Genomic DNA, 72,089 nt, shown 5'->3' on the forward strand with positions numbered 1-72,089 from the left:
TACTTATCTGTAATTCATAGAAAAAATGAATATGCACATACATCAAATATTTTTACCACGATCTTACCCAACAAGAACGAGACACATCTCAGACAACTAATTATTTCAATGTAGTTTTATTAAATTTTCACTTTGAGAAGAATATATGTTAATAGGACTTGAAATAATATTTAGATCCTTTGTAATTATATTCTTGAATCCATGAAAGTTTTCACATTTAAGAGACAAAAACCATTTATAATACATCACTGCAAAAATTAGGGGGGGACATTTGTTAGGAAATGGAAAGACTTGGAAAAAATCATATTAAGTGAAGTAAGCCAGACCCATATGTCTTATGGTTTCTCTCATTTGCAATAATTAGTATACATGTAGGATAATTTTATTAGATGAGCAGAAAAGCTCAAAAGCTATGTGAATATGACCATAAAATATGATGTTAAGTGAAATGAACCCCAAGATATGGACACAAGAGGTATTTCATTTTTTTGTTTCCTTTGTATGTTCTTCACGCTATGGTATATCTCCTATTGTCACTATACTTGATTTTGGTGTCTTGCATCTTGTAGGTACATTTGTCTAATTCGGGGAAGGGAAAGGGAATAACAAAACGCTGAAACAAGGACACAAGATGACCCATCTCAACAATGATACCCATAAGACACTATATTGGAAATGAACTTTACAACTTTGGTAGTGTGTGGGGAGGATTGAGGGAGGTGGGGGAGGGAAGCAATAGTGGGAGAACAACAAAGAATGGGGTAAAAATGCTCAACAAGCAAGGTACTCACTACCTTACTCATGTAACTGGAACCACTCTGTACAACATCTTTACAATAAAAAATAGGGGGGGGGCAAGAGATAGAGAAGATAAAAAATGGTTTCTCTGACTACCACATATATCTTAATTTTGGAATATCTTCACTAATTCAAAAGTAAATAAAACAAACTATGCATTATAAGATTTTTTAATAAAAATAATTGAATATGAATTTATTGAATATCTACAATCTATCTAGGATACACTTCTACAAGGAGTTGGGAAATATCAAAAATAAGTTGCATTCAGAAATTCACTGACCATAAAGAAAACATAAAATTTACCTGATCTGTTAGATTATTCTCTAGAGCATGTTCACAGTCTTAACTAGGACTTAACCAAACTTAGTCTGATCTTACTTGTTTCTCATAACTTAAGAAATGATGGAATTGATGGGAAAAGAACTGGATTTAGGATGCATAAGTTTTACTTAAAACTTTCTATACTTTAAGCTTAAGGGAGTCACCTCAACTCTCCAAGAGTTAATTTCTTCATCTGTTTTGTTTTGTTTTGTTTTTGGTGGTACTGAGGCAGAATGAATGCTGTGTTTTGCTGTATTTTATACTGTTTCTGCATTGCATTATCCTTCCTAACTTTTCATTTGCCTTCCTTTCCAGTTCTAAGTAAAAGAATGCCCCTAATGACATTGTATCCTGGCAATTTGACAACTGAATTCCCCTCAATAACATAGGAAAAGATTTCTGATCTCTGGCTAAGCAGGGCCAATGTCTCTACTCAACTTGAAGCAGTTACAGAAGAGCGATCTTCACCCATCAACTTCCCTTAAGTTTAAGGAACCAAATTTAGGAGAAAATGAATCAGGATAGACTAGGGAAAATGAGGCATGGTAAATGACTTCCAGAAATTACAAAATAAACTCAAGCTTAATGCTAGCCCATCTATTTACCTTATGATTAAGGGACCAAAGCCATTTCAGAGAAAAATGAGGAAGGGTAAGGAAAATGAGGCATGGTGAAGGCAACTTAGCCAAATGGTACTTAGAAACAGAAGTGTCATCTATGCTCCAAAGAAAAACAACAGGGTGCATTCAACCCTGAGAGATGCATTTCTCACCCCAAGAATTAACATTTGTTTGGTAGGATGAATACATTCCTGAGAGAAATGCTCCCCCAAAATGTAAGCAACCTCCTACTCAAAATGTAGACAACAGTAAGCCTTCCTTATCTCAAGAACAAGCACCTGTTTTACAGAAGAATGCATTCTTACCTGAAAGAAATGCCCCAAATATCCAGGAACTCAGAGTGTAACACCAGGAGTAATTAGAGCAAAGATAAAACACCTATCTGCATAACTTTGAAGTCAGACCCCTGGCCTTTACTATATAAATACCCCTGAAGCCAAAGAGCTCTGTCTGTCTGTCTGTCTGTCTGTCTGTCTGTCTGTCTGTCTGTCTGTCTGTCTGTCTGTCTGTCTGTCTGTCTCTCTCTCTCTCTCTCTCTCTCTCTCTCTCTTTGAGAGCACCCACACTCTGTTAGAGTGTGCCTTCTCCTTTCTGCTTGCTTGTTTGTTTTTTACCTGCTTGTCTGCTTCCCTACTCACTTAATAAAGCTCCTCAAATTTTCTTACCATTAGGACTTGTCCAGACATTCTTATTCTGCAATCGAAGCCAAGCGCCTTAAGTGAAGAATCCTTACTTTTAGAGGAAAACTTCACAAACCTTTGCCTGCATCCAATGAAAACACTATGGTGTGAACTCAGGGCCTCATGATGGATATGCAGGCACTCCAGCCCTCTCCATCTTTAAAAGACAGAAAATACACCTTTCCTACAAACCTCACAGGCTGGCTTTGAGAATCATATGAAAGAACATATTTTGTGATGTGGTTGCTTTGAATAGTTTAACTTGGGGTGAAGAAAATGGAAGAATTGGGCCATTATATGCCCCATTGGTTTCTTTTGCAAATGTCACCAAATTCTATATATTCTAGATCTCCTGATGTTTGTGCACTGCTATTAACTAATGCATTTTAAAGAAAATACTTTGAAAATGTCTTTACAATTAAATTATATTTTTCATCATTTTCTAGTGTACAGATTGGTATTTCAGTGTGCCAAACACATATATGTCATTTAAATACACAAAGTGAATATGTCTTATTACTCCGAAAGTAGCCCAAATATAGTATTTGCAAGGTGAGATTTAGTGCTGCTGTCTGCCCACAAAATATATATTGCTATTTAATTGCTAATAAGTTGTCAAATTTTGCCTCTTCACATCTTTATCCTGAAAATTATGTGCATAATTTATTTTCTATGTTTAGTTGAAGTCATAATACCAACCACTAATTATTTTGATGCAAGAATGTGATTTACCCCTTTTCCAGTAAGGAAAATAAGCATCTTTTGACATCTTTGGTCTTCCTTTCATTTCCTCTTTCCTGTTATTTTCCTGGTTTTCTCTTTTTCCTCTCCTTATTGAAGTTTCTTTTGTTCTGTATCTACTGAGTCTCCACCTTTCAACTATCCTATACATTTTTCAGATTCATGTTTTATTGTGTTTGCAACATTCTCTTCTTTCAGTGATTTATACAACAAGCTCCTTTTGAAATAAGATTTTAATTAAAATGAGATTATTTTCTGGGAAGTGGGGTTTGATTTGTTCTACTTGTTTTTGTTTTATGCCCTTAAAAGCACCATAAGCCAAAAATCCTTAAGTTGGGAAAATAAAACTAAATAATTTCCTCTATCACCATGATGTACTACTTAATATTTTCTGACTCAAATATATTTAGTTTAAAACTTTACATTTGTTTCCTTTTTCTTGCTGGAGAGAAGAGGGGAAAAAAAGAAAGAGGAAATGCAGCCAGGAAGTTGTGGGCCCAAGTAATGAAAGGGAATGATACAATGCAATATGGGCCACTCATCACAGTTTTAACATTTTTTCCAATATAATTATCATAGTTTCAAGAAAAGTAATGCAATAAAATTTCATAGAACTCTAAAATGGATTTTCCAGTAATTACTTTGATAAATACTGTGCAATTGTGCCACAGGTGTGTTCTCACTCATGCAGGCTGTGGTGTGGTGTAAATCTAAATGGGTCCATGTGATCACTTTACAGAGCTCTTTCTTTAAATATTTCTATGGATCTTTCTCTAACAAATAGTAATAAAGTTGCTATCTGAAAATAAATAATTGTCTTGTATTACTGACCAAATGTGATATTTCACAGTAGGAAACTTTTTAAATCTATTTTGAAAAGTATTACTCATTTTATGATTTGTATAGCTTGTATCCTCAAGACTGTCAACTTTGAATAGATTTAGAATAGACTTAGAATAGACTTTTTGAAGAATCTGAACATTTGAGAGTTAAATTATCTGATGAGGGCATGCCTCTGCATGAGGAAGGCAAAAATATTTAAAACCATGAGAGCAGTATGTACATTTAACAGCATACACAGCTGAATATAAATTTTTATTTTTCTTTCTGAAAAACAAAGAAGAGACATATCATTAATTTTTTCCCCTAAGTAATGAAATTATTTGGAATCTGAGTTTTTGAAGCACAGACTATTGTGTTTGGGTTTTTTTTTTCTAAAATGGATTCTGATTTAATCTGTTTCTCTTGCATTATTCCTTTTGCTTCTTTGAAACACGTACACATTTCTCTTTAAAGATCTGCTTTATTCCTTTCATGAGCTAGAGTAAAGCTCTAGCTTGAAGCAATATATAAGTAATAGCTTTACATCTCACTTCATAAATCCTGCTGCTCTGTCCAGTGTTAGATAACACAACAATGACATGAATGGAAAGTCCCAAAGCCCATAAAAACTTCTTAGCTCTGACTTACTGCCTCTGAAATTTTGATGCTGATGTATTACAGATGAAATCTATTAATACAATTCTAATTTTTAGGCATTTGGATTTGTCAGTTTAATTCAGGAATCATCTTAGTTAAAGCTCAACTTAATGTGTTTATGCAAAAAAAGGAAGAGGGAGGGTGGTGGCTGAAGGTATTTTTCTTCTGCAATAAATATTACCAGAGCTTTGCTATGTTATAATCAGTGCATTACAGAATAGTGCACCTCCAAATGGTAAGCCAAAGTCATAGTCTAGCAAAATAAGCCCTTCAAAGCACATGAGCTTATGGCTATCCACCTGGTGGAATCTCACCATCACAAAGCTGAGTGAGTCCATTAAGTTTATGTAATACAAGTTTAAAGGCAAAATAGAAATCTCTTTAAAATAAACTAGGTTTCTGAATCAAGAGTCTGCATAATGTCATATACATTTGTACAATAATAATAATAATAATAATAATAATAATAATAATAATAATAACATTCACATTTTTAGAGGGAAACATTTAAAAGTGCATTTCCTTCACAGAACTAAAAACAAAACAAAACAAAAAACCCTCTAAATCAGTATTCTGGCTTTGCTCTGAAAAAACTGAAGGAAGAGTATCAATTCAGGAGCACTGTACACTTCACAAGTATTGTCATCAAGTCTTATAAATCCTCAATCCAGCCCTTGATAGGCAGGTGGAGAAAAATTGATTTTTTCAGATGTTTTGGTCTAGTAAATGCAGAATATAAGAGATGTATGTATATACACATATTTTCATAGATATAGGACTTTATTTTAATATCTAATTTAGGGCGAGAAAGAGTGACAGTACCAGCACTGAAAACAGTAAAAGGACTTTAACGCATATATAGACTGATGAGATCACTATACTCTTTGAAGACTTCTGGAGTTTATTTCCTGGCCCAATCTCTTTGAAAAAAAATTCAGGCTTTCGTCAGGCACTGGTGGTTCACACTTGTAATCCTAGCTACTCAAGAGGCTGAGATCTGAGGAACATGGTTTGAAACCATGGGGCGGTGGGTGTAGGAAAGTCTGTGAAACTCTCATCTCCAATTAACCACCAGAAAACTGGAAGTGCTACTGTGGCCCAAAGTGGTAGAGTGTTAGCCTTGAGCTGAAGAGCTCATGGACAGCACCCAGGCCCAGAGTTCAAGTCCCATGACTGACAAAAATAATAATATCCTTAAGGTAAAGAATTGTTCTTTTAACTTTCAGAAAGGAAAGCTTTTGATTGACACTAAAATTTAGAATTAAGCTGGTTCCACCAAACTGAAGATGACTCCCAGTGCTGTGACTTTAGAAAGAATGTCAGTGTCTGCAGTCAAGAGTGAATGACCCTTTCGTCTGAATGAACTTGGACCTTTGTTCAAGTAAAATCAAAATGCTCCTGAGTGAGAGTAGCTCATGCCTGTAATATTAGGTACTGAGGCTGAGATCATGGTTCACAGCAGGCTCAAGCAGGAAAATCCATGAGCACTCTTCTCTCCAATTAGCTACTAAAACTCCAGAGGTGAAGCTGTGCTGCAAGTGGCAGAGCACAAGCTGTTGAACACTCAGGCCCAGTGTTAAAGACACAGCACAGTACAATGAAAAATAAAAATGCTAGTGAAACGACTAAGAGGAAAGCACCATTTTTCCATGCTAATCTCAACTTTCATAAGACGCACATAAATTAACCTTTTGCCTGGACCATGTGTTGCTAATACTGTTACTTTTTGAAGGTGGAAGGTCTTCTGAAAATTTTTAAAAATTAAAATGTATAAAATGATTATCTCTATAATACTAGATCACCAGTTGGTTGTGTTTAGAAATAACTAATTTGTTTCAGGGAACATTTCTTGCCTTCCGTGATAAAAGAAATTTGAACATTGCTCTCCATGACACCGATTCCCATGACAAACAGTAACAGTGATATTTTCTTAAAGTTCAGGAACAGTTGAAGCCATAGAACAGACTGAACTCACATTACATGTGTTGATATTTTTTCAGGTGTGTTTTGATGTTTCAGCCCGAAATTTCTCTCTTACAAAATAGACAATGACAATCTTGATCAAAGCTGTCAATAGATAGGATTATTTGTATCAGACCATACACAGAGAAAGGCAAATTTCTCAATGGGAATTGAGACAATCAGCCAGAAGGATGACCCCCCTCCCCGCCTGAAAAAAAAAAACAGTATGAGGGGACTTTGGCATCAAATACAGTTCAGGAAATTATTTCAAACCTCACTTTTGGAATGGATTCTAAATTTTCAGCGACTGAAAACCACACTGCACCAGCCAATTGGTAATAAATTTAAAATACCAGAAGATTACTTCAGAGAAAGAAATTGCAGCAATGAAACAACATATTTCTAAGATCAATGGGACATATCTGTCTTACTGGAATAGGATACACTTCTGGAAAATAAAGTAATGATCTTAGAAGGTAGAACACAGACTCTTTTTATTATCTTCCTCCTACTCCGTCTTAGAGGAATGAGATGAGAGTTAAATGTAGATTCTTGGGGATTATGAGAAAATCTAAAAGTAGCAATCATGATTCAAATCTTCTTGATTCAAATCTTTTAAATTTATGAAACATGCATGGCGTTTAAGTCAGCTTAATGTACTTTTTTTATAATTTAGGTACTTGAGAAATTCTCTTTACAATAGTTTATATATATATATATATATATATTACATGACAATAGATAAGGATTAACACATGAAAAGATAGCACTTACTGGTTACCTAGTATCTATAATCTTAAATAGACCCTATAATAGGTCAATATGCCAAATCCTAAGTAACAAAGGAAAAGAAATTTCAAAATCAGGAATCATTTTTAGATTATACTATTCTTTCTTTTTAAAATTTCAAACAGAGGAAGACAAAAGAAATTTGAAAGAAAGGTGACATTTGGAACAACCTTTTAGCTGCCTATATCATTACAAATTGAAATCACCTGTCCATTTTTTCCCAAAATTTGTAAGTGAATTGTGTATATTGCCCAGTATAACCTAATTCTGTATAGTAAAAAAAAACCAAGCGGACTCCGACATGCTAGTCATATTCCATAGTACATCATGCCATTTATTCAATCATTCATTCATTCTGAAAATATTTATAGAATACTTATTTCTTACATTGGGCACTATGGTAGAGAAGAAGAAAATAAGGAAAGAATGAGTCACTCCCCTATTCCAGATATGTTCTTGTAGGTAGACAGAAACTAGAGACAAAATTAGCATTATTTATTCCAAATGGATATAATTAAGACTTTTGAGCTTCAGATTTGCCCGTGGAGAGTTCAAAGTAGATTAATGAATTAAAGACCACCTTGAGAAATTTGTTAATAAGTAAAATGTTCTCAGCACTCGGTTCTGAAATTTGAAGAAATATAGAATGAGCCCCATACCACTTCAACAAATTCTCTAAGCAAAGAGCAACCACTGCCAGCCCTGATCCACCTAATCCCAGGATTACAGGAGATCCCATGAGAAAAGGGAGGTTTGTTTTAAGTAGGATTTTGCTACATGAGAATTGCCTGCAGCCCTGTAGGCTGTCTTGCAGAGCTCTTTTCTCCTTTCAAAAACATTTGCTATGCCTTTGCTCAAATAGGTTTATTACCTATTTGAACCCTCCAGGAGGTGATATCAGTTACAAAGAATATAGAAATTCAACCAGAGGTTTTTTAATGCAGTTTAAGTTTTGTCAACCTGTTGGGCACTGCATGTAGTTACAAATTTGGGGAAATACTGCCACTGAATAAAATGTAGGGCTTTTATAGAATGCTTATCTGATATCATTGAAAAAATGGAGATAGCTCAGCTCTGTAAGATAAGGGCAATCTAACCTTGCTAAATGTTCAATTTCTCTACTGTAGGAAATTATAAAAAATGTAGATTTCTGTTAAAAGGCTCTTGCCATTCAAATTTCAATTTGTCAAAACAATTTGAGTGCATGAAGAGTTGATTTATGGTGGGTAAACCAGGCATATGCCACTTAAGAAGATAGCACAATGGTTAAAAAACATTGGAAAGATTAAACATGGTAAGATGTTGATCCACTGGGGAGAAAAGTTATTACCACTCCTATAGCCAAAAAGCTCTACCAAAAAGTGTATGATTTTTTAATACTTAAGTATAAATCATAATAAAGGAATTAATATTTTGATAATTTCATTCTTTAACTTAAATTGTTGGTTGTTTCTTACTTCTCTTTCTGATCTTTCATTTTATGTATTTTTTCTTTGGTACCATAGCCAGAACAGTTATTCAGCAGACATTTTCCTATGCCATCATACAAGCAGGTTGCTAAAATACTTGAATTTTCATACTATCTTTGTAACCTCAAAGTATCACACTGCTATTAGGTCTGTATAATTTGGTTCCAACCTTTCTTTATTCTCTAGCAATCTGTAAGGGTAGGTACTGATCAAGTTAGGATAGTGTTAATCCAGGATCCTGTTCAAATACTACACTGGCTTTTGTTTTGATGGATTGATGTTTGTGTTTTCTCAGTTCCTAAGTATTTGTGAGCTTTTCTTTTCTTAGTTCTTCATATTTAAGAAAAATGCATCATCATTGATTCCAAACAATATTTATTTTCAATGCTTCCCACCTAATTTTTCAGTAACATCCACTGATTTTTCAGGTCATTTGTTTTAACTTCAGCATCACACCTAAAAAAAACTTAGTTGGCCCTATATTAAAATATTTGACTTATTTACATGGACTAGAGTAATAATTGTTGATAATGCCCAAGCGAGTCTCTTTCAAGACTATTTGAATTATCACAGATAATATTCAGAAGTACTTATTTTAATACAAATAATTAAGAATAACCACTCTTCATTTTGCTCCTGTTGATGACCAAGCAAAGTAAATAGCTTCTTTATATACCCGTTATAATTCACAATTTATAGATGGGCATACTGAATTTCAAAAAGCTTAAGCAGCTTGACCCCAAATCAAAACAGTAGTGAGAAACAATGCCAGGATTCAAAATTCACTGTATTTGTCTCTGAAAATTGTACCTATGTATCATCATGAGACTTAATAACAGAATTTGAGACTAAGAGGCAAGTGAAATAAAAGATATTCTTGGTGGCAGGGGTTGGAGACAGAACTGTCATAATTGAATTGTTCATGAAGATAATGAAAGATGTGCCTCCTCTGCCTCCCTGATTAGCTGATCTTGAATTGAAATATAAAAATTAAGCTTGTGGATATAGCTCTTCCAAGATGTTTTTCTTATTCAAGTAGAAGATAAAGAGAATTTCACCACCCAAAATATTACATACAGCACTGCAGCATAGCTCAAATGGCAGAGCACTTATTTAACAAGCGGATGCTATGGATTCTACTCCCATTACCAATAGGAAAAAGAAAAACCGTTACACACACATTAACTGGGTCCTGAGAATTACCAAACCTTACATGATACTGTAATAGCAAACCTCTTCTAAGCAGCTGAACCTGGGGCATACCACAAAGATTTAGTTATGTATAATTGATTTGCCACAAAGGTTTAGCAATGTATAATTTATTGTATAAATATACCTTGATAGTCTTGAACTTTACCTTTTTATTTATCTGTCCTGGATAAATTTTAACTAACAGAGCTAGAAATTTATACAAATATGTGCAAACAAAATGTATTAATTAAAAATTTAATACACACATAATATCTGTATAATACTAAAGAGCCTAATATTTCTAAAATTTAATGAGAAGACTAGGTGGACTTATTCAGAGTATATTCACAACTTCCCACAGAATAAAACTTAAGAATCATCATAAAAGACTTCCTACTCTCTCTTTTACATCTTTTTATCATTTTTAAATTTTGTTTTCTTTTTATTTAAATAAGTTTTTATTGTGAAAATACTGTACAGAGAGGTTAGAGTTACATGAGCAAGGTAATGAGTACATTTCTTATCAAGCATTGTTGGCTTCTCCTTTATTTTTCCCTTATCATCCCTTCCCTCCCACCTCCACAACTACACTCCCGCCTCCCCCCTTCCAAACCCCTCAAGCCTAAATTGTAAAATTCATTTTTCAACATAGTGTCTTCTACATCTCATTGTTGCAATTCAAGCATTTTGTTTTTTTCCCTTACCCTACCCAAATTATACCAACATCAAACACAATGATCAGAAAGAATGACATCACCCCATTTGTTAGGAAGTGGAAAGACTTAGAAAAAATTATATTAAGTGAAGGAAGCCAGGCCCACGGTTTGGGAGAAGATCTTTACTAGCCATACAACGGACAGGGGTCTCATATCTAAAATATACTTAGAACTCAAAAAATTAAACCCCCCAACAACAAATCCTCAAAGAAACAACTGCCCAATAAATAAGTGGGCGAAAGACTTAAAGAGAAACTTCTCTGAAGAAGAAAGAAGGATGGCCAATAGACACATGAAGAAATGTTCAACATCGCTAGCCATAAAAGAAATGCAAATCAAAACAACATTGAGATATCACCTCACCCCAGTTAAAATGGCAAAAATCAAGAACTCTAACAACAACAGATGCTGGAGGGGATGTGGACAGAAAAGAACCTTACTTCATTGTTGGTGGGAAAGTAAACTTGTTCAACTACTTTGGAAAGCAGTATGGAGGTTCCTCAAAAGACTTCACATAGAACTCCCCTATGACCCAGCAATCCCACTTTTGGGCATTTACCCAAATGTTTACAAACAAGACGACACTAAAGCTTCCAGCACAACTATGTTTATTGCAGCATTATTTACCATAGCTAAGATATGGAACCAACACAGATGCCCCTCAGTAGATGAATGGATCAAGAAAATGTGGTATATATACACAATGGATGTCTATGCCTCCATCAGAAAGAATGACATTGCCCCATTTGTTAGGAAATGGAAAAACTTGGAAAAAATTATATTAAGTGAAGTAAGCCAGGCCCAAAGAAACATAGGTCCCATGGTTTCCATTATTTGTAATATCTAGTATATGTATGAGTCAAGCGGAAAAGGTCAGATAATGTGATGTCAGGAAAATGAACCCTTAGATATGTATTTTAATGTTTTTTTCTTTCATGCATGTGTTTCTAACGCATTTATAAGATTATCTCTTTGTTGCTTTGTATGTCCCTCCCCCACAGTATAACCCCTGCTTTCACTATATTTGATGTCAGTATAACTTGTGGAGGAGATGGGGAAAAACCAGTTGTGTAAGGATACAGGTGGACCTGTTGCAACAATGAGAAGTACAAGTTGTCATGTCCAAAACGAATTTTACAACGTCGGTTCTGGGAGGGGGAAGGGGGGGAAGGAGAAGGATTGGGATTGGGGGGGAGGGGGGAGCCCGGGAAGGGATGTGAAGGGTAAACAAAGGAGGAGGCTGCAATGCTTGGTAAGAAATGTATGCATTATCCTGCCCATGTAATTGTAACTCCTCTGTACAGTATGTTCACAAATAAAATAAAATTAAATTAAAAAAAATTAGGTTTTCAGGGACAAATAAATAAGGAAAATATTACTGTAAAAAAAAGAATTCATTGTATATGCCATATAATTGAGAAATATAAGGAAAGGTGTTGGTTGAAAGGGGGTAAATGTGTTGAAGTGATGACACAGATCAAGATGCATTGTATACATATACTGTTTTGTGAAATGGTGAAAAATTCAATACAATACCTAAAAATTAATAAAAGTGAGGAAAGTGGAGGATTGGGAGTGATGGGTGAGACTGTTGAAAGGGATAAAATTGATCAAGATGCAATGAACGCATAAACAGCGAGGTGGGGTAGAGAAGGGATAGTATGAGAAAAACAAAAGAGGGGGCAACAATGCTCGACTAGAAATGTACTCATTACCTTATTCATGTAACTGCAACCCCTCTGTACATCATCTTTACAAGAAAATAAGATTTCCGTGAGGGACGGACATTCAAAGCAACAAAAAATCACATGGTATCCCATAAATACATTAGAAACAATAACAAGAAAGAAAAAAAACTTGTGTCTCTACCTTGGGGTTATTTTCACTTAACTTCATGTTATCTGGTCATATGTATATAGCTTTTGATCTTTTCTACTTGTCCCAGACATATACTACTTATTGCATATAAGGGAAACCATGGGACCTATGTTTCTTTAGGCCTGGCTTACTTCACTAAATATAATTTTTTCTAAGTCTTTCCACTTCCTAACAAATGGGAATGTTCTCTTCTTTTTCTGATAAGATTTGCTAAGGGTCTGTCAATTTTGTTAAGTTTTTCGAAGAACCAACTCTTTGTTTTGTTGATTCTTTCTGTAGTTTTTCTGGGTTCTAATTCATTTAATTCTGATTTAATTTTGATTATTTCTTTCCGTCTACTGGATTGGGGTTTATCTTGCTTCTCTTTTTCAAGGAGGTTTAGATGTGTCATTAAATTGTTAGTTTCAGATCTCTCCAATTTGTTCATGTAGGAGCTCACAGCTATAAACTTGCCTCTGAGTACTGCCTTTGCTGTGTCCCAGAGGAGCTGGTAATTTGTGTGCTCATTTTTGTTGAATAGCATGAACATTTGAATTTCCTTTTTAATCTCTTCCATGACTCACTCATGATTCAGCAGTGTGTTGTTCAGCCTCCATGTGATACCGTACTTTCTTTGGAGGCTTTTGGTGTTGAGTTCTAATTTTATTCCCTTGTGGTCAGAGAGAATGCAAGGTATGACTTCAATGTTTCTGAATTTAGACAAGTTTGCTTTGTGGCCTAAAATGTGGTCTATTTTAGAAAACTTTCCATGTGCTGCTGAGAAAAACATGTATTCTGATGCTGCTGCGTGAAATGTTCGGTAGATGTCTGTTAAGTCTAGTTGATCTATGCAGCTGTTTAGATCTCCGGTTTCTCTGTTGAGTTTTTGCCGAGTTGATCTATCCAGTGGGGAGAGTGGTGTGTTAAAATCCCCAACAATTAATGTCTTTGGATCTATATGGGATTTGAGGGAAAGTAGTGTTTCTTTGATAAATTTGGGTGCTCCATTGTTTGGCGAATAGATATTTAGAATTGTAATATCCTCCTGAAGGAGAGATCCTTTAATTAGTATGTAGTGACCTTTTTTATCTCTTCTCACGAATTTTAATTTGAAGTCTATTTTATCTGATATTAGGATTGCAACTCCCGCCTGTTTATGGGGGCCCTTTGCATGGTAGATTTTGTTCCAGCTTTTAACATTGAAAATGTGTTTGTTTTTACGGGCAAGATGTGACTCCTGCAGGCAGCACAAAGAAGGGTCTTCTTTTTTAATCCAACTAGACAGTCTATGTCGCTCAATTGGAGAGTTCAGTCTGTAAACGTTAAGAGATAGGACTGAGAGGTATTTGGGAGTTCCTGCCATGTTATCCACCTTCTTGGGGGCTGCGAAAACTGGGTTCTTCATATGGTTCTTGGGTTCTCAGTTTGGGTGCAGTTTCTTGGCCTTTATTGCAGTCTTGTTGGTTTTCTATGTGTAGGATACCTTTAAGAATCTTTTGTAGGGCTGGTTTGGTGGAGATGTATTGTTTCAATTTTTCTTTGCTATGGAAGGTTTTTATTTGGCCTTTAGTTATGAAGGAGAGTTTAGCTGGGTACAGTATTCTTGGTTGATAGTTGTTTGTTTTTAGGGCATGACATACGTCATTCCATGCTCTTCTTGCTTTGCTTGTCTCTGCTGAGAAATCTGAGGTGATTCTAATTGGTTTCCTTTTATAGGTTATTAACCTTTTCTCCTTGACAGTTTTAAGGATCTTTTTCTGTTATAAATTGATCCTGTGTGGATTATAATGTGACCGTGGGATGACCTATTCTGGTCTGGTCTATTGGGGTTCTAACAGCTTCTTGTTTCTGAATATGCCTATCTTTTTGTATGTTTGGGAAGTTCTCTGCTAGGATCCTGTTAAACAAATTTCCTAGACCATTAACTTCTGTTTCTAGGTGCTCCTCTACACATATTATCCTTAGATTAGGCCTTCTGATGGTGTCTTCCAGGTGTTGGATAGATCTATCATATTTCTTGGCCTTGTCTTGGATGGTTGTATGTTCTTTCTCTATAATATCTAAGCTGTCTTCAATCCCTGAGATTTGATCTTCTGCATGGGCTAACCTGCTGTCAAGACTCTCTACTTTGTTTTTTATCTCTTTTCATTCTCATTGGTCAGCTTTGATGGCTTCAAGTTCTTTGTTGAAGCTCTGTTTTAGGTCTTGTATGAATTTCTTTACTTCCTTAATTTGGTGTTCAGTGTTTGTTCTCAAATCACTTAGTTGATTGGTTATGGTTTCTTTGGACTCCCATTCCTTCTGTTGGTTTCCCTTCAGCATTCCCTTTGTGGTCTCCCTGACTTCCTTCAGCTCTTTGTTAATGGATTCCATGAATGCCTTTCGTGATCTTTGTGTATTCTCTACGTGGTCTCTCAATTCCTGAATTACTCTTTGATTAACTTCCTCCCATTTGTGGGATTCCTGCAGTTCTCTTTCCTCCCATTCGTGGGATTTCTGCAGTTCTCTTTGAGTGTTCTCAGCCTGCTCATGACATTCCTCCCTTTCTCTTTGAGTATTCTCAAGTTGTTCACGCAAATCCTGTATCAGTTTTTGAGTAGCTTCCTCACGCTTATGATATTCCTGTATAAGCTTTTGGAATGCCTCCTCTCTCTCCCTTTCACGCTCATACAGAGTCCTTTTTAAGTTGTCAAACTTCTAATTTATCATTTTTGCCAGCAGTGTTTGTAGAGCTATTTGGGAACTCTCCTCTGGATTATTCATTATCTGTTTTGACCCCTGATTATCAAGATTGGGAATTGAGATATCCGGATTTGCCATTTTTCTTGTGTTTTTCTGGCTTACACTGTCCATTTGAGATGAAAATAGCACCAGTTTTGTGCTAGAACACTATCTTAAGGCAACCATCAATCAAAGTTTGCATTGGTACAGTCAATAGTCTACAGATACAATCTAGTTCAACAGATATATCTATTCAACATCAAACAACTATATGTTAATGGGCTTTGAACCGCAGAGAAGAATTTGGAATACCAGAAATTTTTAGGGTTAGGGAGAGATGTGGGTAAAAAATAGGAATAGATTGGTGTGGGGAGGCACAGGGAGAGTTAACTATGTCCTAATCCCAATGTAGGAAATAGGTTGGGTAGGATGCAAGTAGAGACAGAGAGAAAAAGAAGAAAGGGAAAGGGAAATGAAAAGAGACCAGAAAAAAATAGAAACGTAAAAATTAATATTATTATGGAGATTAAAAGACCATGTATTTAGAGAGGAATGTGAGTATATTAATAGAAGGGTAGGGACATAGAGGAGAAGTGAAAAACTTAAAAAAATGCTTAAAATATTATATAGGTATAAAGAGGTAGTACTGCTATTAAGGAATTTAAATCTCAGACGTTTTGAATTGAGTAATAAATTTGTGGATTAAGGGTGTACACAATGGGGGATAGGGTCTACTAGTTAACTACGGGTTTATCTGAGGATGTGCAGGACAAGAGTTAAGTCACATAAAGAAGATCAAAAGAGAGGAAAAGGTGAAAAGGATTAGAAAGGGAGAAAATAAGATCAGAAGTTCTGTAGAGCTAGACAAAAAAACAAAAAGATAGTTAAGGAAGAAAGAAAAAGAGAAAGAAGGCAAGAAAAGAAAGGAAAACGCACATTCACGTATTCCTAAAATAAAAATTATAAGAGGAAAAAAAGTTCCTGGAAAACACTTATTTTTTCAAAAAAGGCAAAAATTAAAGATTAATAAAATTTTTAGAAAAGGAAAAAAATATATATATATATATAAGGTACCAAAAGAAAAAAGAAAAAAAAAAAAAAAGAAAACAAGAGGGAGAAAAAAAAAAGTTCTTTGATTTTTTTTTAAATTTTTTTTGGGAGGGGTGGGAAGAATCCTGTATCTCCCTTTTGTCTGTAACCAGCCTCTCATTGGAGTCTCTGGTCAGCTTGAGGTCCTGTGGCTTGATTGGTTTCTTAAGTCAGTTTGTTCGAACAGGCAGAAAAATGCTCTGCTTTACCCAAGATTTTGAGATCCCCCTCCCAGATTAGTTTACTGGGAGGGTGATCTGCTTTGAGAATCACAAAAGAGGGGGATGCAGTGGTGAGGCTAGGTTCTGGGTAGTGTTGAGGCCTTTCAACAATCAGTAGCTTTTTCCTGGGGCTATTTTGTGAAAAAAAATTCACAGAGCCCAGCCTGGAGCCATTCTCAGGGTTTCTGTTTTTCAATAGATTTTTGAGGCTGCTAGCGGGAGGGGCAGCCTCTGGCTCTGGTTACCCAGTGAGGAAAGCCACTCCAATGGCTGGTGCCTGAGCTGGGTGACTTTTCCCTGGATGGTGCCGAGTATGGCAGGTCACTTCGCCGCCGTTATGTTCTTGTGACCTGCTAAATGACTCGTTTTATTCCAAGGCCTGGGTTGGAGCTGGCAGCTCCTCCGAGCTTTGTCGGTATCCAAGATGGAGATCACCGGTGCTGCGGGGGAGGGGTGGCCTTCCCTCCTCTGCTCCCTGAGAAGGAGTGAGGATGTCGGGCTTCTACTCCCGTCGAGTCTTGGATCCTGAGTCGTCTCTTTTCTGCAAACTGCAGGATGAATATGTCCGCGAATCTCTGTGTGAGCGCTCATGTATGGCCCCGGCTGTGGTCTCCGCCTTGACCCTGCCACCGCCGCCGCGGCAGCAGCTGGCAGGCACTCAGATGTGTCTTTTTGACTTAGCTTTCCCTCTCTTGTCTAACTCTCTGTCCTGTGATGGCACACTTGGTGTTTTTCTCTGGCTTAGGACCGTTCACTGGAACTCTAAAACTGCTTTCTATGCAAGAGCTTGTTCAGATTCCAGTTTCTCCTCCGCCATCTTCTGCCCTTTGTATACAATGCATTATTATCTGCAATTCTCCCCCTATCTCCCTTCATTCTTCTAACCTATCCCCTTGACCCCACTCTCCTTCTTGCAATTACCCATTTCCTGGTACTTATTTTGTTAAGTTCTGACTTAGCCTTTCCAAAGAATTATATTCTTTGAGATATCCATAGGGTTTATTATAATTCATTTGTAATTACATGCTTACCACCTAGTGTGTTTATTTATTAGATTTGTAGGCACATTCTAGCTACCAGAAATGAGAGAAACCATGCAACCTGTGTTTCTCTAGGTCTGGCTTGCTTCACTTAATATAATCTTTTCCAAATCTTTGTATTTCCTAACTAATGGTACATATCATTCTTTCTGATATATGAGTAGAAATCCATTATGTACTCCATTGTGTATATACGCACAATATCAATATACTAGCAATGAAAAATACTGGTGTGTGTGTGTGTGTGTGTGTGTGTGTGTGTGTGTGTGTGTGTGTGTGTGTGTGTGTGTGGCCAAAAGGGAACTGTAACATACTCTTGGCAGGCATGTAAAATTGTTCGAACCACTCTGGAAAGCAGTATGGAGGGACTTCAAAAAACTAAATTTAAAGCTACCCTTTGCCCCAGCAATTTCACCCTTAGGCCTTTATCAAATAGAGTTCAAACAAAGCTACACTAAAACTACCAGCAGAACAATGTTCATCACAACACTACTTACCATACCTACGGTATGGGATCATCCCAGATGCTCCTCAATGGATGAAATGACAAGAAAATGTGGTATATATACAAAATGGAATTTTCTTTTACATCTTAACTAACCTAAGATTACATGTTCTAGTTTCATCTTGCCAAAAGTCTCTGTCATCTTAATATGTTTGTAAATTGTAAATAGTTCATATAAACATTGCATTATATCAAATCACCAGTATTTTAAAATGACTTTATTCATGATCCATGTTTTTAGCAGATAATTGTCGTGTATCTGTAAGAGGCCAGGAAGTATAACAAATGCTTCAGAATAAGTTTATGAAGATATATAGACTCTAATTTTAAGGAATAAAACAGAGGGAGGACAATATATAGAAAGAAAGTTAATATAGGAAAAATGTTGAAAAATAAAGTTTCTATAAAAGGTCATGGTTATGATATGAAAGCTGCGGAGGAAAGAGTTCATTAGATATTTAGTCATTTTGACACCTGATCAAAAACTTGTTATAATCAACATATTACGCAGGACATTTAGGATTTATTGGTAAAAGTTACAATTCTTGTCTTTCAGGGGCTCAATTAAAACGGAGTAAATAAAGTTATACAAAACTGAAAAAAAAAAACACTTTTTAAAGAATAGAGCTGTACAGAAGGAGCTTTGGAAGCATAAGGCATTGTGATAGGGTTAAAAAGAACTCACGAAATTAGTTATGAATGTTAACAAGAAATAAATGTTAGCAAGATGACAATGTGTTTAAAGTGACAGGGATGTCAAGGAACTCCCCTCCCCAGGAACTGAAAATATTATGCATGAACAAAGTCAAGAATATAAGCAGTACAATGAAATTAAAAGGGTTAATATAGTTACAGGCCTTGTACATTTTCATGAATGTGAGTCATGAAAATGAAGAGAAATTTTACAAGGAAGACATTCAATTCTGAATATATTATTGCAGCTGGGAGTGGGGAAGAAAGAGAGGAAAGAGGGGAGAGAGGGGAGAGAAAGAACCAAGAGAAAGTAAAAGAAAAGGCTAAAAACATGATCAGTACCTCTTTCTTGAGGCAAAAATTATCCAAATACATTAAATTCATGGATGAAAATAGCATGATGAAAACCTCAACTTTGTATAATACATTATATTCCAATGTAAAGAGACAGAGAAACTAACACAAGACATTCTATGAGTTATCATTGGCATGAGCTAGTGGGGATACCCACACCAGGAAATTGCAGAAAGCAAAGAGAAACTGCTTCTTCTTCTTCCTTAAATATTAAAAAATTTAATCATCTGCTCAGAAGTCCCAAACACTTTTCAAAGATTTGACAGTATAATTTTGTTTCCCTCTCGGCCAGGCTTGGTGGCTCACACTTGTAACCCTAACTACTCAGAAGTCTGAGATCTGAGGATCATGGTTCAAAGCCAGCCAGAGCAGGAAAGGCCGTGAGACTCTTATATCCTATAATCCACTCAGAAAACCAGAAGTGGCTCTGTGGCTCAAGTGGTAGAGTGCTCACTGTGAGCTGAATAGCACAGGTCAAGGCTAGGAAGGTGATTCAGTGATATTGTGCTTGCCTTGCATGCATGAAGCCCTGGGTTTGATTCCTCAGCACCATATAAAAAGAAAAAGCCAGAAGTGGTGCTGTGGCTCAAGTGGTAGAGCACTAGCCTTGAAGAGCTGAGGGAAAGAGCCCAGGCCCAGAGATCAAGCCCCACAACCAACAACCAGCAAACAACAACATCAACAACAACTTTGTTTCTCTGGAGCTGAGTTCACAGCCCAGTGAAGGTAACTGACATTAACAAAGTAATCAACCATATATATATATACATATATATGTAAACAAAACAATTTTATTTATCATATGGCATGTATCATGAGACAACATTTAACAATTTAACATTTGACAAGCAAGTAAAATTAATTTAGGCTAGAGATCAAGCCCCACAACCAACAACCAGCAAACAACAACAACAACAACAACTTTGTTTCTCTGGAGCTGAGCTCACAGCCCAGTGAAGGTAACTGACATTAACAAAGTAATCAACCATATATATATATATATATATATATATATATATATGTAAACAAAACAATTTTATTTATCATATGGCATGTATCATGAGACAACATTTAACAATTTAACATTTGACAAGCAAGTAAAATTAATTTAGGCTAACATAAGTGAAAATAGAAAGATTTTGGTCTGCTCTTTTATAAAGGCAGAATGACTGAAAAACCAGGAGCTTTCTAATGAATAGACCCAATCTTGATTTTGATTTTTCACTTCTGCAATGCTGCCCAAGGCACTAATTCCTATGAGGGAGAGTTAGAGTGGCCTAGAGTAGGTCATATTCCTAATTTAGTTAAGGAAGAGGACATGGCCTTCACTGATAGCCCTATCAACACTGCATTCATGGGTGAAGAGAAGTTCACACAAAGAAAACTAAGCTACATTTTCAGAAGCCGAATTATTCCACGAAAGAGAAGAACTAGCATAAACCTTAGGGAATATCTCCTGAGGAGAGTCATTATTAAACTAAGATATGAAGGATGATGGGAAGCTCTATATGGGGGAAAAATTATGTGCCCTTGTCATCAGAGGGTGGCTTCTTAGGAATAGATAATGCATTGTAAGTGCTCAGATGAAGAAATTAAACAAAATTTAGCCCCTTAAAGTTTGCCTTCTGGATGGAAGTGGCACTGTGGCTAAAGTGGTAGAGCCCTTGCCTTGAGCTGAAGAGCTGAGGGACAGCTCCCAGGCCCAGAGTTCAAGCCCCATGGCCAACAAAGAAAAAGTTTGCCTTGTGGGTCCAAATTCAATATCATGAATGGATTATTTATTAACAATAATGTCTATTATTAGCATCATCATCACTACTTCTTGTGTGACAATAAAATATTCAGTGCATGAAAATCAAAAGAATTATGCACATTCTCCCTTTGTAAATATTGGTATATGACCCTAAGGAAAATGTTGGTGAGAATCACTACTTTGCATTCTAATTCTTTTTTTTTAATTTAATTTTATTTTTATTTGTGAACATACTGTACAGAGGAGTTACAATTACGTGGACATGATAATGCGTACATTTCTTACCAAGCATTGCAGCCTCCTCCCTTGTTTACCCTTCACATCCCTTCCCAGCCTCCCCCCTCCCCCCAATCCCAATCCTTCTCCTTCCCTCCCTTTTCCCCCCTTCCCCCCCCCCTGCATTCTAATTTTTAAAGTTCATCATCCTCATCATCATTTAGTAGAGGATCTCCTATGATGAAGATTATTGTAAATTGTGAAGCAGCAGGGAATTTCTCTTTACACATTACTACACTGAAGTAGATTTCAGTATGCATCACAGTGTGTTAGAAGCATATTCATTCATTTTATACTCCTGAACTCTATAATTACTCTTTGCTAAGCAAAAGTTGTATCTTTTGGAATGGAATCACTTCCCTCTACCACTTACTGTGTAGCATTGAGCAAAGCAGTTTGCTTTTCTCTACATAGGTTCCTTGGCTTATAAAAATTGTGATGAAAGGTATTCAGCATTCGTCTTGTGGAATCAATCATTTCTTTCATGTTATGAATAAGGCTCAGAGAAGCAGTGTACCTTGCTGAATAACACACAGCTTCTCAGTGAAAAAGCTGTAATTAGAACCTAGGACTGCCTTCCACTCATATTGCTTGGAGAATTGGAATGTTTAGGGCTTCACCACATTTGTGACAGGATACTTCTAAGATTTTAGTAAAAAGCCAAAACAGAGATCATTTCTACTCACTTCAAGTAATGCAAAGAAAATATTGTGAGCAAAAGAGAAACTAGGGTTTTGAGTCTTAGCTGTAAATTTTATTATCTAGGTGACCTTGAACATTTGTTTCTGGACATCAGTTACCTCATTTACTAGATGAGCATAATAATGCCTATCCAGCTCTTTTTAGAGTCACTGTAAGGATCAAAGGAAGAGAATACGTATCAGGCTACTTTGCATACCATAAAATAAAATGCAAATATACAACATTTCTGTTATAAACTACATTTTGAAAAATTAGGAAATTGAACCTCTGAGATGCTAAATAACTCGCCCAAGTTCATTGGGTCACTTTCTATCTAAAGAAATATTTGAACTTCAAGCTCTGTTCCCTTTCCTCTTAACCTTTTACCTTATGTTTTGTCTGGAAACACAAGGCGTTATATGCTAATTCTTAAAATTTTAATCTTTAATTAAGAACTACCTAGAGTGTTACAATATGGTAATAAATGTGTGTTTTTTACAATTATATCTATTCCCAGATTCACACTTTGTTAAACTGAACAAGAATGAAAAGTCATGTTATGTAAACTAGTTTATTGGATTAAATAATTGAGAAAAATAGTTCAATTTTGACCTTTATTTGAAAGAGGCAAAACCTTTCCCAAAGTCACTTTTTTGTACATTTTTATGGTAAAAATACTGTACAGAGAGGTTTCAGTTACATGAGCAAGGTAATGAGTACATTTCCTATCAAGCATTATTGCCTCCTCCTTTGTTTTTTCCCCTACCATCCCTTTCCTCCCAGCTCCACAACTACCCAAAGTCAATTTATAGTTTACAGGCATGAGAATTCCCTTTTTCTCTTGTAACCAGCATTGACAACATTGAGCTTAGATATACTTTTTTACTGGAACTCCTATACATGTCCCACAGGGAAAGAAGCATCAAATGATAATTGAATTAATCTCCTCCTCAAGCCAGAGTCCCTAGATTCCCAATAGGTACTATGACCTCATCCAACCTTTCACAGTTAATTTTTCCTTAGATGATACTAATATCTTTATTGTCTTCACTAACAATCAATCATTATTTCCATCACCCAAAATCTCAATAATACTGAAATTTATTGAGAATTTACTCTAGTTCTTGATCAAATTTTAAAACAGCTCCAAAGGTAAAAAGAAATATTTCATGGCTTTTCAAGGCACACAATAGCATATCATTAATATTTGTGTCCTCTAAGGTGTTCAGAAAGAAAGACTATTCCTATTTCTGTTTAAATAAAACAGAAATAACAAAAGGATAACCCAAATATTTCTAAATGGGTTCTATAAAATTTCATAGAAGATATTGCACTATCCCTGGCATATAGTGCATTTTAATACATGAGATATTTGTTAGTATGCACATCGGTTTAGGAAATTTTACATTAGAGAGAATACACTAAAACCTGGGGATGAGGAAAAATTAAAAATAATTTTAAGAGCTGGGAATGTGTCTCAATGGTATAATGCTTGCCTCGCATGCATGAGGCCCTGGGTTCGATTCCTCAGCACCACATAAGCAGAAAAAGCCAGAAGTGGTGCTGTGGCTCAAGTGGTAGAGCACTAGCCTTGAGCTGAAGTGCTGGGGGCCAGTGCCCAGGCTCAGAGTTCAGGCCCCATGACCGACAAAAAAAATTAAGCAGTTTCATCTCCCATTTATAATCTTGGGATACATTGACCTCTCAGGAAATGTCTTTTCAAGAGATTCTCTAAATTTCTTTAGATTCCCATCGAAGTCAGGAGGAAATCTACACCTCCTTTCTCCATAATGCTAATTCTAATGCAATTCTCTCAAAGTAACATCAATTAAATAATTAAATATTAAGGAATTATATTTAACAATAAAAAGATTCTTCAGTGAAATACTTATTAAAATATGTACAGTTTTACTTTTAGAATATGTGTTACATGTATTCCCATATATATACATGGACATATAAAACTACACAAACTAAACACTCAGGAATATATGTGTGTTTGTATATGAACTAAAAACTGCTTAAAATACATAAAAATACTGAGTGGATTAAACATAAGTTTTATTCATTACCTTTTAAAGAAATTGCTAATGATTGTATAATACACGCATATTATTATGCTTTTTAATACCATTCTCATTTCAAGGAAGGGAGAGAGGGAGGATAACAGCAAGACATGTTATATTAAACTATAGGCATGCAGATGAATGTAGAAAGGATGGGTAGGAAAATAGTTATAATATTCAATGCACATAGGTGAAAATAGAACCAGGTAACTTGAGGGAATGGGAGCAATTGGGAGACATGATGAAGCACAATGATGCAAGGGTGATATTGCTCAAGATCCATTCATTGTACTCATAAACTGACATGTTGCATTAATTAAAATAAATCATTGCTAAAAAATAATAGGCAGCTTACAAAGCCACTACAGCAGACTCTAGATTTCTTTTTTGAATTTAATCAAATTTAATTGTAAAAGTGATGTACAGTGGGGTTCCAGTTACATAAGTAAGTAAATGAGTGCATTTCTTGTTGAGCAGTGTTACCCCTACCTAGTTTTCTTTCACTTTTCATCCCCTTGACCCTCCTTTCCGCCAAGTTGTAAAGCTCATTTCTAACATAATGTCTTATGAGTACTACTGTTGCATTGGTTCACACTTTGTCCTATGTCTCACCATTTTGTGATTCCACTTCTCTTTCCAGAATCAGATAAACACATACAAGACACAGAGTACCCCAATAAAAAACAGTGACAACAGGGAAGAATCCAAGGGAATATGAATGAATGAATAAAGAAAAAAGAAATAACTTCACATGATACATTAAGAAAAAAATTGTGTTTCAATTTCTTGGAGTTCATTTCAATTATCATCATTTTATACGGTCATGAGTACTATTGGGCTATTGTGATCCTCTGCTAGAACTATCCTAGATGTATACTAATTATTACAAATAGGGAAACCATGGAACCTATATCTCTGGGTCTGGTTTACTTCACTAGATATGATTTTTTCCAAGTCTTTCCATTTCCATGTGAATGGGTTGATGTCATTCTTTCTGATGGTAGCATGGAATTCCATTTTGTGTATATACCACATTTTCTCGATCCATTCATCTACTGAGGGGCATCTGCGTTGGTTCCATGTCTTAGTTATGGTAAATAATACTGCAATAAACATAGCTGAGCTGGTAGCTTTAGTGTGGAGTTGTTTGTCATCATTTGGGTAAATGAGGCACTGTTCCATGCCTTTCTGCTCCTGCAGTCAAGACATGATCACAGCTGAGCAAGTTCCAGAGCTCTTAGCATTTCCTTGCCAACCATGATTTTATCTTACTAGCTCCTAAATTGAGCAGGTGGAGAATTTTGCTCGTTTATGTGAAAGTTGGAGAGTATTATGATGATAATACTAGCTTCACATTTATTGAAGATTTACAATGTGCCATGCACTATCACTCTCCATGTTTCCATTTTATTTAATCCTTACTATACCCACAGAAGTTAGTTTTCCTTCACGGAACAAATATCATACACCTACCCTGTAGTAGGTGCTATTTAAAGAATTTAGAGCTTGGTGAAAAGAAATATATTATTTTTAGAGTGTACATTCTAATAGTAGAACATAAATAATGTTTCTAGTTTATAGAAATAGGAAATGAGGCATAGAGTGAATAGACAATTTACTCAGTCATAACTAACAAGTATAAGAAATATGGTTCCAGTACAATAGCCCATTTCTAACATTTGTACTTTTAGAAATTAACCATTATCTGCAAGTGCTTCAAAAAGTCTCCTTGGAAGGATTATCCAAAAGCATTTGTAATAAGCAATTACCAAAATGAACCTTGAACATGAGTACAAATTTATATTCTGACTTTGTGAGTCATGCATAAAAGGATCACTTCAAATTCCTTTTGTTGCAAATGTTGGCTTGGAGATCTATTCTCTTTCAATGTAAACAAGAGCTAGAGTAATCTTCATATTTCCAATTGTCCTAATACATGTAAGTTATTCAAATGCCAGAAATCACACACAGGAAATATGATAGGTCTAAAACTATATTCTGCCTGGTTTCCTTTTCAAGTGGGTTGGACAGCAAGTTTTTAACAAGGGAAAATACAGCAATAACTCAATCTACATATATGACAAAGAAAGTGGGAAACATGAAATTAGTCTGCAGTGAAGGGACAAATGGACTAGGGGGAAATTATGTAAGAGGTGACTCTTATCAATAAGCAATGATCATATAAATGGATATGTTAAATTCTGACCTCCTCATTCAACTATTTGAAGTTTATAAAATAAAATGTAAGCATGATCATGAGCACATCATAGGAGAAGGAAAGAAAAGCAAGGAAACTTGTTTCCTTCCCCCACCCCCAACCTTGGATCTGAAAGAACATGGCTATTTCTCTCTGCAACACCTAATAAAGGTGGCAGTGCCATCCACACTTCAGGAAACAAAGAGATGTTATTTTGCTTCCAGGATGACACATCTTCCAGAGATGCATAGAGAAGTGTGAAGGTATGTCAAAATGTATACACTTATGCTCATAGCTCAGCTACTCAGTGAGAATTGAATTTAGGCTGGGCTCCAGGACAGTGTGTGACTGTCTATAGCAAGTTCTTTAGCTCTTTGCATACTAGACAATTAAGAATCTATAAATAGGTTAGATTGAATTGCATTGTAGCAGGACACATTTCTTTTATGCTTTTGCTAATTCCTCAATGTGCTCTTGGATATGTTTAATTGAAAGGAAAAATATCACTAAATAATGAATAAAAAGTCAGGAGAGTCAACTTAGACAATACATTTCAAGCTGTGATCCATTATTTGGATGTATTATAAGCTTCTGAATCAATGTCTTTTTCCAATAGTATTTTCCTTGTTTGTTTCAAAATCCTAGGCTGATTTGCATAACTGACAAAGAATGGAGTCTACTGTTAGACCCACATTACTGGGGTTTGAACAAGGGCCAAAGAGGTGGAATACCTCACAGTCCACCCTGAATCCTGAGACTCTTCTCTGAAGTATTTAAATAAAAAAGACAATATCACCAACTACTCCCATAAAATTTTAAACAGTGATTTCCTTGTAAAACAAGACTTCTAACTTATATGTGCTTAGATGCACTAAATGTAGCATGGTTTCAGGCATATAGTCTATACTCAATAAATATCTGACAGATGACTCAGCATTTTATTTTTTATTATTTTAATTTATTGTCAAAGTGATATACAGAGGGGTTACACTTATGTGAGTAAGGTAATGAGTTCATCTCTTGTCTAACTTGTTACTTCCTCCTTCTGTTTTTAATTGCTTAAGCATGAATGAAGAGAACTTTTCAAGACATCAAATGATGTTTTTTTAAAAAAAACTTTCATGCTATTTGGGAAAAGTGCTAGGCTTACTGATTCATAAAGCAAATCTGTTCCAAAAATTTAATTTCAATAAGAAACACAAATGAATAATAATAATAATAACAATAATAATAACCTCTGTACTGTTACATGCCCTCTTGCTGAAATATATCATAGGCCACATGTAAGGAAGTTAAACAAAGCTATGCAAGCATTTTATGTGGCATCTTTCCATCATCTTGAAATAATTTTCTCTTCTATACAGGATAAGAAGTAGGGGCTGAGAACACCTTTTTACTCTTTCTTTACATCTTGCATCCAGTCATTGTAAACCTGAACATGCTGTGTATGTTGCTAACCAGAACATGCAATAGAATACTGAGAATAGTTTGTGGGAGGGATTTCTATCCTGACATTTCTCGTTGTTTTCATTAAAATAATGAATGATAATATTTGATCTAATGCAACTGAAGGTTAAATGGTAAGCTGAGTAGGGCTCTCAATGAGTTTTCAGGTTCTGCTTTGTGCTATTGATAGATGCAGCCATGGAATGAGACCGGCTCATCCAATCTGATTAGCACTGTGATCATTTTATACATGATATAATCATGCTAAGGTTCTATACCAATAAAGTGTCTGTCTCTTTCCAAATAAAGAATAAAGATATGCCACAGAAACAAAGGGCTAACAAAGGGTTGGAATGCTACATGTATCCTCAAGCCTAGTGACCCTCAGAACAAACTGGAGTAATCTTAGTTCTACAGAGGGGTATTGCATAGATGTGTATCTGAGTTAGGAAAGGGAAGGGGAACAAAACATGGTGAGACAAAGGACAAAGGGAGAACCAATGCAACAGCAATACTCACAAGACAATATGTTGAAAACAATCTGTATAACATGGAGGAATGAAGGGAGGAAAAGGGAGGAACATGGGAGGGAAGGAAAAGGGAGAAAAATGAGGGAGGGGGTAAAAAGTTCGGCAAGAAATATACTTACTTGTATGACTGTAACCACTCTGTATGTCACCTTGACAATAAAATTAAAATTAAATAAATAAAATTAAACAGAACTGTCATAGATATGTTTTCAGAATGAGGAAAGCACACAGGCAAAGGGTTTAGAGTATTTTGGAAAGCAAACAAAAAAGTATTCATCTTGTAAGAGGACAACATAACAAGCCTTAGCCTTCTTTCCTAAATGTGCTAAAAAGGCAAAACCATGACATATCAATCCTGTCAAAGAGCTTTGTTTTGCAACCTTACTCTGGGCAAAATTTCTCTGAAGGTATGTAGAAAGATTGACCATTACACTTTGTCATAGCCATGAGAATTTATTTGGTAAACTATTTCAACAACTCTCTAAATATGCAATAGTGTGTCACTAAACAAGTTACTGATGCAATGCAAGGATCAGTTAATTCCTTTGCCGCAAGAAGAGGAATTATAGCCACATGACAATTTTGCCAAAGTAATAGATACCCTTTAGTCATTGTACCTCTTTCACCCATTGACCATCTTTTCAAGACCATTGCATAGTGTTAAAATGCTACTGTTGCATATAACTACTCTCCCCTCAGAATAAGCTAGTTTCTCAATGTGACATCTTCAGCTTCTCCTTTTCTATTAGATCAAACCTTGCTTTGCTCAAAATTTCCCTGGTTATATTGAATTCTATTATGCAAACTTCTGTTTTTATCTTAAAGTTTGTGTAGTGTAGATTAATATTTATCTGGAAAACTACACATATGCCACACAAATACATTCATGTACATCTACAAGTTCATGTGTTTTCAGATTTGTTGTGATTAAAGTAGCTACATTCTATGCAAATCAGAAATTACTCTTTGGTTAGTAAAGTTTTTAATAAGTGAAAAACTGGTTTAAGGGTTTGGAAAGATGATAAATTTCTCAAAACAAAAACTTGTTAGACTCCACCAAGAAATTTTATACATTTTCTCTCATATCATTTTTTCTAATTTTCTTCTGTTTCATTAAAATAAAATTCCATGAGTCCACATCACTTTATGCATTCTGCCTAAAATGTCATTTTACATAAAGGGTTATTCACTTCCTTTCCTGCCTCATGGTATATAGTAGTAAAGCCAGAAATTTTCATGTTCTTGGCATAAGTGCACAGAGAAAGCTGTTCTCCCACACTTAGAATTTTAACTCAGTAGGTAAACTATATGTGTGTTCACAAAGAAATACACAAAACTTGTTGTAAATTTGTAGTTGACAGAGAATATATGTAGTTAGAAATTAACCCTTATTAAATCCATTTGAGCCCTAGAAATTATTTGTTTGAATGTTGAACCTCTAAATTTTGTAATATATATGTATATATATATATATATATATATATATATATATATATATATATATATATTTCTGAGTGCAAATAGCCAGTGACAGATCCAGTGCTCATATAGGCTAGCTTTGTAGGCATATATTTTTATTTTGTATCCATGTCTTTGTATTAACAAGGATTTGGGGGCTATTCTAAGATTCTAAAGGACAATGGCTTTACAGACAATAATAATTTTGTCAAAATGACAGGAGACCCCTGTGGAAGAGTTTGAATTAAACAACAATAAAGACATCATTTCCAAAACAAAAAGCTACACAAAGGCAGAAATCTTGTTTAGTGAAACTCAGTATTCACATTTAGTACACATTTGTCCATAGTCATTTTTAAAAAGATTTGTTGGGATATATTGGTTGTTCAAGGGATATACAGTGTCATTTTCAGTGTACCCAGATCAAATTCATTTACTTCATCACTGTCGTTCATGCTCTATTCTACTCTTTTAAAAACAGTTTCAAAAGTTTCATTGTTGTATTTTCATACATACTTACATTCAACAATACTTTTTCCATGATTACTTTCCTTCAACGTCTTCATGCATATTTATTTATATGTTGTATATGTTATTTCCTATAGAATACAACTTATTCCTTGAAAATGTGAGTCATATTTTTATTTCGAAATATCATCTATGTTAGGAAACATGATTTCTATAGAAATCTATTAGCTATATATTAAACGAAAGTAGATTAAAAATGCCTAACTCCCTCAGGTGACATTATTTGCCACACAGTATTTCTCTGGTTATTATCAGTTACAAAAATATTTAATAATTAGAATTTTTGATAGGATGTATTGGATTCAATTTTTTCTATTCAATACCATCAAAGAATTTTGAACATAAAGGTAGGAATATCACATTACAAATCAAGCTTTTTGAATTATTAAATGTTTATTCACACACTAATATATTGCATTTTTTCTCATCCTCAAACCATCAGTTTTACGTCCTTTCATTTCAAATATCTTATTCCCTTCCCTTCCACGACATGCCCAATAATCATTTTAGACAATTTTCCATTAAACATCCAAGAGTAGATCTACAGATTTTATGGTTTGGTCATTTATGACTAAAGAAATGAAAGAAGAGATGTATGGTTACCCTTAGCAACCCCTGCATCATTTATGATTTGTGTTGTTTGTGAGCTACAGAGTATTGCCTTATTTTAAAATACAAACATGCACATATAGTATACTTCATGATAGCTGTCAACTAATCACAGATTCTCTATAATCTAAGAAATATTACACATATTCCTTGGTTTTACATTCCTGTTCATCATGCAAATATTTTAAAATTTTACTACTTTATGTTGTCTTATTTCTTTAAAAAAAACAATTCTACCAAATGGTGTATTAGGAAGAAAACAAGCAGTGGAAAATTAAACACAATTGCAATAGTAGCCCATTTAATATAACAAAAGGTGAATCTATCAATAATTTGAGAGACTCCCTGGTTTAAAAATATGACCATTGGAAGGTGCTTTTTCTCCAGTTTCTTATTGTGTATGTATTAGTGCTTTCTTTCTTAAAAAGTCACAACACAGTGTTTGTTATGGGGAACAATGAAACAGAAACATCAATTCTGAACTCAGTGAAATTGTGCTTGAAAACCTTGATAGGTCGGGAGAAGTTTTTTTTATAAATTACAGTTTAAATTTTTGAAAGTACCACCTCTGAAAATTCTTTAACAATTTCCAGTGTGGTTGGCTGACTTGTCTGTCCTTGCAAAATGGCAATTACAATATTTATAGTACATTTTGCAATTTCTCTACATATTAAGTAGTATCACTATAAAAATTAATAGATGTCTTTAAACTTGCCTATAAAATGATGTGATTTTTGAGTGACAATGCATCGATGGAGACTTTTATGTAAAAAATTACTGTATATGTTTTGCTCCTTGGGAATTTACTGCTTGAAAGGCTTAGGAAACTGCAGCTATCTCATCAGAAATTACTCCAAGAAGGAATAGAACACCATTTTCTGAATCCTGGGGGAAAAAACTGTCAATCGAGAATACTATGTGTAGCAAAGCTGTCCTCCACAAGTGATTGACATAAAAATTTTTCAAGACAAGAAGAAACAGAGAATTTGTTATTAGAAAAGATGCTTTCAGAGTCCTTCATCTAGAAGAAAGGAGATAATTATCATGAACAAAAACACATGAATGTGTACAACCCACTCATAAAATAAATGTACAAAAGAGAAACCAGGAAGAACTAAGTCTTTCTAATAAAACAAATAACTAAATCACAGATAAACACTAAATTACAAAGATGAATAAAGGAAGTATAGAAGAAATGACATCACCAAATAAAGAGAATAATTTGATTTAAAAAGTCAGGAGTCTTTACATATTTACATTAAACTTCTCTTAAGTTGATTAAGTTTCCTAATGAAAATACAGACAGTTTGAATGGAAATAGAAAAAAATATCTATTGATATGCAGCCTACCAGAAACTCATTTCAACAATAAAGATACACAGAAACTGAAAAAAAAGGATGGGGAAAATATTTTATAGGAAGAAATATCAAAAATAAGCAAGCTTTGCTTATATCTGATAGAATGTACTGAAATACAGAATATATAAATACAGGATATATAAAACAACGCAAATAAGATCACAATGAATTCAATAAGAAGGCACATCAATTGTATTTATATGTGTACCTAATGTCAGCATATACTATTTTATGGAAACAAACACTATTACGTCTAAAACTATGAGCAAGATACAATTAAATAGTAGTGGAATACTTTAAAGACTCATTTTCAGCAATAACTATATTATTTAGACCAAAAAGATCAACAAAGAAGCATCTGTACTATAGCTCAAATATACCTAAAAAATACATGTATTGAACAATTCATTCAATAGCTACAGACCATCATTTTTCAACACATGAAATTTTTTCTAGAATATACTATATATTAGTCCATTAAAAAATCTCAAAAATTCAAAAAATTGAAATCAAAATACGCATGTTTTTTTCATAGTAAATAAGAAATTAACTAGTGATTCCAAATAGTATAAACATTCATGGAAACTTAAAAAAGGCAAATCAATGAACAAGACATCATGAAGAACTTCAAAAGGGATATTGAATCTGGGCACTAGTAGCTGAGGCCGATAATCCTAGCTACTCAGATGGCTGAAATCTTAGGATCACAGTTCCAAGCCAGCAGGAACAACAAAGTCTATGAGATTTTTATGGCCAATAAACTACTAAAAGCATTGGAAGTAGAGTTGTTACTCAAGTGGTAAAGAGCCAGCCTTGAGCAAAATAAGCCCAGAGATAGTGCCCAGTCCCTGTTTGAAGCCCCAGGACTGGCCTCCTAAAAAGGGGTGGAAGAGTAGATATTTTCTTAAGACAATGTCATGGCTTTTGCCCAAGGCACTTGAACCATGCCTCCCCTTCCAACTTTGGTGGATAATTGCAGTTAAGCTGTCCTGAACTATACTGCCTGGGAAAGTATTGTGATCCATGACCCTCTGTCTCAGCTGCATCAGTAGCTAGGTATGAGCAATCGGCACCCAGCTAATCAAGGTTTTATAGTTTTCTTCATAGCAGTCTTTTGCCTCCTGAGTTAACGTTTACCTTGATATTTTGAAGCTATTACAGGTAAGATTTACTTTTTATTTCTTGAATTATATTTTATTCTTTTTCTATATTTTCTGAAATAATTGTAATGTTCTAACATGATATTTTTATAACTTCATCCCACATAATTCACCCTCTCTTTTCATCAAATGTTTATCACCTTTAACATAAAATTTTGAAAAGAAATTCTGAAAATTAGAAGCTCAAAAAGTCAAATAATCTTTATTTGAAAGCCTCTGGTGACATGAAATTGAAGAGAGAATATCAAAGGTTGAAGAAAAAAATAAGATGAGTTAAAATATTACAAAGAAAGCTAAAATAAAACAAGAAGCATGAATCTGGAGGATCCAATTATCCCACTTCTGAATTTATTTTTTTTTTAATTTTATTTTATTTTATTTGTGAAAATAGTGTACAGAGGGGTTACAATTACCTGGGAAGGATAATGCGTACATTTCTTACCAAGCATTGCAGCCTCCACCTTTGGTTTACCCTTCATTTCCCTTCCCAGCCTTCCCCGTACCCCCCAATCCCAATCCTTCTCCTTCCCCCCCACTTCCACCTCCCCCCCCCCCCCCGCACCGACTTTGAAAAGCGCGTTTTGGACATGACAACTAGTACTTCTCATTGTTGCAACAGGCCCCCCTGCATCCTTAAACAACTGGTTATTCCCCATTTCCTCCACAAGTTATACTGACATCAAATATAGTGAAAGCAGGGGTTATACTGTGGGGGAGGGACATACGAAGCAACAAAGAGATAATCTTATAAATGCTTTAGAAACACATGCATAAAAGAAAGAAAACATTAAAATACATATCTATGGATTCATTTTACTAACATCACCTTATCTGACCTTTTCTGCTTGACTCATACATATACTAGATATTGCAAATAAGGGAAACCATGGGACCTATGTTTCTTTGGGCCTGGGTTACTTCACTTAATATAATTTTTCCAAGTTTTTCCATTTCCTAACAAATGGGGCAATGTCATTCTTTCTGATGGAGGCATAGAATTCCATTGTGTATATATACCACATTTTCTTGATCCACTCATCTACTGAGGGACATCTGGGTTGGTTCCATATCTTAGCTATGGTAAATAATGCTGCAATAAACATTGTTGTGCTGGTGGCTTTAGTGTGGTCTTGTTTGTAAACATTTGGGTAAATGCCCAAAAGTGGGATTGCTGGGTCATAGGGGAGTTCTATGTGAAGTCTTTTGAGGAACCTCCATACTGCTTTCCAAAGTGGTTGAACAAGTTTACATTCCCACCAACAATGAAGTAAGGTTCCTTTCTGTCCACATCCCCTCCAGCATCTGTTGTTGTTAGAGTTCTTGATTTTTGCCGTTCTAACTGGGGTGAGGTGGTGATATGTCAATGATGTTGTGATTTGCATTTCTTTTATGGCTAGGGATGTTGAACATTTCTTCATGTGTCTATTGGCCATCCTTCTTTCTTCTTCAGAGAAGTTTCTCTTTAAGTCTTTCGCCCACTTATTTATTGGGCAGTTGTTTCTTTGAGGATTTGTTGTTGGGGGTTTAATTTTTTGAGTTCCAAGTATATTTTAGATATGAGACCCTTGTCTGTTGTATGGCTAGTAAAGATCTTCTCCCAATCCGTGGGCTTTCTATTGATCTTGCTAGCTATGTCATTTGCCCTGCAGAAGCTCTGCAACTTTATACAATCCCATTTGTCCAACCTTTCTTTGATTTGTTGTGTTTCCGGGTCTCTATTCAGAAAATTCTGGCCTGAGCCAAGGAGTCCTAGGGTTTCTCCTATTCCATCCTGTAATGTTTTCAGAGTGTCTGCTTTGACTTCAAGGTCTTTGATCGATTTGGAGTTGATTCTGGTGCAGGGTGATATATAAGGATCTAGCTTTAGTTTTCTAGATGTAGTTAACCAATTTTGCCAGCACCATTTACTGAAGAGGCTGTCTTTCTTCCATTCTATTGTTTTAGCTCCCTTATCGAAGATTAGATGGCTATAGGTCTGTAGGTTCATTTCTGGGTTTTCAATTCTATTCCATTGGTCCTGAGGTCTGTTCTTATGCCAATACCAAGCTGTTTTGATTACTATGGCTTTATAGTAGAGTTTGAAATTTGGTATTGATATTCCTCCAGCAGTGTTCTTTCCATTGAGAAGAGTTTTTGCTATTCGGGGTCTTTTATTGTTCCATATGAATTTTTGGATTGCCTCTTCTATTTCTTCAAGAATGAGGTTGGAAATTTGATAGGTATCGCGTTGAATTTGTAGATAACCTTGGGAAGTATTGCCATTTTCACGATGTTAAACTTTCCAATCCAGGAGCATGGGAGGTTTTGCCATTTTTTAACTTCTGTGTTGATTTCCTTTTTTAAGATTTTAAAGTTTTCATCATAGAGGTCCTTCACATCTTTAGTTAAGTTAAATCTAGGGATTTTATTTTTTGTGGGGCTATTACAAATGGAGTTGCTTTCCTAATTTCAGCCATACTTTTCTCATCATTGGCATACAGAAAAGCCATTGATTTTGGGGTGTTAATTTTATAACCTGCTACTTTGCCAAAGTTTTGAATCAGCTTGAGTAATTTGGGAGTGGAGTCTATGGGATTCTTTAAATACAAGATCATGTCATCTGCAAAGAGGGAGAGTTTTATTTCTTCTTTCCCTATTTGGATCCCCTTTATGTCTGCATCTTTTCTTATTGCTGTAGCTAGGAATTCTAATACTAGATTGAAGAGAAGTGGAGAGAGTGGGCATCCTTGTCTTGTTCCTGAGTTAAGAGGAAATGGCTTTAGTTTTTCACCACTGAGCATAATGCTGGCTGTAGGTTTGTCATATACAGCCTTTATTGTATTGAGGAATGTTCCAAAACCTTCATCATAAAGGGGTGTTGGATCTTGTCGAATGCTTTTTCTGCATCTATTGAGATAACCATGTGGTTCTTATTCTTGCTGCTGTTGATGTGATGAATAATATTAATTGATTTTTGTATATTGAACCAGCTTTGCATCCCTGAAATGAATCATGTTTGATCGTGGTGTATGATTTTTTGGATGAGTTGTTGAAGTCGATTGGCCAAAATTTTGTTCAGAAGTTTTGCATTAATGTTCATCAAAGAAATGGGTCTATAGTTCTCTTTCTTTGATAAGTCCCTGCCTGGTTTTGGGATGAGGGTTATGATGGCTTCATAGAATGTGTTCGGTAGTGAGCTTTCTCTTTCAATTTCATTGAAGAGTTGGAGGAGTATTGGTGTGAGCTCTGCTTTGAAGGCCTTGTAAAATTCTGCTCTAAAACCATCTGGTCCTGGACTTTTCTTAGCTGGGAGGTCTCTTATTGTTTTTTCTATTTCAATGCTTGATATGGGCCTGTTAAGATAGTTAGACTAATCTTGGTTTAGTTTAACATGTCAATATTTGCTAGGAAAAGGTCCATTTCTGTCAAGTTTTCAAACTTATTAGCATAAAGTTTTGAGAAGTATTCTCTTATAATGTTCTGAATCTTGGTTGTTTCTGTAGTGATGTTTTCATTCTCATTTCTGAGTTTATTAATTTTGGTGTGCTCTCTTCTTTTTCTGATAAGATTTGCTAAGGGTCTGTCAATTTTGTTAATTTTTTTGAAGAACCAAATCTTTGTTTAGTTGATTCTTTCTATAGTTTTTTTTTGGATTTTAATTCATTTAATTCTGATTTAATTTTGATTACTTCTTTCCATCTACTGGATTGGGGTTTATCTTGCTGCTCTTTTTCAAGGAGGTTTAGATTTATCATTAAATTGTTAGTTTCAGATCTCTCCAATTTGATGATGTAGGAGCTCAGAACTATAAACTTGCCTCTGAGTACTGCCTTTGCTGTGTCCCAGAGGAGCTGATAATTTCTGTGTACATTTTTGTTGAATAGCATGAACATTTGAATTTCCTTTCTAATCTCTTCCATGACCCACTCGTGATTCAGCAGTGTGTTGTTCAGCCTCCATGTGATGCCGGACTTTCTTTGGAGGCTTTTGTTGTTGAGTTCTAATTTTATTCCCTTGTGGTCAGAGAGAATGCAAGGTATAACTTCAATGTTTCTGAATTTAGACAAGTTTGCTTTGTGGCCTAAAATGTGGTCTAATTTAGAAAACGGTCCATGTGCTGCTGAGAAAAACGTGTATTCTGATGTTGCTGGGTGAAATGTTCGGTAGATGTCTGTTAAGTCTAGTTGATCTATGCAACTTTTAGATCTGCGGTTTCTCTGTTGAGTTTTTGCCGTGTTGATCTATCCAGTGGGGAGAGTAGTGTGTTAAAATCACATACAATTATCGTCTTTGGATCTATATGGGATTTGAGGGAAAGTAGTGTTTCTTTGATAAATTTGGGTGCTCCATTGTTTGGCGAATAGATATTTCGAATTGTAACATCCTCCTGAAGGAGAGATCCTTTAATTAGGATGTAGCGACCTTCTTTATCTCTTCTCACGAATTTTAATTTGAAGTCTATTCTATCTGATATTAGGATTGCAACTCCCGCCTGTTTATGGGGGCCGTTTGCTTGGTAGATTTTGTTCCAGACTTTAACATTGAATGAGTTTGTTTTTATGGGCAAGATGTGACTCCTGCAGGCAGCAGATAGAAGGGCCTTGTTTTTTTAATCCAAATAGACAGTCTATGTCGCTTAATTGGAGAGTTCAGTCCGTTATTGTTAATAGATAAGACTGACAGGTATTTGGGAGTTCCTCCCATGTTATCCACCTCCTTGGGTGCTGCAAAAACTGGGTTCTTCCTATGGTTCTTGGATTCTCAGTTTGGGTGCGGTTTCTTGGCCTTTATTGCGGTCTTGTTGGTTTTCTATGTGTAGGACACCTTTAAGAATCTTTTGTAGGAGCCGGGCGCTGGTAGCTCACGCCTGTAATCCTAGCTACTCAGGAGGCTGAGATCTGAGGATCGCGGTTCAAAGCCAGCCCGGGCAGAAGAGACCGTGAGACTCCTATCTCCAATAAACCACCAGAAAACCGGAAGTGGCGCTGTAGCTCAAGTGGTAGAGTGCTCGCCTTGAGCTGAAGAGCTGAGGGACAGCGCTCAGGCCCAGAGTTCAAGCCCCATGACCGACAAAAAAAAAAAAATCTTTTGTAGGGCTGGTTTGGTGGAGATGTATTGTTTCAATTTTTCTTTGCTATGGAAGGTTTTTATTTGGCCTTCAGTTATGAAGGAGAGTTTAGCTGGGTACAGTATTCTTGGTTGATAGTTGTTTGTTTTTAGGGCATGGCATACAGCATTCCAGGCTCTTCTGGCTTTGCTTGTCTCTGCTGAGAAATCTGAGGTGATTCTAATTGGTTTCCCTTTAAAGGTGATTACCCTTTTCTCCTTGACAGCTTTAAGGATCTTTTCCTTGGTCTGAGTTGATCCTGTGTGGATTATAATGTGACTGTGGGATGACCTATTCTTGTCTGGTCTATTTGGAGTTCTAACAGCTTCTTGTTTCTGAATATGCCTATCTTTTTGTATGTTTGGGAAGTTCTCTGCTAGGATCCTGTTAAACAAATTTCCTAGACCATTAACTTCTGTTTCTAGGTGCTCCTCTACACCCATTATCCTTAGATTAGGCCTTCTGATGGTGTCTTCCAGGTGTTGGATAGATCTATCATATTTCTTGGCCTTGTCTTGGATGGTTGTATGTTCTTTCTCTACAATATCTAGGCTGTCTTCAATCCCTGAGATTCGATCTTCTGCATGGTCTAACCTGCTGTCAAGACTCTCTACTTTGTTTTTTATCTCTTTTCCTTCTAATTGGTCTGTTTGATGGCTTCAAGTTCTTTGTTGAAGCTCTGTTTTAGGTCTTGTATGAATTTCTTTACTTCCTTAATTTGGTGTTCAGAGTTTGTTCTCAAATCACTTAGTTGATTGGTTATGGTTTCTTTGGACTCCCATTCCTTCTGTTGGGTTCCATTCAACATTCCCTTTGTGGTCTCCCTGACTTCCTTCAGCTCTTTGTTAATGGATTCCATGAATGCCTTTCGTGATCTTTGTGTATTCTCTACCTGGTCTCTCAATTCCTGTATTACTCTTGATTAGCTTCCTCCCGTTCGTGGGTTTCCTTTAGTTCTCTTTCCTCCCATTCGAGGGATTTCTGCAGTTCTCTTTGAGTGTTCTCAGCCTGCTCATGACATTCCTCCCTTTCTCTTTGAGTATTCTCAAGTTGTTCACGCAAATCCTGTATCAGTTTTTGAGTAGCTTCCTCACGCTTATGATATTCCTGTATAAGCTTTTGGAATGCCTCCTCTCTCTCCCATTCACGTTCATACAGAGTGCTTTTTAAGTTGTCAAACTTCTAATTTATCATGTTTGCCAGCAGTGTTTGTAGAGCTATTTGGGAACTCTCCTCTGGATTATTCATTATCTCTTTTGACCCCTGATTATCAAGATTGGGAATTGAGATATCCGGATTTGCCATTTTTCTTGTGTTTTTCTGGCTTACACTGTCCATTTGAGTTGAAAATAGCACCAGTTTTGTGCTAGAACACTATCTTAAGGCAACCATCAATCAAAGTTTGCATTTGTACAGTCAATAGTCTACAGATACAATCTAGTTCAAAAGATACATCTATTCAACATCAAACAACTATATGTTAATGGGCTTCGAACCGCAGAGAAGAATTTGGAATAACAGAAATTTTTATGGTTAGGGAGAGATGTGGGTAAAAAATAGGAATAGATTGGTGTGGGAAGGCACAGGGAGAGTTAACTATGTCCTAATCCCAATGCAGGAAATAGGTTGGGTAGGATGCAAGTAGAGACAGAGAGAAAAAGAAGAAAGGGAAAGGGAAATGAAAAGAGACCAGAAAAAAATAGAAACGTAAAAATTAATATTATTATGGAGATAAAAGACTATCTATTTAGAGAGGAATGTGAGTATATTAAGAGAAGGGAAGGGACATAGAGGAGAAGTGAAAAACTTAAAAAAATGCTTAAAATATTATATAGGTATAAAGAGGTAGTACTGCTATTAAGGAATTTATGTCTCAGAGGTTTTGAATTGAGCAATAAATTTGTGAATTAAGTGTGTACACAATTGGGGATAGGGTCTACTAGTTAACTACGGGTTTATCTGAGGACGTGCAGGACAAGAGTTAAGTCACTTAAAGAAGATCAAAAGAGAGGAAAAGGTGAGAAGGATAAGAAAGGGGGAAAAAAAGATCAGAAGTTCTGTAGAGCTAGACAAAAAACAAAAAGATAGTTAAGAAAGAAAAAAAGAGAAAGAAGACAAGAAAAGAAAGGAAAACACACATTCACGTATTCCTAAAATAAAAATTATAAGAGGAAAAAAAAGTTACTGGAAAACAATTTTTTTCAAAAAAGGCAAAAATTAAAGATTAATAAAATTTTTAGAAAAGGAAAAAATAAATTTATATATATAAGGTACCAAAAAAAAAGAAAAAAGAAAAAAAAAAGAAAAGAAGAAGAAGAAAAAAAAGTTCTTTGATTTTTTTTTTTTGGTAGGTGTGGGAAGAATCCTGTATCTCCCTTTTGTCTGTAACCAGCCCCTTTTTGGAGTCTCTGGTCAGCTTGAGGTCCTGTGGCTTGATTGGTTTCTTAAGTCAGTTTGTTCGAACAGGCAGAAAAATGCTCTGCTTTACCCAAGATTTGAGATCCCCCTCCCAGATTAGTTTAAGAGGAGGGTGATCTGCTTTGAGAATCACAAAAGAGGGGGATGCAGTGGTGAGGCTAGGTTCTGGGTAGAGTTGAGGCCTTTCAACAATCAGTAGCTTTTCACTGGGGCTATTTTGTGAAAAAAAAACTCACAGAGCCCAGCCTGGAGCCATTCTCAGGGTTTCTGTTTTTCAATTGATTGTTGAGGCTGCTAGAGGGAGGGGCAGCCTCTGGCTCTGGCTACCCAGTGAGGAAAGCCACTCCAATGGCTGGCGCTTGAGCTGCGTGACTTTTCCCTGGATGGAGCTGAGTCTGGCAGGTCACTTCGCCGCCGTTAAGTTCTTTTGACCTGCTAAATGACTCATTTTATTCCAAGGCCTGAGTTGGACCTGGCAGCTCCTTGGAGCATTTTCGGTATCCACGATGGAGATCACCGGTGCTGGGGGGGGGAGGGGTGGCCTTCCCTCCTCTGCTCCCTGAGAAGGAGTGAGGATGTCGGGCTTCTACTCACGTCGAGTCTTGGATCCTGGGTCGTCTCTGGTCTGCAAACTGCAGGATGAAGATGTCCGCTCTTTGTTGGTTCTTGCTGGTGTTGAGTAGAATCCGCTTGCCTGCTGTGTCTGTCTCCTTCGTCCCGGACTCTCTGTGTGAGCACTCAGGTATGGCCCTGGCTGCGGTCTCAGCCTCAACCCTGCAGTTGCAGCTGCGGCGGCTGCTGGCAAGCGCTCAGATGTGTCTGCTTTCCTTGGCTTTCCCTCTCTTGTCCAACTCTCTGTCCTGTGATGGCACACTTGGTGTGATTCTCTGGCTTAGGACTGTTCACTGGAACTCTAAAACTGCTTTCTATGCGAGAGCTTGTCCAGATTCCAGCTTCTCCTCCACCATCTTCCCGGAACCCCTGAATTTATTTTTTAAGATAATGCAATTATCATACTAAAGATATACTTGCACACCCATGTTTTCTGCAGCAATATTTACAACCCTAAGAAATGGAATCAACTTGGCTTCTCATCAGTGAAAGAATGAATAAGGAAAATATATATAAACAGATATTATTTATTTATAAATAAGTAAATCCTATCATTTACAGAAAAGGGATCAAATTGGATGATATATTGCTAAGTAAAATAAGATACAGAAAAAATAGGTAATACAAGTTCCCTGCTATATATGGAATATGGACAGCCTGTGAATTCACAGATATGTGTGAGGTCCCAACCAAATGAACCAACCAAGTCATGTGAACAACAAACACTTGCTACAAGGCAACATAATGTGTAGTAATTCATTTTAGGACATCATTGTGACATTCAAAAGCTAATATACCTTCTTATTTCCACCCTCCATACCCATAATCCATAGACTTTTTCTGAAAACTTACATCCTGGAAAACCTCCATACTTCTTCACAATTTTCCATCTTGTAAGTTTTATAGAAAAATTACTTCTCTGCGAACTTCATGGTACAAGTTACTATTTGAGAATCTACGGACATTTAGTCATCTTCATCTTTCCAATATAATTAATCTATTCTCCATTCTAGCTACTTTATTTGCCTGAGCACTAGAAGACGAAGGACTTCTATCCCAAATTGTGTGTGTGTGTGTGTGTGTGTGTGTGTGTGTGTGTGTGTGTGTGTGTCTGTGTACATTTTACCTACTTGTGGGAGATTCCTTACATTCGTCCAAGCCTCAGTATGTTTTGTTAATCAAATCTCGTTTCTAGCCTTGAAAACTGTCTCAGTAGAAGAACTAATCTGATTCAGTTTTTAAATTTTAGTTAACACTGAAGTGGCTCTTTTTCCCTTAACTTAGAATCAAGGTTATCTATGAAAGAACAACCACTGCCAGAAGGCCAGAAAGAGCTGAAATTTTAATAAACTATTTTTGATTTGTTCATAGTTTGTTTTCTCCTCAGAGAATTTCATAATTTTCTTGGTTGAATTAATCTTAAATGAGGCAAATTATATTTTTGAGATGATTAAAAACAAAATAGAAAATTTAGAATATCCTTTAATAAATTATTTTGTTTTCATAGATTGTTGAAGACTGAATCCATTTTAAGGCAGTTTTGCTTATGAAAACAATCTCATCAGCCAGGGGTTTTGATACATGCCAATCTCCTCAGAGTTTGGAAGCTGAAGAAGATCAGTTCAAGGCCTGCTTGGGCTACATATCAAGACGTTGTCTATTAATAAAAATAACAGAATCATCTCCCACAACCTCACTGTTGTCCAAAAAGTGTCAATAACTATTTTAGGAGGTGTATTAGGGAAGTAACTATTATGGTGAATCAACATCATTAACACCATCGGATTATTGTAATATAGTTTTGCTGGTTTTCTACCCCCAGAAAGTGCATTCAAACAATAAAAATACTTTCAGAGAATTCCAAAATCTACATAATAAACAGGAAAGTCTGAGCTTTTGTTTAGTTACCTTTCAGTTTAGTTACTCTTTCCATTACCTTTCAGAAAGAAATGGAGCTTCATTCTGCATGCACTTCTGCTTCCATATGTATTTAATGGGGCTAGTGGTAGTTTAAACTAATTTATAGTTTAATTGTTTACTTGAAAATAAACTGTCATTTACTCACTGTATATCCAGTAAGTCTATCAAAAGTATATCACAAATTTGAAGTACAATTAAACACTGCATATTTTCATAGTAAATCACCACTTGGTTATTTAACACAGGTGTTTCTGTAATTTCACTACTTTAGAAAAATTCAATGCTCAATGGCCCTCAATCATTTCCACCTGTTGAGTTTATTGGCCCATTAGTAGCACACAAACTGAAATAATACAATGTGCAAATGTCGAATTGATTAAAGATTTGGTTTTCCTTATTCTGATTCTGGTTATATATATTTTTATCACTTCATTCATGTTTTGTGTATTTACACTCCCGCACAATACCAAAAGCCTCATGTTGTTAATTATGTATTTAGCAAGAAATACAGATGATATATTCAAATGAAGACCTCGAATTTAAGGCACAAATAGTTTTCTACATTGCTAACCTGGTTTTGAAGAGAAATGAAGCAAGACAGAAAGCAATGAAGTATTGCAGCAGTACTTAATATTCCATGGTATACTATTTTAAATTCTGCCTGAATGATAGCTCATTGAAAAGCATTAAATGACTTTATAACTCATTCATATAGCTTTCTTTGAGCACCAATAGACATTGACATGAGGGTGGTATGGTGTTTAGAATTGTGCTGTGGGAAAATGTAAAGTATATACATAAAATAAAGCCAGGGTTTTGCCCCCTCAAAAACCTTAACTATTAGTTTGGAATGGAAAACTTAGAATACAAACACTTAACAGACAAGCAGATGCTTAATTTTTTCATAAACAAGGTGAAATTGGAAATGAACTTCAGAAAATTTGAAGAAAATGCCCTTAATCTTTTCAGGGGGAAGTAATTAGCACTAGAAAAGTGTGGAAGTGGGAACAGAACATTAAAAAGGCCTTGAAAATTTTAACTTGAGACACTGGAAAAATGATATGCCATTTTTGCTGAACTTAAAACTTTGAATTACTATATTTTTTATAATTTTTATTCTTTACTTCTCAGTATTTTAAATATCTAATATAATTTCTTACTTATGCTATGTGTAATTAATAATGTTTTTAATTTCTGGAAATATCAATTATTTATTTCTACTTTTTGTAATTGATATATTACTTAATTGAATTATCATAAACTAATCGATATAATATCCACTGAAATTTTGCTGGCTTCTTTATATTTTAATTGATTCAAATTTTAAGAATGTCCCACATGCTCTTAAGAAGAAAATTAGGGGGCAGATATGGTGACACATATCTCTAATCCATACTCCATGTGAGATAGAACAAGACAGCACAGACAAAAAGTTAGGGAGAATCTTATCTCAAAAAACAACCTAGATGTGAAGGTTCATGAGATCCTATCTCAAAAAAAATCAGGTGTGAAAATTCATGACAGTAATGACAGATACTTTAGAAATTCAAGTAAAGGGATTGTAAGCTGTAGGCAATGGACATCATCTTGGCCTAGAAAACTGAAACCTGATGAAAAGAGACATTTTTTCAGAACACCTTGTTTATAATTTCTTCTTATAGGTTTGATAACCTTCCTATGATACTGTGGAAAGAATTTACAGAAAGGATCTGATTAGGATTTGATAACCAATCATAATGTTGTGGGACCTGACCAATAAATTGTCACTTCTCAAAACAACTAATTATAATAAGGGCAACTGAACAGAGCAAACCCTAGGATTTAAGAGCCCCTCATCTTAATGCCTAAAGAGAGCCACCTGGGGAAGAGAAACATGGACAATGGAGCAAGACAATACAAAATAGATCTGTGACAGTGGCAGCAGCCTTTGAGCAAGACCTTCCCTTCTGAAGAAAGCTTTTCATACTAATCTTCCACTGTCCTGAGCTTCATTTTTCAAATTACTGAGAGAAGACCCGAAGGAAGTGGCAGCAGCTGTAATTGGAGCTGCAACACTGGCTAGTATTACCTGCTGCTGGGCTGTAACACTAAGCATACATTGCCTGCCTACCGGAGTGCAACCTTAGCAGTCTCATCTGGCCGCAGAGCCAGAAGGGCTGTAATATCAGAAGGGCTGTGTAAGCTTTGCACATTGAGAGCAGCAGAATAAAATTCCACATAGAAATCTATATCTCCACTAATTGTTACATGAAGGGCCATGTCTATGCCTGATATGATGAATTATGTTGTTCAAATCTTTTTAAACTGTTTAACTGACTCCTTAACATATGAGTCATCAATTAATTAAATTTTCTCCTTAAACATCAAATGTCTTAATATAAGTGGTGAAAAGTCTATTGAAATCTTTCACTATAAGAAAGGATGCAGGGTGAACTAATGCAACAGTGATCCTCCCAAAACAATATGTTGGAAATGAACTTTACAAATTAATGAACTTGTATATTTCTCCTTTAAATTCTGTTCGTTTTGTTTGATAGCTTTAAACTGTTGTCAGTTACATGTAAATTATCCTATTATCATTTGGTGACCATCTTTTGTCCATTAATACATTCTATGCCCCAGTCTGGCATTTTGCTCATTAATTGGAGATGGAGTCCTATAGAAATTCCTGCACAGGCTAGCTTTGTACTATGATTCTCTAGATCTCAGCCTCCTCAGTAACTACGATTACAGCTGTTGGCATCTAGTTTGTCTATTTTTAACATATACCCATATAAGCCTTATTTAATGTTTGTCAGTAGACTTAACTTCCTGATATGTATTTCTCAGGCCATTTAATCTTTCTATGATTTATGTATTAAGTTCTGTCTTACAAGTAGTATTTACATTTTTAAATATTTTTATAATCTTTAAGTAGTTGTACATAGAAGTTGCCATTTGACAATCCATCTTGATCACTCTCTCCCCTTTCAACATTCACTCATCCCTTCCCTACCAAACTCTTCCCTCAATTTTCTTAATTCTGTTGAATACACTTTGAATTTTGTCAGTATTTTCCCCCTTCTCTTCATTCATCTACCCCTCTCCCTTTGACCCCATCTTATCCCATTTCAAGTACTTGTTTCTTGGAGGTGATTTTGTTAAACTATAATTTTGTCTTCCTGAGGAATTGTGCTGTGTCAGTTCTCGTCTGCATCTACTATAGTTCATACCACCCAAAGTTTTTACTTATATAGATATAAACTATTCAACTTCCACATACGGAAAAAATGTAAGCTCTGTCTTTCTGTCCCTGAGTAAATTATCTCAACATAATTTTTCCAAGTTCATCCATGGTTTTTGCAAATGATATAATATCATTCTTTCTAATGAATGGTTATATTCATTCATATACATATCAAATTTTCTTAATTCATTTGTCCATTGAGTTGCATTTGGGCTAATTTCATATCTTGGTATGGTGAATAGTGTTGTTATAAACATGGTTGTGCTAGTGGCTTTACTGTATACTAGTTTGTAAGCCTTTGGATAAATGCCCAAGAGTGGAATTGCTGGATCATAAGGAAGCTCTATGTTTAGTTTTTTGAGTAACTGCCATACTGCTTTCCAGACTAGTCAAAAAAGTTTACATATTTAAAGCATACTCATGCATTCCAAATTTATTTATGCAGAGACATTTTTACTCCTATTTTATCCTCAGTGGGTTTAAATCATTGTGCTATCTGATGAGCATTCCCCTTGGCCTTAATTTTGTGAAAATATGACTCCACAAAAGCAAGTGGTGCCCAAAAAGAAAGGTAAAAATTAACAAAACTCATTTAAGTGATAAAATAAAAAAATAGATTTATGAGTGAGCAGAATGAAATTATGTATTAGCAGAAGTTGAGCAGCATTGTGGGAAAAATGAATCAATCATCCACAGTACAATACAAAAATAAATGCATCCTGAAAATTTGCAGTTTTTTTCTGAATGGTAATCACTTGGAACCATATATCTATAGATAACAATGAGCTCCTGTAATACAGGAGCAGTATAGTGTTTAAATAAGCATAGGCATCAGACATATGAACTAATGGATAAGAATGCAAAGTCTAGAAATTGATACACATTTATAGGGCTACCTGATCTTTAACAATTGTACGAAGGACACAGAGTAGAAGGAACATCTCTACAAAATTGGTATTGAAAAAACTGAAGAGTTATATGTAACAGAATGATATTGAATATTTATCTTACAAGATAAATATAAATAATTAAAAAACTAAATACTTAAATGTAAGACTATAAACTGTAAGACTACTGGAAAAAATATAAGGCAAAGTTTATGCCCTGCAGTGATTTTTTTTATATGTCTCCAAAAGAATATGGAACAACATAGAAATACATAAATGAGACTACATCAAAGCACAAGGACACAACAGCAATTAAAAGAACCTTGTATACAGTAAAGGACATAATGAGGAAAGTAAAAAGTTAATCTATAATATGGAAGAAAATATTTTCTAGCCATGTATCAGAATGAGAATTTCACTTCCAAAAACTGCATGGAACATATGAAACTCAATAGTGAAAACCTAATACTCTATTAACCAAGTGAGCTAAGGACTTGAGTAGACATATCTCCGAGGTGAAGCACAAATAATCAGCTGATGGATGAAATGATGTTTTATAATGAATATTCACAGAAGAAATACAAACAAAACCATAATAATATATTACCGAACTCCTGTTAGGATGGATACCAAAAAACAAACAAAACAGAACACATGTTGATAAGGATAAGGAGATGTTGGAACCATTGGCAACTGCTGGTAGAGATGGTGGAGCCTCTATAGAAAATTAAAATGTATTCCAGCAATAATACGTCTAGGAAATTTTATAAAAGTTGAATCCAAGATCTCAATGAGAAATTCATATTCCAATGTTCATTGCATCACTATTTAACATATACAAGATGGAAGAACAACATAAATGGCCATCAGTGGATAGATAGGAAGATTTTGGTGTGTCATAGAGTGAATATAAGATTGACAAATAGCCTACAGAATGACAAAAGATTTTTGTCAGTGATAAATCTGAGAAAAGTCTAATAGACTATACAAGAATTTTTAAAAATTGAACCCCCCCCAAAGAATTTATAACCCACTCAATAAATGGGACAAGCAACTAAAACAATTTCCAGAAGTTCAAATGTCCAATAAATACATGAAGGAAGGAATACTCAATATCCCTGGATGCAAAGAAAATGTAAATCACGACAACACAGAGATTCCAACTCCTTCCAGTCAGAATAACTATCATCAAGAAACAAAGCCAGGTATTGGTGGTTCAAGCTTGTAATCCTAGCTACTCAGGAGGCTGAGATCTGAGGATCATAATGCGAAGCCTGTTGGGGCAGAAAATTCCATGAGACTCTTATTTACAATTAACTACCCCAAAATTCAGAAGTTGAGCTTTGATTCAAGTGGTAGAGCGCTAGCCTTGAGCAAAGAAACTCAGGGACAGTGCCCAGGTTCCAGGGCTAGTACACACACACACACACACACACACACACACACACACACACACACACACACACACACACACACACACACACACACACACACACACACATACACACACACGAACAAAAGCATATGCTAGGAAGAAATGTGAATTAGAGCAACCACTGTGGAAAACCTCAAAAAAAAATACTAAAACAAAAACAGAACTATTCTATTATCCGGTGAAACCAGTCTTGGGTCTTTATCCAAAGGATTACAAGTCAGAATACAATAAAGGCACCTTTATACCATGTTCATTGGAGCACTATTCACAATAGTCAAATTATAGAAACATCCCAAAGCCCTTAAACTGATGGACATATTTTAAAATATGATACAATATATGTATAATAATATATACACACAATATTTTAACATTTTTATTGTAAAAGTACTATACAGAGGGGTTACAGTTACATGAGAAAGCTAATGAGTACATTTCCTATCGAGCATTATTACCTCCTCCTTTGTTTTTCCCCTACCATCCCTTCCCTCCCCATCTCCCCAACTCTTCCCCCCCACAGTTGTAAAGTTCGCTTTCAACATAATGTCCTGTACATCTCATTGTTACAATGGGTCAACATGTATCATTATTTCAGCATTTTTTATTTCTCCTCCCCAAATTGTAAAAATGTATATACAAGATGCATGTCACCGGAATCAAATTCAGTGAAAAGAGGGGTTATACCATGGGGGAAGAACATATCAAAGAAACAAAAAAAAATCACATAGTATATTATAATATGTTAAAACAATAGCAAGAAAGATATAACCACTCATGTCCCTATCTTGGGGATCATTTCACTTAGCATCATCTTATATGGTCATATGTACATCGCTTTTGACCTTTTCTGCTTGTCCTAGACGTATACTAGTTATTGCAAATAAGGGAAACCGTAGGACCTATATTTCTTTGGGCTTGTCTTACTTCAAGACTTTTTCCAAGTCTTTCCATTTCCCAACAAATCTCCCCAGTTAGAATGGCTATAATCACAAATCTAGTAACAACAGATGCTGGAGGGGATGTGGCCAAAAGGAAACCCTACTGCATTGTTGGTGGGAGTGTAAACTTGTTCAAATGCTTTGGCAAGCAATATGGAGGTTCTTCAAAAGACTACACATAGATGTCCTCTGTGACCCAGCAATCACACTTTTGGGCATTTATGCAAACGATCACAAACAAAGCTATACTAAAGTTACCTGCACAACTATGTTTATTGCAGCATTATTTACCATAGTTAAGATATGGAACCAACCTAGGTGCCCCTCAGTAGATGAGTGGATCAAGAAAATGTGATATATGTGTGTGTGTGTGTGTGTGTGTGTATATGTGTGTGTGTGTGTGTGTGTGTGTGTGTAGGTAGATAGATAGATAGATAGATAGATAGATAGATAGATAGATAGATAGATAGATAGATAGATAGATAGATAAGAATTCTATGCTTCCATCAGAAAGAATGACACAATGAAATTTTATACAGTCATCTGGAAGAATGGAATTGTTATTTATAGGAATATTAATGGATCTGGAAAAAATATGAGACAAGTAAGTTAGGCACAGAAAGACAACAAGCACATGATATCTCTCATATATGTACCTTAGGAATATATGGATGTATAGGTGATCAAGTTGATTAAATATAGTATATACAGGAGTGCTACTCAGAGTTTCTAATTCTATCCATCTGCAGTAAGACTTGAGTATTTGTGTTTCTAACTATTGCTCTGCTCACCCAGGCCCTGAGTCTTGAAATTCACTACTCTAGATCACATCATGTATGTAAGTATTGAAGAAATAGCCTGAGAACTACTGGTCATATCAGTAGTCCTGCTGAGCAAATGACCTTGTACCATACACTCCAGTATTTAGAACCAACAAACTCTTACTTTCTCATCAATTACACTGGCCTTTAGTGTTTGTTCATCTGGCACAGATTAATTTCAACAATAAATAAGAAAAGTATATTTTGAATACATCTTTGTTTGTTTAAAATGTCTGAGAATGATAATACCAGAATGTTTGACAAGGCCAAAAATGTCTCTATTAAGCTAAATGCATTCATAATACAAAATGGTTATTTTTTATTTTTATTTTTGTCGGTCATGGGGCTTGAACTCTGGGCTTGGGCGCTGTCCCTCAGCTCTTCAGCTCAAGGCTAGCGCTCTACCACTTGAGCCACAGCTCCACTACCCGTTTTCTAGTGGCTTATTGGAGGTAAGAGTCTCATGGAATTTTCTGCCCGGGCTGGCTTTGAACTGCAATCCTCAGATTTCAGCCGCCTGAGTAACTAGTATTACAGATGTGAGCCACTGGCGCCTGGCTAATACAAAATGTTTTAATCAACTAGTTCTTATTATTATTAAGACTTAGATTTTCATTGCTACTCAAACTTTTTAAAATGGATTACAAAACCACTGTGTCCCTATCTTGGGGCTCATTTCGCTTAGTATCATTTTATATGGTCATATGTACATAGCTTTTGACCTTTTCTGCTTGCACTAGACATGTACTAGTTATTGCAAATAAAGGAAACCATGGGACCTGTTTCTTAGTGCCTGGATTACTATAGGTGGTATTTATCGTTCTTGCAGTACTTTTTAATGTATTTGTAATGTACTATGTGATTTTTTTTTTGTTTCTTTTGTCTGTTCTTCCCCCATGGTATAACCCCTGTTATCACTGAATTTGATTCTGGTGCCCTGCATCATGTATATACAATTTTATAATTTGGGAGGGAAGGGGAAATAACAAAATGCTGAATTAAGGACCCATTGTAACAATGAGATGTAAAAGACACTATGGTGAAAATGAACTTTACAACATCAGGGAGAGGCGGGGATGGAGGATTTGGGGAGATGGGGAGGGAAGAGATGGTAGGGGGAAAACAAAGGAGGAGGTAACAGTGCATGATAGGAAATGTACTCATCACCTTATTCATGTAACTGTAAGCCTTCTGTACAGTATGTTTACAATAAAATATATTTAAAAAGAAATGGATTACAAGATTCTATTCTACCATGATTACAATATATTCTGAAAAGAAATAAGGGTTTATAAAAATGTAATCCTGGACAGTGAATTTTTTGGTTTGTTTTGGCAATTTATCCTCTTTTTAGAATGGAAAGTTTAAAACATCAAGGTTTTTCTGTGATTTTAGAAGCAGTGTGTATAGAAATAATTGACTATATTGAAATGCTAACTATACTGAATGGAACTGGTATGCTAAAGATCCCACAGACTAAGAAGTTGTTCATAAATATTTTGTTGTTGTTAGCAGGGAAGAATCATTTGGTATTGCTGAATTTTTATTGTCAAAAAACATTTCTTCACCTTTGTCGATACACAAATTTTTATCCATTAAAGTTGCACATGTTAATTTGATACTTAAAACCCATGAACAATTGAGAGGCAAGTGAAAATCAGCAAAACAAATTTGGAAAAGTGGAGGAAATTTTTTAAAAGATAGTCTTAATTTTTTTTTGAGATCATCAGTTTTTTTCCTGCAAAAATGTTACCAATTGGCTGTTACCCCCTAAAAATGAAAAGTAAGTATATTATATCCATTTTCCATGCCCCAGTGAAAATATGACACAAAATAGGTTATTTAGACTCAGAATTTGTGATCCTTTAAGTCTGTCATTTTTCTGAAAGATGACTTCAGAATGTAGGTACCTTATGACTCTGGGATCTGAGTGAAAAAAGAGACAGATCACTTGAGCTTACTTAATTCAAAATTGCTTTATTTTGAAATTGAATTTTAAGGAAGTTTTTTTTTATTCTCATATTTAAAGTCCAAAGAGTAGTCACAAAAAATTGCAGATTTGATTAAATGTTATATTTTATTTATGATCTTTTATATACATTTTATCTTTGCACTTCTAAAAGTCTATTAACTTAAGTATGGAGACAATTTTAAATGGTATGAGATTGTTTTAGATTGTATATATTTACTCTATTCCATAGCTCAAATAACTATATCATTGAGAAATTTTAAGTGTTGCACATTGCTAATGCACAACTATTTTGTTTTATAAAGTAATTTTATAATTACTTGAAAAAGAATATTATATTCATTGAGAAAATAATTTGTGATTTTATTTTATGTAGTTGGATAAAGGAGTTTCTGTTCAACAAAATAGTTTATGAATACTGTGTATCTTAGCCAATGTTACCCATTTGAACAGTTTCATGACTATGAGCCTTTACTAATAGTCTGAAAATTTTTGATGTATTTAGGCAGAAAATGTTAAAATGAAAATTGCCTCTTTTTGTTTTTTGTATTTTCTCCTATTTCTTGCACATAACAAGCACCAATAAAAATTTATTGATTGAACACGACATTTTAAATAGTTAATGGGCAAAAACCAGGCCTTAGTAATGGAAAACAGTTGTTTGTTTCTCTGATTTAATTTTGTCTAAATAGGAAAGGTTACCACTCTCATATGAAGTATTTTTTAATAGAAAATTAGGCCATCTTTTAAGAATTCTAATTTCTGAAACATTATTTATGGTAATGCTTTGTGAATAAGTCACCCAGAAAGACAAAGATTATTATTGGTGGCATGAATGTGACCCACACGGAATAGAAATACTACACCAAGAACAATAGACTTTTCAATAATCACATCTTTTTAAATAAAATATCTAATTTTCTCAAATTTTTAATAGTGTACTGGATGTTCCAGATGTTCCTTGTTTCCCCAAGTTTAGGAGTGTTTATTTTATAAGCCAGTGTTAACAAATAGTGTAAAATCAGACCTTCTCCCAACATATTTTGGAGTCAGTGCAGACGAAGCCCAGGTTTGGGAAATCATAGCTTTGTACATTTGCTCCTCTTTGCCCATCCCAATTCAACCATGACATAGGTAGTGGGCTCTATAGTGGGCCATTATCTTTATCATTTATCCAGGCATGGACCTTTATGTTAGTCTTTGCTGGGGACATTATATCAATTGTTGGTCAAAAAAATGGGCTATTAGGATTTTTTATGATTTTTACCTCCTCATAGGAAAGTACACTGCCGTGAACTATCTAAGCTAACAAAATCAAAAGTAATTCTCTCATTTTTTCTAATAAATTATGATGGGAAATTTTGTGTTGAGAGAATGTGAAAATTTACTTTGCTGAGTTTTAGTCTATTGCTATATTCATATCCATTGTTATAGTCCAAAAGACCTTATCAGATTTCAATCTGGCTTTTTTCATTAAGTGGCAAAGTCAAAATCAGCAAAATTCAAATACAAACTGAGGCTTTTAATAATGTCAGAAAATTATTTATAAAACATTCTTTGTAAATGTGAAATGCCTAGAATTTGTTGCATTGTATATGGTATAAGGATAGATAAAATAAACACATATATATATATATATATATATATATATATATATATATATATCCCTCCTTATGGGGCAATACACAATTGTAAGCTATTGATCAAAAGAAGTGGAAAATTTCTGTTCTTTGAGCTGCAAAAATCCCTTTGTAAGCCTGGGATGGGAAGAATCAAATGTCTATTAATAGTGAAATACTAAAAAAAAAAATAGTAGCCTTTTAGACTTGGCTTGAGATGAAAGAACCGTGCATCTTGGCTTTTGATTAATTTTTCTTTATGTGCATATGTGTATATGTTTGAGTATGTGTTCAAACAAAAATGCCAGAATGGAAAAATCTCTGGGTCAGGAAACAATTGAAACAGTGATAAACACAATGGTGTTTATTTTTCTTTCTCTTTCATTTCTTCAATAAGATGATGGCTTGATTTGGACAGAAAGAAATGATTTAATAATCATTGATATAATATTTAACATGTAGATTTCAAAGTTTAATGTTCATAACTACTTTATAAGATGACTAGTTATTATGATAAGTTATTTTCCTCATTTTGTACATGAGAAAACTGAGAGATTAATTTCCTAATGAAAAAGCTAGGATAAAGACCCGAGAGAACATGGTAGTTACTGATAACCTATATTGTTTATTTCAAAATCTGAATTTCTCTCCTGTGTGATACTTGCCAAATGCAGGACAAGAAAATGCAAAGAGGTAGTTAGGTGACCTCTGTGGTGGATAGCAGGAATGTAAGAAGTAGCTAGTGAAGTCATTCAGTCTATAACCTAGAAATAATGTTGAGACCTTATTACTGTTTGCTTTAGAAAAAGTCTGCTGGAATTCCAGCAGAACTAATATCCTTTTAAAAATCTTTCATAGAAAGCTCATCTGGAACATCTGCTCCATCACATTGTTCAGAAAATGGTTCATACGACCATTTATTTTCTTTTTTTGTGTGACAATTATGGGGCTTGAACTCAGAGCTTGGACGCTGTCCCTGATCATATTTACTCAAGGCCAGTGTTCTACTGTTTTGAGCCACAGCCCCACTTCTGCTTTTCTGATGATCAGTTGGAGATAAGAGTCTCACTGACATTCCTTCCTGGGACAGCTTTGAACCATGATCCTCAGATCTCAGCTTCCTGAATAGCTAGGATTACAAAAGTGAACCACCAGCACCCAGCAACACATGATCATTGCTTGATGAAACTTGACAAGTTCTAGAATGGGTTTGATTCAATCAACATTCCATAAAAATAATTCTCAAGGAAAATAAAGTTTGCATGAAGAGATTTTATTGCAGAACTCTTTAAATTCCCTCAAACTGGAAAAACATTATATAACACATTATATATAATATTTATATAATGTATGTGGAAATGCACTAAAATACCCTCGATGTGAAAATACACATGATTTTCTTTTTTCATTATGTTAATCTTTATTTCTCAAAATTTTTATAATAAATGTTATAGTTTTGCAGACATTTTAAGAAGTAAAATTTGAAAACACTAAAAAATAACTGTAACCCATAAGGATGGAAAAATAATATATAGTCAGGAGATACAGTATACCTTGCTTAATGAATAGGCAAATATAGAAACTAGGCCTCTTAAGGAGAAAAAAAAGACCCAGAGCATTCCAAATATCACAGTTTTATTTATTTCAACAGCATCACTCTAGGGGTCTTCCATCTGAACTCCCCAAAAGACTCAGACCATACCTCAAAAAGCAGCAACAATATGAAGCATGTAATCCTAGGTACTCGGGAGGCTGGAATCTGAAGATCACTGTTCAAAGATAGCAAGGGCAGAAGAGTCCATGAGACTTTTATCTCCAATTAACCATCCCCTCTAAAAAATGGAAGTTGAGCTGTGGCTCAAGTAGTAGAGTGCTAGCATTGAGCACTAAGCTCAAGGACAGTGCCCAGGCCCTGGGTTCAAGCCCCAGGACTGAAACACAAGGTAAAAAAAAAACCTATTGGAAACTACAATCTCAAATATATAGAGTTCATTTCCAACATGTTTTCTTGTGTGTATCGCTGTTGCATTGGGTTACACTTTGTCCTTTGTCTCACCATTTTGCTGTTCCCCTTCCCTTTCCTAATTCCAATAAACATATATACAATACACAGAGTACCCAAATCAAATAGAGTAACAACAAGGCATAAATTATAGGGGAAATAAAAGAAAAACAAAGAAAAAGAAAAAGATATAATAATGATAATTACTAATTTTTAACAGTACCAATATTTGAGCTCAGGGCTTTACAATTACAAATCTTTTCATTCTATTCTAGTTTTCAGATACAGTTACAGACTTCTTTTTCTCCAGGGCTGATCTCTTATGGTGATACTCCTCCACTTCCTAACTAGCTGAAATCAGAGTTTTATACAACCCTGAAAAGCCATAAAGGTAATCAAATTGAAGACTATATTGGCTTTTTTTCTTTTCATTTTTTGTACTTACATAGCAAATAACAATTATGTTTGTTGACAGTAGTAATGATTTCACAGAAAAACAGTGACTGTTTTGGGACATTTTATTACTTTATTACATACAAGAACTTGTTTATTTTATGGGACAACCATTTAAAAGAAATCTAGTATAGTCCATTTTTTAGTCACCTTAATAACTAAATTGAACTATTAGCATCATTCTGTGATTAACAAGTTTCAGATTATCAGTTTGTAATAAAAAATATTCAGGTTATGATATAAGCTGGTATAGTCATCATCTTCCTTTCAAGGTCAGTAAAAATCTGTGCTGAGGAAAGCTCCAAATTATGTAATGGCTGTCTCCCTCCCAACTTTAATTCAGTAATCTCTTTCTGTGCTAAATTTATAAATTTCAGTTGAAAGTAAGAAGCTGAAGCAGAATAAGTAATGAGGGGGAGCAAAAATAAAACAGAGTGGAAAGATTTCTAGTCTGGAAAAGGTTAGAAAATGACTTTAATATCCCTAATTATATTTGTATCCTATATTCACAGAGGCAATTTAGACAATGTACCCTATAACTAACTGATTCTTACATTTTCAATATTAATTTGTTACTATTTACTCCTTTAACACAAGTTATGTACAAAGTAACAAGCAAAATACCTTGGGAGGTACATTAACATTTTGCTAATCGATTAATTATGGAAAATATTTCTAACAGCTTAATTACATTTACACAGAAAACTACACATGGTAAGCCAATTCATGTCTACCTTCTTCCATATTACCTATCAACTTATACACATACAAATCCCTTTGCTCATTTGAAAGGGAATCCATCCCTTTTCATAGTTAATAATTCTAAATGTGCTGCATTTAGATCTATTAGTATAAAGAATTGTCTACATTCTTCAAACAGGGTAGTTGTGAAGAAAGTCTAAAGTCATTGAAAAGCAGAAAAGATCCCAAATTCAGGTACACGTCTTTTTAAGTAGTCCAGATTTCTATAGCAGCTTTGAGAAAATGATAAATGGTAATAGTGTCTTTCTCGATGTAGAAGACTAAGTGATTCATAGGGAATTCTGCTTCATGTGGAGAGTAGAGCTCCCTCATACTTACCTTTGCTGCCTCTTGATTCTTGATGTTTATTAATATGTTCATGGAACTTGAGCTAAAACTTGAAGAGGTTAGCCTGTGGCAGTAAGCTACACTCTCTAAGGGTTTGGCTTTGATCTGGGCAAGCAAAGCTTCCCTGTCATAGAATGTTCAGATACATTTAAACAAGTGTACAAGCATGCTCCCTTAGTGAAAAGGGAACTCAGAAATTTTATTCCCGGCTTTTGTGGAAACATAAAGAAGTTGTCTTTAGTTCAGAATAGGAATAGGTTAATGGAATGGAATGTAGATATCAAACGGGAACAGCAGGACTCTAATTCATCCCAAACAAAAATGTCTGCCAGTATAAATCACATTTATAAACATCACAATACCCTTTAGTGTTGGTGCTCTTGAGTTTTTTTTTTTTTTTTTTTTTTTCTGTATGAGCTGTAGAATCACCTTCTTGAATTCTAGATTAAAGATATGACTGTTGAATTCTTCGTGGGACCATGTTATATTTATAAATTTTCATGGGGCTTGAACTCTGGGCCTGGGCACTGTCCCTCAGCTCTTCAGCTCAAGGCGAGTGCTCTACCACTTGAGCCACAGCACCACTTCCAGATTTTCTTGTGAACAAAAGCTTACACAAATACACACAAAGATAACATCTGCATGGGAATCTGACTAATATCTCCATGTGTTCTGGTACTCTTTCAAGTGTTTAAAAATTTTCTTCCTTTTGTTAATTTGTTATTTAACAATATAGTTCTAGTAAACAGGTGACACAGCAAATAAAGCCAGTAAGATGGTGCCATTAAATGGATTTCGGGATTGCCACTGCCTTTGCATTACAAGTTTTCTTGAACCTTACTGAGTTGTCAATTCAAAAATAATCAAAATAGTACAGTTTACCTTATGTGTATTCTGCAAATTGAAAGTAAAAAAATAAAGAAAATTTATTGAGATGTATTAAATATTTAAAAATTCCTGTTCTGTGTAGGAAGTAAACTATATGATGACCCCAGTATTGTACACTTTTATTTTCAGTCTTAGGTCTTTTACAATATTGTTACTCTTACTACTCTTTCTTTTTTCTTTTTTGCCAGTCTTGGGTATTGAACTCAGGGCTTGGGCTCTGTCCCTGATCCGCTCTGTGCTCAAGGCTACTGCTCTAAAATGCTATACTCAGCACCACTTCTGGCTATTTCTGAGTAGTTTATTCTCATGAATTTTCTTGCCTGTGATGACTTTGAACTCTGATTCTCAGATATCAGCCTCCTGAGCAGCTAGGATTACAGGTGTGAGCCACCAGGCCTGGATGATATTGCTATAATTGTAAATGGACTTACATACTACTGCTACCTACATATTATATATTTCACGACTGAATTTTTGTTTGCTGCCACATGTTTTCTCAGTTAATTCTGTTATCTTTGACACTTAAACAGGTATGTATCTGCAATGAATAATAGTGGCTTTTTATTTTACATTTTGTATTTGGGTGCTCATTATATTGTCTAGTTGCTTCAGTTAATTTTTGTGTAGCAAAATTTCAAATAATACTGGAATTTTTTTGTGTTCCAAATGTCAGCTGATTTTAAAGGTAACAATTGCTGTTTCCTTGTGACATTGGATTTGAGTCTGAAATACTGACTTATTCTCTTTGAGTTTTGAAAATTGGGACTTGTCATTGAATTTTTCCAAGTGTTTTTTCATCAACTGTGGAGATGGCATATAATTTTCTCCTTAGGTCAATTAATATGATTAATTACTTAAGTAAATTTCCAAACAGTACACAATTCTTCATTTTTACATTAAATCTTACAGATTTGGTTATGTTTCTTAAAATATCCTATGAGATTCTCCTCAGAAACATTTTGTTGGGGAAGTTGTTCATAATTTTACATGTTGTTTTAGTACAATCTCCCTATGCAGTTCAGGCTGTTCTTGAACTCATAATTCTCCTGCCTCATTTTCCCAAGAACTAGGAATATAGGCATATGCATCGATGTCCAGTGCTCAGTAAATTTTTATTTTTAGTATCTAAGTTTTTAAAGTAGATAATTAAGTGATTGTTTATTATGATTAAATTGATGTACAGGTTGACCCATTGTAACAATGAGATGTACAAAACACTATGTTGAAAATGAATTATACAACTAAGGGGGGTGAGGGCGTAGTTGGGGACGTGGGAAGCAAGGGATGGTAGGGGAAAAACAAAGGAAGAGGCAACAATGCTTGATAGGATATGTACTTATTACCTTACTGATGTAACTGTAACCACTGTGCAGTATTTTTACAATAAAAAATATTGAAAAAATATCCCAAGGGTCTGCAACCATGACTGCTAATTCTAGAATATTTTCATCATACCAACCTTCTATCCATAGGCCTAGAGAAAGACCAAGATCTCCTTAGTCCTCACATATGTATGCTTATTCTGGACATTTTGCCTACATATTCCCATACAGAATTGTGTGGCCTCAGTGTTTGGTTTCCTTCATTTTGTATGTTTTCACATATCCATATTTTAGCATGTGTCAATACTTTAATCATTGCTTAATAACATTCCTCTGTTTGGATGTACCACATTCACACATGCAGTTATTCACTGATGAGTATCAATATTGTTCAGCTTTTGTCTTTTACAAACAACTCTGTTATTTTTGTGTGGGCAGTTTTCCTGTTCTGTTCAGCATAAATCTACTCTTACAATCCCTCATTGATATGGTAACTTTTTGTTTAACATTTCTTTATAATTTCCAAACTTTTTCAGAATGACTACAATTTTTTAATCCTACTAGTTTCTCCCTGTTCTAGACAATATTTGAACTTGTTGGTCATCAAATATAATTATTCAATTGAGTTTGATGTCATTTTCCTAGTAACACGAGTCTGAGCATGTTTTCATGCGTTCATTCATTATTTCTGTTATTTTTTTTGAAGAATTCACTAAAATTATTCACCCATTTTTAATTAAAAGATTATTTGCCTTTGAAAATTTTTATTTATTTATTTATTCATTTAATATTATTGTTATTTTTGGGGGTTGGGCATGGGGCTTGAACTCTGGGTGTAGGTGATGTCCCTGAGCTCTTTAGCTTAAGACAAAAATTGTACCATGAGACACAGTGCCACTTCCAGTTTTCTGGGAGTTAATTGGAGATAAGAGTCTCAAGGATTTTCATGCCTGGGTTGGCTGTGAACCGTGATCCTCAGTTCTCAGCCTCCTGACTAGCTAGTATTACAGGTGTGAGCCACCAGTGCACAGCTTATTTGCCTTTATTTAAAATTTAATTTTATTGTCAAGGTGATGTATAGAAGGGTTACAGTAGTGTACATAAAGTAATGAGAACACTTCTTGTTAAACAACGTTACCTCCTCCCTCATTTTTCTCCCAGTTTCCCTTCACCCCAATTCTCCCCCCACCCTATTTGTAAAGTTCATTTCCAACATATTGTCTTGTGAGTATTGCTGTTTCATTAGTTCACCCTTTGTCCTTTGTCTTACCATTTTTTTTGTACTTCTTCCCTTTCTGAAGTCAAATAAATGTATGTACAAGACACAGACAGGATACCAAAATCAAATACAGTGGCAACAAGGGATAAACCAAAGAGGGGATAAAAAAGAAAAAGATGAAAGAAAACATAAAAAACTTCACATGGTGCACTAAAAACAAAAACAACCAATAAAAACCTCTTGTTTTCATGTCTGGGAGTTCATTTGATTTGACATTATCTTGTATGGTCATATGTACATAGCTCTTGAATTATTGTGAGTTTCTGCTAGGACTATCTTAGGGGAAACATTAGGGCTCCTTGGCAAGTCAAAACAATCTTAAAAAAGACCCAGAACACAACAAATAAAAGAAAGGTTGGACAGGGGATGGGAAGGTGGCTCAGTGGTAGACCACTTGCCTTGCATGAATGAGTCCCTGGGTTCGATTCCTCATAACCACATAAGCAAAAAAGAAAAAAACCGGAAGTGGCGCTGTGGCTCAAATGGTAGAGTGCTAGCCTTGAGCTGAAGAGCTGAGGGACAGGACCCAGGCCCAGAGTTCAGGCCCCATGACTGGACCCCCCCCCAAAAAAAGAAAGGTTGGACAAATGGGACTGCATTAACTGTAGAAATTCTGCATGGCAAAATGTACAATTAGCAATTTAAATATAAAGCTCACAGATTGGGAGAAGATCGGCAGAAGACATACAACAAACAAGGACCTCATATCTAAAATATATTTAGAACTCAAAAAATTAAATCCCTTCAAAACACATCTTCAAAGTAACAACCTCCCAGTTAACAAATGGGCTAATGATTTAAAGAGACTTCTCTGAAGAGGAAATAAGAATGGTCAATAGACACATGAAGAAATGCTCCACATCTCTGGTCATAAAAGAAATGAAAATCAAAACCACATTGAAATTCTACCTTACCTCAGTGAGAATGGCTATTATTAAGAAATCATAGCTGGAGCTGGGAAGGTGACTCAGTGGTAGACTGCTTGCCTTGCATGTATGAGACCCTGGGTTCAATTCCTCAGCACCATATAAGCAGAAAAAAAATCAGAAGTGTCACTATGGCTAAAGTAAGGCACTAGTCTTGAGCTGAAGAGCTGAGGGACAGCACCCAGGCCCAGAGTTCAAGCCCCACGATGGGAAAAAAAAAACCAAATCATAGCTAAGATATGGAACCAACCCAGATAGCCCTCGGTAGATAAATGGATCAAGAAAATGTGTATACACAAAGGAATTCTATGCCTCCATTAGAAAGAATGACATTGCCCCATTTGTTCAGACATGGAAAGACATAGAAAAATTATATTGTGAAGTAAGCCAGGCCCAAAGAAACATAGGTCCTTGATTATAGCCATTCTACCTGGGGTGAGGTGGTATCTCAATGTTGTTTTGATTTGCATTTCTTTTATGGCTAGGGAGGTTGAGCATTTTTTCATGTGTCTGTTGGCCATCATTCTTTCTTCTTCAGAGAAGTTTCTCTTCAAGTCTTTGGCCCACTTATTTATTGGGCAGTTGTTGCTTTGAGGATTTGTTGTTGGGGGATTTAATTTTTTGATCTCCAAGTATATTTTAGATATGAGACCCTTGTCCGTTGTATGGCTAGTGAAGATCTTTTCCCAATCTGTGGGCTTTCTATTGATCTTGCTAGCTCTAATAACAACAGATGTTGGAGGGGATTTGTACAGAAGGGAACCTAACTTCATTGTTGGTGGGAGTGTAAACTTGTTCAACCACTTTGGAAAGCAGTATGGAGGTTCCTGAAAAGACTTCACATAGACCTCCCCTATGACACAGCAATCCCACTTTTGGGCATTTACCCAAATGTTTACAAACAAGACCACACTAAAGCTACCAGCACAACTATGTTTATTGCAGCATTATTTACCATAGCTAAGATATGGAACCAACACAGATGCCCCTCAGTAGATGAATGGATCAAGAAAATGTGGTATATATACACAATGGAATTCTATGCCTCCATCAGAAAGAATGACATTTCCCCATTTGTTAGGAAATGGAAAGGCTTGGAAAAAATTATATTAAGTGAAGTAAGCCAAGCCCAAAGAAACAAAGGTACCATGGTTTCCCTTATTTTCAATATCTAGTATATGTATGAGTGAAGCAGGAAAGGTCAGATAATGTGATGTTAGGAAAATGAACCCTTAGATAAGCATTTAAATGTTTTTTTTTCTTTCATGCATTTGTTTCTAACTCATTTGTAAGATTATTTCTTTGTAGTTTTGTATGTCCTTCCCCCACAGTATAACCCCTGCTTTCACTATATGTCATGTCAGTATAATTTGTGGAGGAGATGGGGAAAAACAAGTCGATTAAGGATACAGGTGGACCTGATGCAACTATGAGAAGTACAAGTTGTCATGTCAAAAATGAACTTTACAACTTTGGTGCGGGGGGAGGGGGGATTGGGGGGGGAGGCTGGGAAGGGATGTGAAGGGTAAACAAAGGAGGAGGCTGCAATGCTTGATAAGAAATGTACTCATTATCTTGCCCATGTAATTGTAACCCCTCTGTACAGTATGCTCACAAAAAATAAAAATTAAAAATTTAAAAAAAGAAACATAGGTCCCATGGTTTCCCTTATTTGCAATAACTAGTACATGTGTAGGACAAGCAGAAAAGGCCAAAAGCTATATACATATGACTATATAAGATGGTGTTAAGTGAAATGAACCCCAAGATAAGGACACAAGTGTTTTTTTTTTTACTTGCTATTGTTTTGAACGTATTTAAAATGTACTATGTGATTTTTTTTGTTTCTCTTTTATGTTCTTCTCCCATAGTATAACTCCTGTTTTCACTGTATTTGAATCCAGTGCCCTGCATCTTATATATACATTTTTCTAATTTGGGGAGGGGAAGGGAAATAATGAAATGCTGAAATAAGGATACAGGAGACGCATTGTAACAATGAGATGTACAAGACAATATATTGAAAACAAACTTTACAAATTTGGGGGTGAAGGAGGAGTTGGAGAGGTGGGGAGGAAAGGGATGTTAGGGCAAAAGCAAAGAGGGAGGTAACAATGCTTGATAGGAAATGCACTCATTACCTTGTTCATGTAACTGTCCCCTCTGTATATATACACACACATATTCACATAGAGCTTCCCTATGACCAAACCCAGCAATCCCACTCCTGGGCATACTTGCCTTTTTTTTTTTTGTCGGTCATGGGCTTGAACTCTGGGCCTCGGCGATGTCCCTCAGCAATTCAGCTCAAGGCTAGCACTCTACCACTTGACCACAGTGCCACTTCCAGTTTTGTGAGTGGTTTATTGGAGATAATAGTCTCATGGACTTTTCTGCCCAGGCTGGATTTGAACTGTGATCCTCAGATCTCAGCCTCCTGAGTAGCTAGGATTACAGACGTGAGCCATCAGTACCTGGCTCATTTTTGCCTTTTGTTGATGCTTAGTTCTTTATATGTTTGTGATATATCCTCATCATATACTATTTATAAATATTTTCTCTCATTCTATGCATTTTTCTGTCACTTTTATGGCATTCCTTTCAAGCACAAATATTTGTATGTTGATACAGTCCAATTTATCTATTATTCATTTTGCCTAGTCCAAAGCCAGAAATTTTGTTACGTTTTCTTGTAAAAGTTTTACAATTTTACCTCTTCCATTTAGATGTTTGGTCTATTTTGGGTGAAGATTCCCTTGTCTCAATTCTATTTGTTGAATAGTTTGTACATGATTGAATTGTTTCTTCACTCTTGTTAAAAACAGCCTAAATATAAACATATGGGTTTATTTATGAACTCTTGCCCAGACTAGATTTAACTTTATAAAGTTCATACATGCATATGCCCAGACCACTAGGTGTTGATTACAGAAGCACTATAGTAACTTTGAGAACCACAAAATTAGGGTCTATCTAATTTCTTATGCTGCAAGATTATTTAAACTATCTTGATTCTCTTGTATTTCCATGTAAATATTAATTTGGCTTATCAGTTCTGCAGAAAGAAACCAGCTGGGATTCTCTTTTTCTTTAAATTTATGATGTGAGTCTATTTACCTTTGCAGAAAGCAAAGATAAGGTTGTTCTTATTTTATAATGAAACAATCCAACAATATATTCTTAGCAATTTCTTTTGGATGATCAAGCATGTAGCTCTTACTGAGCTCAGCTATTACAATATTTCAGTAGCAAATAACTTCTTTTATTCCCATTTATTACAAATGGGGTAGTCAGTATGTACTACCTCCACATTCTTTCCCATACTTCTCTCAGTTGGCATTAATTATAGGATCTCTACAATTTTTAAGACTTATGATATTTAAATTCTGTTCTGTAACTCTAGTTCAATTTCTATTTCATCTTAATTACATAGTAAGATGTAACTCAAAGTTCATTGTTAATCTTTTGTTTTAATTTTCTTTATCATTAATGTTTTAACTGGAATTGTTCCTCTTGTAGCTTCATCAAAAAGGCTTACAAAAACAAGTCTTTCAAATGTTGTCATTTGAAAACCATTTGATTGTAATCTTTACGTATGAAGGACAGTTTGACTGGATATAAATCATTGGCTCACATTTTCTTTCTATAAATACCTTGTAAATGTCTGTTTCACTGTATTTTGCTGTAGAATTTTTAGTGAAGAATCTGAAGCATGCTTAATTTTCTTGCTATACTTAAGTTGTTCATTTTGTCTTACTGTTCAAAGAAATAATTTTTCCATTGTCAAAAACATATAATTTTATTAGGACATTCCTTAGCATTGACCTTTCTGGGTTGAATTTTCTCTTGTATACACAAGGTCTCCAACATATATCTTTCTCCATTTTTCCTAGTGGAATCTTACTAAATAATGTATGTGGTTACTTGTTATATCAAATTGTTTAGTTTTCTGGTACTCCAGTTACAAATAAATTCACTCTCCTTTGTCTGGCTACCAAAATTGACCATATAGCAATTGTTTAGTCAATTTAAAATTATTTATTTAGTTATCATTATTATTTATTTTAAATTTTTGGCAGTGGTGGGGTTTGATCTCAGGGCTTTATGCTTGCTAGGCAGGCACTCTACCACTTAGACTAAGACTGTTTGACTTTAGCTACTTTTAGATAAAGTCTCCATGTTTTTCCTCAGGGCTGGCCTTAGACCAATCCTCCTATGTAAGGACTGGTCACAGCTTGGATTACAGGCATGTATCATCAAACTAGTTTTTATTCACTTTCAATTTTCAATATTTGTACTGTAACACTGAAAGAAATAAATTAGCTAATTTAAGAAAAATACATTGTTCTCTGTTGTTTATATACTCAATAGAGAACAGCTCTTTATCTGTTTTTATAATCCCCACAATCAACTGTAATTATACCACACCAAGTAAGCATCTTATTATTTACCACTATCTACAAGAAGTTAGAATCAAATATCAAAAGATGTGGTCTCAATCCAACAAGATTGTGCCCATTTTAATTAGGAAGTTTTCACCTATTCTTCTGACTGACTAGTTATAAATCATGGATCCTAGAGACTACCTCATTTTTTATTAATTTGGTAGTGTGGCTCATAGAAGTCTTACACTTATCTGCTTATTATTAAAAGTATTACAACAAATATAAATGAACAGCCAAATGGAAGAAAAGATTAGGGAAATGTATGAGGCCTCTAAAGTAGAGTTAGTTGTTTATCAGTAACAAGTGGCATAATCAAGAATACCTTGTATTATAAGTATGAAACCTGAAAGCAAAGGGTTTAGAGAGTTTTAGGATAAGTGAGTATGTGGTGGTTACTGGAGGTTAGGGGAAAACAATAGAAAGGCTGTAAGCCCAGACTCTGATTGTCTTGTTCATTTTCCTATCAACTAGAGCTCCATCTTAACAAGATCCAAGAGTCCATCAAGAGTAGCCTCATTCAAATGAAAAATGTGCCCATCACCTAGCACACACCAAAGGATTTATAAGCTCTTTATCAGATATTTCCATTATTCGGGAAACTACAATGACCTTAAGAGATCTGTATCAGGAACCAGGATTTGGAAAACAGATATTATAACAAGAGAGTCTTGCAGTACCCATATCTGGAAGAGTTTATGGGGCTTTATGTGAGGAATAGAAAGGTAGAAACAGAATTCCAGAGAAAGATGGTGGAGGAGAAGCTGTGGGCTAATCAAGCTCTCACACAGAAAGAAGTTTTAGTGTTCCAGTGAAAAGTCCTAGGCTAAAGATTCACACAAGTGGGCTGGAAAGGTTGCTCATTGGTAGAGTGCTTGCCTTGAATACATGAGGCCCTGGGTTCAATTCCTCAGCACCACATAAGAAAAAAGAAAAAAGCCAGAAGTGGCACTGTGGCTCAAGTGGTAGAGTGCTAGCCTTGAGCTAAAGAGCTGAGGGACACAGCACCCAGGCCCAGAGTTCAAGCCCCACGACCGGACCAAAAAAAAAAAAAAAAAAAAAAGAGTCACACAAGTATGTCATCATAGTACAGAGAGTTTGGCCAGAGAAGAAAATCCAGGCAACTTGGTTAAGGAGACAGATCTGAGCACTTGCCGGTGTGTCCATGGCGCTGGTGGCTGCTGCTGCTGCAGCTGCCACGTCAACAGAGAAGAGCCCTAGACGAAGGCATCAGAGGCAGTGTGCGAGTGGATTCTACTCACCACCAGCATGAACTGACAAGGAGTGGGAATCTTCATCGTGCTGACCACATACAGCCCCAGACCATAGATGGCCTAGAAACCAAGGAATAAGAGTGAGAACCCCAGGACATCCTCATTCCTTCTCACAGAGCAGCGGTGGGAAGGTAGCACCTCCCCCACCACCACAGAAGAATTCCAACTTTGATACTGACAAAGACCTGGCCAGAGCAGCTACCATGCAACTCAGGCCTTGGAAGAAGACAATAGGAGCCACTCAACAGGCCAAAGGAATCTGACCTGCCTGGCACAGCTCCACCCAAGGGAAAGTTGACCTTCCCAAGCAGAGGAAGCTCCACCCATGGAGGATGACTTTCTTCATTGGATAAACAGAGCCAGAGGCTGCCCCACTCCCACTGCAGCCTAGGCAGCAGACACAGCTTTCAGAGGGGTAAAAGAAAAACAATTGAAACTCAGTAAACATAAAACCTGAGAATGGCTCCAGGCTGACTCTGTGAGTGTCTCAGGAGCTAGCCCCTCAGGGTAAAGCTACTGATTGCTGATAGGCCTCAACCTTACCCACAACCTAGCCCCACCACAGCAACTCCAAGCTAGAAGAAACAGCAATCTCCCTCTTTTGTGATACACTAAGTAGATCTCCATTCCAAACTAGCCTGGGAGGATGGTAATAAAGTTCTGGGTAAGGCAGAGCTTCTTTCTTCCTGCTCAAACAAACTGACTTAAGAAACCAATCAAGCCACAGGAAAACAAAACACCAAAATAATAGGAAAGAAAATAAAAAGATGGATCAGATACTATTAGGTTGCTTTATGATTTGATGATTATATGTCAAGTTGTGCATTATAGTTTCTTCTTTCTCTATAAAATATGAAACATGTGGCAAGAATGCCAAGTTCTGATATTCAGGAAGAGCAAACAAGGTAGAAGAGAATTAAAAAAAAAGACATTTGTTCAAACAGCTGGAATCAGTTGAATGCTCATTTGTCTTCTATGACCATGCATTTAGAATGACAAAACCAAACTACATGGTTGTTTAATTCATAGGTGCTGGGCAAAACATTGATTATCCAGTCAAAAAGTCTGCATTAATGTTATTTTAAAAGAAGTGAACTAAGACAGATGCTGGTGGCCCATAACTGTAATCCTAGGTTCTCCAGAAGCTGAGACCTGGAAGATCAAGGTTTAAACTACTGCAGGCAGAAAAATCCATGAGATTCTCTCTTTAGTTAGCTATAAAACAACAGGATACGGGATGTGGTTCAAGTTGTAGAACATCAACTATTTTCAAGTAAGTGGAGCAAATTGTCTGGCCCTGAGATCAAACCTCATTATTGTCACAAAAAGGAGGTAAACTACAATGATTATAGACTCATAATACTAATAAGGTTTTAAGGAAATAAGTCTATAATTTATACTACAGAGAAAATATACATGGAATATCAAACTATGAAACAATGCTTGCTATACATAACTACTGGAAAAGGAGAATTTTTCAGACAACACTCACATTTCAGGTAAAATGAGTAAGTGAAAGAAATGAGAGAAGCAGAAACAGCGGTTTCCAAAAGCTATATACAAACACCATGAGTGGTTAAAGGAAGTCTTCTAGCTATGTCTTTTTATTTATTTACTTATTTTATTGTGAAAATACTATACAAAGGGGTTACAATTACATGGGCAAGATAATGAGTACATTTCTTATCAAGCATTGTTGCCTCCTCTTTTGTTTCCCCTTACCATTCCTTCCCAACTCCCACCCACCCTAATCCCTCTCCCCCAGCCAAAGCTGTAAAGTTCATTTTTCCACATAACGACTTGTACATCTCATTGTTGCAATGGGTCCACCTGTATCCCTATTTAAACGATTTGTTTTTGCCCTTCCCATCCACAAATTATACCAACATCAAATACAGTAAAAACACGGGTTATGCCGTGGGGGAGGGACATACAAAGCAACAAAGAAATCATCTTATAAATTTGTTAGCAACAATTGCATGAAAGGTAAAACATTTGAATACTTATCTTGGGATTCATTTCACCTAACATCAACTTTTCTGAACTTTTCTACTTGTCTAAGACATATACTAGTTATTGCAAATAAGGGAAAGCATGGGACCTATGTAACTTTGGGCCTGGCTTACTTCACTTAATATAATATTTTTCCAAGTCTTTCCATGTCCTAACAAATGGGCCAATGTCATTCTTTCTGATGGAGGCATAGAATTCCATTGTGTATATACACCAAATTTTCTTGATCCATTCATCTACTGAGGGGCATCTGGGTTGGTTCCAGATCTTAGCAATGGAAAATAGTATTGAAATAAACATAGTTGTGCTGGTAGCTTTAGTACGGTTGTGTTTGTGATCAATTGGGTAAATGCCCAAAAGTGGAATTGCTGGGTCATGTGGAGCTGTATGTGGAGTCTTTTGAGGAACCACCATACTACTTTCCAAAGTGGTTGAACAAGTTTACACTCCCACCAACAATGCAGTAAGGTTCCATTCTGTCCACACCCCTCCAGCATCTGTTATTATTAGGGTTCTTGATTTTAGCCATTCTAACTGGTGTGAGGTGGTATCTCAATGTTGTTTTGATTTGCATTTCTTTTAGGGCTAGAGAAGTTTAGGATTTCTCCATGTGTCTATTGGCCATCCTTCTTTCCTCTTCAGAGAAGATTCTCTTTAAGTCTTTAGCCCACTTATCTATTTGGCAGTTGTTTCTGTGAGGATTTGTTGTTGGGGGATTTAATTTTTTGAGTTCCAGGTATATTTTAGATATGAGACCCTCGTCTATTGTATGGCTAGTGAAGATCTCCCAATCTGTGGGCTTTCTGTTGATCTTGCTATCTATGTCCATTGTCATGAAGAAGCTCTGCAATTTCATGCAATCCCATTTATCCAACCTTTCTTTGATTTGTTGTGCTTCTGGGTCTCTATTAAGAAAATTTTGGCCCGTGCCAAGAGGACCTAGGGTTTCTCCTATTCCATCCTGTAATGTTTTCAGCGTGTCTGCTTTGACTCTCAGGTCTTTGATCGATTTGGAGTTGATTTTTATGAACTGTGATATACCAGGATGTAGCTTTACTTTTCTACAAGGAATTAACCAATTTTGCCAGCACCATTTACTGATAAGGGAGCTCCCTTATCAATGATTAGATGGCTACAAGTCTGTGGGCTCATTTCTGGGTTTTCAATTATATTCCATTGGTGTTGAGGTCTGTTTTTGTGCAAGTACCAAGCTGTTCTGATTACAATGACTTTGTAGTACAGTTTGAAATTTGGTATTGATACTCCTCCAGCACTGTACTTTCTATTGAGGATAATTTCTCCTATTCGGGGTCTTTTATTATTCCATATCAATTTTTGGATTGCCTCTTCTATTTCCTTGGGAAGTATTGCCATTTTTACGATGTTGATCCTTCCAATCCAGGACCATGGGGGGTTTGCCACTTTCTAAGTTCTGTTTTGATTTCCTTTTTCAGGTTTTTAAAGTTTTCATCATAGAAGTCCTTCACTTCTTTGGTTAAGTTAATTTCTAGGTATTTTATTTTTTGTGGGGCTATTATGAATGGAGTTGCTTTCCTGATTTCAGCCAGGGTTTTCTCATTGTTGTCAGATAGAAAAGCCATTGATTTTTGAGGGTTAATTTTATACCATGGTACTTGGCCAAAGTTTTTAATCAGCTTGGGTAATTTGGGAGTCAAGACTGCGGAGTTTTTAAAATACAAGATCATGTCATCTGCAAAGAGGGAGAGTTTTACTTTGTCTTTCCTTATTTGGATCCATTTTATGTTTACATCCCATTTTATTTTTGAAGTTAGGCTACTAATACTAGATAGAAGAGAAGTGGAGAGAGTCGACATACTTGTCTCGTTCCTGAGTAAAGAGGAAATGGCTTTATTTTTTCACCATTAATTATAATGATGGTTGGAGGTTTGTCATATACAGCCTTTATTGTATTGAGGAAGGTTCCCTGGATTCCTAGTTTTTCCAGAATCTTCATCATAAAGGGGTGTTGGATCTTGTCAAATGCTTTTTTCTGCATCTATTGAGATAACCATGTGGTTTTTATCCTTGCTCTTGTTGATGTGATGAATTATATTAATTGATTTGTATATATTGAACCAGCTTTGCATCCCTGAAATGAATCCTGTTTGATCATGGTGTATGCTTTTTTCGATGAATT

This window comes from Dipodomys merriami, unplaced genomic scaffold, assembly GCF_024711535.1.
Source record: "Dipodomys merriami isolate MVZ:Mamm:240054 unplaced genomic scaffold, mDipMer1.0.p SCAF_3, whole genome shotgun sequence".
NCBI lineage: Eukaryota > Metazoa > Chordata > Mammalia > Rodentia > Heteromyidae > Dipodomys > Dipodomys merriami.